The sequence below is a fragment of the Gymnogyps californianus genome, chromosome 6, assembly GCF_018139145.2.
Source record: "Gymnogyps californianus isolate 813 chromosome 6, ASM1813914v2, whole genome shotgun sequence".
Lineage (NCBI taxonomy): Eukaryota > Metazoa > Chordata > Aves > Accipitriformes > Cathartidae > Gymnogyps > Gymnogyps californianus.
This window is the reverse complement of record NC_059476.1, coordinates 19327276-19399364: the sequence shown is the minus strand read 5'-3', so window position 1 is coordinate 19399364 and position 72089 is coordinate 19327276. Positions and strand designations below refer to the sequence as shown.

Below are 72089 nucleotides of genomic sequence, written 5' to 3'. Positions count from 1 at the left end.
GTTAGACTGACATCAGTATGGCACATTTCTGCGATACCTGATCGGCCATCTGCCTCTAGCTCCTTCAGAGCAAGCAATAAGCCAGAAACACATGAGAACTGGCAGTGATTAAAAAGGCAGAACAACTGGAGAATAAGGTTTAATTGCTAGTGCCTCAGTTGTGCCAGGATAATACTATGAGCATTGACTCATCAGAATAAACTGATTTCTAACTACAGTGCTGTGCTTTGTGAGAATCGAGAGAACATTTGACAGGGCAGACAAATGTGAAATTGCTCATAGCGTTTAGGCACCTTCCCTGCCCTTCTACAGTGCTTTACTTTGCAGTCTTTAAGTATAATGGGATAGCCTATTTCAGGCTACTACAGAAAGCCTTTAGGATAACTATTTCACAGTCACCTGTGATTGTGAAGCTCGGACCTGATGACTCGGGTGTGATGACTTCCAGTGTGATATTGCTCATAAAGTGTTCTGCTGAATCACCTTCAACTCCTTCACCACTGTCTTTCCTAAAGATGAAGTGTAATTACTGCTGACTCACACTAGCTCATAGAGCCTGTGAAATTCAGGCAGGACATAAGGTGAGAATAGCTCTGCTGCAAGTTTGGGAATTCAGGATGCATGAGAGGAAAAAAATGCATGGAGCCCAAGAAGGGAGGCAAGCACAACGGCAGAATTATTGCATCGCCTGACCAACAAAATCGAGGGGCTATCTGAGAGAAATCTTAACTATTTGCAGCCTGTTGGGAGTAGGGTGGGAAATCCAGCTGGAAATCAAAAATAGCTCCTTCTACTCCAGAAGCAGTCTTTACACTAAGAATATATTTGTTAATTGTGTTTGAAATATTTAGCAGGCCTGCAAAAACATGAAAATGGGTGAAATGGTATAGATCAGCCAAACCTTCACATCTCCATCTTCTACTCCGCTCCTTGCTAAACAAAATTCAGATTTGATTTGTAGCTCTGGCCTTTGCTGAATGAAAGGAGTGAAACCCCTGTGAAAATAGCGAGGGATAAGAATATATGTATTTCTCAGTTATGTTTCCAAATCAGTGAAATTAGCCGGAGGCTCTCAGCACTCATCTCCCCATCGCTGGTCCATCTGTTAAATGCAAGAGTAAAATAGATGTTTAAGAGGAAGCAGATGCTGGCAGTACAACTGTCTCAGTGTTTCCTTAGAGCAGAGGAATATTTCCTTTAGCAGCACTGAGCTGCAGCCCAGCCCTCACTGCCCCAGCTGTCCCCTTAACCCTGTGTCTGGAGCTGGCTGGGCTCTGCTTGGCAGCCAGCGTGGGAAGCGAGGAGCTACGGCAAGCATTAAGGACCGGATGGTGGAAAATATCCAGGGACTCCAGTCCACGTTCTGTCCTTTTTCACTTCTGTGCTGCTTGCCAGTTTGAGAGGCAGTCACACACGTCCTAAATTTATTGAAGGACGGAGACACTTAATTTGCACCATTATGTGAAGGGAAATCCATGCTGTCCGGGAAACCATGTGGGCTCACGGTGTTGAAAAGGAATGCCCTTTGGAGAACAAAAGATGCTTGAACATAATGGGCCAAAGTCACTCTGGCAGGACTGGCATTAGTTCAAGAGGAATTGCCCTGCAGATACTTCTCCCTCACCAGCGATGTCAGACCGAGTCTGTCGTGTAGTCACAAAACCAGCAAACTCATAGTAACATCAAGGATTAGCTGCAGGAAGATGGAATTTAAAATCAATTGGAAAAAATACATTACAAACCACTGTGCAGCTTTGTCTCTATAAAGGCACACAAATAAACCCTTACATAAAATACTGCAGGGGCTCCCATGCTGTTCTGCACAAACTTGTGACTCAGAGCAGGAAAGGCAAGAAGTTGCTCTGACAAAAATTGAAACCATGGATGAAAAAAAAGCCCACCACAGTCTCAAGATTATTTTAAGCCTGTGGCAAATGTCCCTGTGGCACCTAAACCACAGGTTATGTGCCTATGAATTACACTGCTCCATTTACCAAAGGAACACTATAAAAATAAAGGTAAATTATTAGAAATTTATTCTGGTTTCTAGTCTTCTGCGAGCAGTGGTAACTCTGCTGTCTGAGAAGACCCTTCAAAAGTGTTATGAGAGACCGTTTTTGTAAGTACTGCTTTAATAGCTATGCCTTGAGCGTTTAAAAAATACTCAGTAAACAAGAAAAATTGGAAAACTGGTAGAATGGTGTCTGGAAAATGTCCGTAGGCCACTTCAGAAAGCAAATGCTAGAGCTGTTAATAATGTTCCATTAAGGGTGGAGAAAACGCACTTCCCATTCTCTTTACTGTTTTTAATATGAGATTTTTAGTTTTGTATATCAGGACTATCCAGTGAAAGTAATTTTTTTTACTATCTTTTGTCAAACCACTCTGATTGCTAACAACTGCAGATACCAATTAAGCTATAACCCACTCCCTTTCCTGACCAAAGGGCTATAGACAAAAACATTCTCCTCTTGTCTCCTGAAATAACACTTCAACAGGTTTCCGTGCCAGATCACATACAACAATGAGCATTTGACAGAGCTTTCATCCACAGCTTCCCTCTCCTCCAGTTGCTCCTATAGCTCCAGGGGGACTTTTGCCTCCCTCTCTCTGGGCTGTCCCGCGATGGGCTCTCCTCTCCCCGCTCCACTCGCACTGGAGCTGCATCCCTTGGGCCCTCCTGGCTTTACGTGCAGGCCAAGGACTATTTTCTCTGTTGCTAATCTAAAAACAGAAGGTGGCAAATATGCTTTACATTTTTAATTCCGCACATCAGCGATGCCAGGCATTAAATCCCAGAGCTGAGAACACTTTGAAAAGGCTCCCAAGAGGGATAAGCAAATGCCAGAGGGGCTAATATAATCCATACGGAAAAGGAAGGTGGGGCAGTATTTTGCATTTGGAATTCACTCTACTCTTGCTGCCCTAACATGATAATTAACTATAAATATATGTCTCTGCCTAATTGTTCCTTGTAAAGGCATTGCTGCCATATGTTCACCGGTAGCTGAGGAAGGCATTAGTACATACCTGTGAACTGTAGATCCTGAAGGGTAAAATTTTGCCTTCTCTAAGGAGATTTTAGCCTAGGGAAGGTGACTGACTATTTAAAATGACTGCACAGGCCTCTCTTTCCCCATCACTTCCATGTCGACAGAAAGTAATTGTTTCCTGTACTGCCACAAGAGACAAGAAAGACTACACCTGCCAGGGCGAACAGCTTCACAGCCACCGTGGCCCTGAACTCAGCTCAGGTGTATACCCTGGGCAACCTCCCAGAGCCGGCAGGAGTAAGGCGTGAGCTCTAATAACTAGCTAGCAAGATGTGATCTCAGAAACAGACTTCATCTCTCTTTTTTTCCCTCTCTGAATAATGACTGAAGCACGAGGAGGAGAAATCCAGCGCAACCTCCACTGTCAGTTAGCTTCTTGAGGCTATGACTACGTGACACCTTAACCCGCACTTGCCCAGAATGTACACTTTAGAATTTGTATGACTTTTTATGCTTAAGAAGTAGCATATTTTTCACTGGATAGAATAAAATGCCATGTTATTTATGTAACTGATCTTGAGAATAAGAACATAATATTTGACATTTGCAGTCCACTGAAAATATCAAAATACTGTTTTTCTAATTACTAGCTAGAATGAATATCAAAGTCGAGTTCCTCAGTATTCAGCTGCTCATGGATTTTGAAATAGAGGAGCAGAGTCTTCACTCATACTCATCACAGAGTGTATTGCCCCATCGCTCTCTCTTCCAGCTGAGCAGAAACACCTTGTACCCACACCTGTTACTCTAACAAGGTCCACACTGCATTCAGCACAGGCCCAGGTATTTCTTCAGTGGTGCCTTGACCTTATGCTTTCTCATGAGCCAACATAAAAAGCTGGGCAACTGGTCCACGTACAACTAGGATGCTGCAATAGGGGCCTGTGAAATGCCCCTTTTGTTTTTCTCCAGCATGGTAAAGGTTTGATTTGGAGGGGAATGAATGTCATTCAGTTATTTAGCAAATAACCACCATGTGTGCCATTCAGTCAGCATCTGCTACTCCCATTTTCTCAGCTGCTGCTAATGCAGCACTCAGCACTAACCCACCACTCCCAGGCTGACATCAGGCCTGCAGAAGATTTACTTCAGCAATAACACCTATCCCTAAAGCTCCATCTCTTACTGGTGGGGGTGGTTCTTAGCTCTTGTCCTGAGGATCTATGTGTCGTCCTAACTCTTCCTATCTCAATTGTTGGGGTCTTCTTTCCACCAGCAGACTGTTCCTGTGTACTGGGATTACATACTGCTTGGGTGTCCTTCCTGAACAAAGACAGTGACAGACCTCTGAAACGGCTATTGTCCAGCAATTCAGACACCCACGGTCTATCAGAAGATTATGCCAGGTAAGAAAAGGAGGATCTTATAGCCTGATAGAAAAAAGAAGCTCTAGGGCTGGGGAGAACGGCTTGGAAGTTAACATTTCCTGACTTCCCAATGGGAGCAAAGGGTGAATGCTTTTGCTGGTGCAGCTGCTGAGGTGACAGTTATGGATACAGAGACCACGTGCTGGTCTTGACTGTGCACCTTTGAGGGCAAAAGGGAGGGTGGGACTCTTCCAAGGGAAAAATAAAGTGGAGCAGAAAATGTTAGGAGCTCTTCTATCACTCACCTTTGCTAGATGGAGAGTTTGAAGGGTATCAATATTTGACATACGATTGTCACCTGAACACAAAATCATCTTTAACTGTACCCATCCAACTCTGCAGCTCCTGTGTGTTTCTGCACTGTATCAGTGTGTGGCCTGAGATTTTTATGGATATAGGAGGGGAGAATAGTAATGGTTGTGGCTGTACTCTGAGTTTATGGATGGATCTGTTTTCCTGGGGTCAGTGGATTTGCTGTAGTGCTCAGAGCCAAGTCAAAGAGGTCTGTGCTGTACCATGATATTCTTGACCTGACTGACCTGACCTGATGGACCTGCAGTATGTAATTAGCTTTAAATTGGGAAATAGAACTAGGGTTTTAGCTTGTTTGTTTCGTGTGTTGTGGTTTTGTGTTTGAGAGGTTTTTTTGTAAATCTCTACAAGTTCTATTGTAACTGTTGGGTTAAAGTAAGGCAGCTGGATGATTTCAGAACCTATCTGTCTCCTGGTTAGATGCTGAATTAGCTCCGGGCATGGGAAACTGGAGGGAGATTGTGAGTGGGAAGGCAGGAGACAAAAGCAAAGCCTTGCAAAGAAAAGCCTTTAAAAAACCCCAAAACACAAAAGCGCACACACACAAAACCACCACACCCTGAGCTTTCCCTGATTTCAGTTAATGATACTTGCTGCATACTATGAATTCATCTGTTAAAACAATATTTTCTCAAAGGAATATCAGTAAGACACATGCTTTCAAAAAAAAATTCAGATATTTGCTTTTGACGTTACAATTTCACAGATTTGACTTCACGGTTAACTACAGTTGCGTGTGTGATTGGGGGAAGAGGGGACTATTTAGGGCAGGAGTTGTGCTGTGTGAAGCTTTTTGTTTTGTTTTACCATCTCTGCAAGAGAGGGGAATTGCCATGTCAGTCCCATTGCCACTTAGTCAAGTGTGTAGCGGCAGCCACTTTCGTGTTGTTCCTAAAGCAAGGTGCAAGATGCTGCAAGTCCAAAAGCATATAAAATACTATGATGACCTGAAATATAACAAGATAGAAGAGGTATTTCCCCAATAACACCTTTGAAGCAAATAATTTTTATTCTATTCTTCCCCATTTACGTCTTTTACAGTATAGTAAACTGTAGACCAATTTATTCTCTTGCAGACTTCCAGTTTCTGGTATACTATGTTTGATTGCTTGTTTGATACTTGCTCCCTTCCCCTGAATCGGTTCTGGTTGCTAACTTATTGTAACCATAACCTTACTGACAGTCACTCTTGTCAGAAAGCCCAGTCTTTAGCTGTTGAGCAGCCTTATTTTTTCCCCTGTACACAAAGAAAGCTGAGGATGTAATGCATGTACGTGACTGCTATACGTTCAGTGCACTGCAATGCCTAGAGCATCTTACAAAATTATCAGCAACTGAGGAGACCCACAGTGCTGCGTTCATGCTTTGCCTCACCAGAATTAACCCTGGTATTTTCTACCTTACTGTTTGAAAGATGCACTTACCAAGATCAACACTGGGCCACCTGCAGTGAACACTGCAAAAACAAACGTCAGTCTGCCTTTTCTGCACGAATCCTATCAAGCTTGCATGAATTTTGTCACTGAAGCAGAAAACACTGTTCTTCACAGAGAAGGAATGAAAGCTGACCAACTTAATGACTAGTCCAGAATGGAGATAAACAAAGGCTGGAGTGTTAGAAGCAGTTTGCAATATAGGGAGGAGGAGCAGAAAAAAGATGAGTGTTTTTAATGGAGGAAATGCCATCCTTAGCATAAATCATCAGTGAAGTGCGTCACTGATTCAATCTGCCCGGCTGTCATAAGCTTCACAGACAGTCTATCGAGCACTACAGAAACGATACATACATTCCTGAGGCCTTATTGTATGAGACAGATGAAGTCAGTTGAGCAATGAAAGATGAGTACTGAGCTGTGTTAAGTTTTCACTGGTGAAGTTGAGGACCACACCACAAGGCTTTTACCAGAGCTAGCTGAGAGTGATATTTCTGCCTTAAGGAAAACCCAAAGGTCTAACAGGTTCCTCTTCAAACAAGGATGAAAAGCTGAAATACCAGTTTTTCATGAAATGAAGTATTACGTAGCCTAGAGAAGGGATAGGGGGAGAGGAGGGAAAGCTGTTCTTTGCTCTCAAGCACTTACAGACTATCGCAAAAAGAAAGCAATAGTTTCCTCTTCTTGTCTATGCAGAATAAAACAAGTAATTAGGAGCTTAATTTTAATTAGGCTAAGACCTCAGGAGCCTCTTTTAAGGTAAGAAGAGGAAAGAATAATTGGAAAGCTTGTGGAGCCTCCATCACTGGAGGGCTGTAAGAACAGGTTAAGCAAATGCCAGTCAGGAATGGCTGAAGTACAGGTGATTCTCGAAATAGGAGAGGCCTCGAGAGAGAGGATTTAGCACAGCCCTACTTTCTTTTATTTCGGCCTCACTGAAACATTTTATTCTTGATTACATTTCATTTTAAAGCTCAGAAGTGACTGAGAAGGATGGGAGTTGTTGCTTTATGTATATGTAAATACAGTAACATCTACCATATTACCATTAATTTACCAGATTTACCATATAAATTGTGGTAATTTGTTTAGATATATATAATTACAGAAAAAGACATTCACTAATTGCCTGTGAAAATTCTAATTATGTTCTCAGGAAATGTTCAGATGCTGATCTTCCAGGGTGAGAGATCTTTGTTAATATGAAACACCAGCAAATTTCAATTTAATTTTGCATGGTAAGACTAGGCCTAGCTTCACAAAAGTGAGTACAGTCATTAGGAACCCAACTTGAAACACTTATGTTTGAAGAATAAAGTCTGTAAATACTGTGCCACTCATAAGCTATAACTGAAGGTTAGACACCTTAGACCTACAGAGCTATAGGAGTGAATCCAGTCATCTACTCTGTCACCTTAGTGGTGGAAATACAAATCTACAATGCAGCTGGAAAAGTGACTTCCTAAGGCAATGAAATGATGCCATAGGTTTGCAAGCTCTGTTTCACGGACTGCATCTGCTTTATGCCTTCAGTTTTTGAATAGGATGTGTCTGAAAGAGCAGCATCTAAGATGCATGTTTGAATCCCCTGGGCTAAGACAGTTTTTCAAGGGTGACGTTGTTTTTCTCAGTGTCTGATAAATACATTTGTAAGACTAATTTTTTTTCAGTTAATATACCTTAGTGTTGCTAATACGTTCCTCTAGGAGCCTCTTGCCTTTTGGATGCATGTGAGCTTTAGTGTTAAACAGACTCTTTTTTAAAAGAGGAAGGAGTGAAACTGCATTGCTTTGGTAGGGAGTGGAGAAAGGAGAAATCCTTTGCTCTCTCGACTGAGGGAGGGCTTTGGAGCTGCTGAGCAACGCTGCAGCACCGCATTGCCTCTCTGCTGGGCAAATAAGATCTTGCAAGGCATCTTTGCAAAGAAGCTGGCTTAAAGCCAAAGCTTGGTCAAAGGAACCTGTCTTCTGGTATTTTTAAGTGATTTATGTCTCGGTCAAGAGGAGGACAAGTAAGCATTTTCATTTGTGATGACTGGTCACAAAACTTGGCTGGAGGATAAGAAAAGCTACTTTTCCTCATGCTAGAAGCCTTCTGCTGTACCCAGTAGCCTTGCATCTGGTTTGCTGAAGCAAAGTCCCCCATTGAGGCAGAGGAGCCTTCAAGCCACTTAGGTTACAAATCTCTCTTCAGTTCACTTTTTTTTTTCTAGACCAGGGAGCTGGTGGTGCAGTATATACCATAAGAGCTTCTGCGCAGTAAGACACAGCGTAGTACTTAGTAGAGTGAGATTGGTAGATGGCGTTGGGGAAAGCTCTGTCCAGTGCAGGCTTTGCAATGTGGAAGCCCTAAATTCATTCCCCAGGTCAGAAACATGCTGTTAGCGCCATGTTGTCTTTTGCCTTTTGGGAATTGCTTTTTCATAATTAAAACTAAATTTCTTGCTGGGAAACACTTGACTTTGTGTGCAACGGATTGAACTAAACTGCATCTTGTCAAGTTAATGTATTAAGAAATCCCATATCAAATATCTGGTGTGCAACTGGTGCTGGCTAGCCTGTTCCTACTCTGTGCTGGTCTAAATTGACACCTAGGAGAAGCAGGGGTGTACCAAAAGCCTCTGCCCCCCAGGGACTAGGGCCCTTGGGAAACCATTTACTCCATTCTAAGTAACTGCAAGGGTAGGTCCATGCTGCAGTGTAAAAGGTGAATGACTGGCTCAAAGACAGACACTTTATTTTGCAGGGAATTGTTTGGTACTGATGGCAGTTCAGCTGGGTTCCTGGGTATAAAAGGAGAAAACCCAACCTCCCAATACCCTGAACAGCAGTATAGCTGCAGGAGGCAGCATAATGAGCTAAGTACCAGGTGAAAGCGAGCCAGAAGTCATTCAGTGCTGCTGTCTAGATATACCCATGCAAGCATCACATATGCTACAGCTCAGCAGGTAAGTCTGGCCATTGGATTAAGACAGACTCCTGCCAGACAGACTCACCCACGGCACAGCAAGATCCCTGACAGGATCTGTCAAACCAAAATATTCCAGTTAAATTTGGTGAGATACAGGGTTGGTTTTTTTTAAATGGCACAACTCATAAGGCGAATACTTTTGAGGATCTCTCATTTAGTGAAGGGCTTGGATTTCATCTTCAGGGTAATGCCAGCTGCTGACCTGAGACACCATACCATAGCCAGCTTTAGCAACACCCCATGGCACAGAACAAACCCCGATTGTACTTTATATCGCAACTGAACTTGTTTAAAGAAGTTGAGAAAATACAAATTGAGCTGACATAGTAAAAACCAGGTGTATCAAAATACAATTTATTCTTAAAATGGCTAGTTTACATGTAACAGCAAGGGTTACGTAGGGAAAAAGTGCAATTAGTGGAAGAGGCTTATTTCACCTTAGTATTTATCATCTCGCTGCATTGCAAGTAGCTTCAGACTCAGGATATTATACTTCTTAGCAATGGGCAAAAATGTGATGTATATATTGATGTTAACACCAATTCTGTACAGTTAAAAGGTGTGCCAGTATTCACACCTGCTGAGTATGTATTGGACAACTTCTCACACAAATCTTGCAGAAAACACCGATCACCTTTACAGTCTGACAGCTCAGAAAGCTAAATTATAAGCATACAGATACAAAATACACATTAGTTTACTGAAGTCTAAAAAAAACTTCAAAAAAATGAGGTACAATAAAACAGAGCAGTTTTCTATTTATGTGCAAGCCTATATTCAGTCTAGAAAAAACTAGCAGCAACCCTGCTCTTTTGAAGAAATTAGCATTCACAAAGTGCAGCTAATTCAGTCTTCAATATGAAGGACCTTGCCTATGTTACACACTTGTGAAATGTCATCGCTAACTTTGCAATAGGGAGCAGGATACTCGACCACCAGATGCTGTAAGATTAGATCAGGTGATAAGTCAAATCATCTAATGCTGCTACAGACTAGGAAGTTTACAAATCACTTTGTTTTGTCACCTAACCCTATTTTTGGTGTGTAGGGTGGTTTTAAAATTTTTTTAAAAGGCATGTTCTTCTTTTAACATTAGAAGGTAACCATCTGCCTGCTAAGTGAGCAGGATGATGAAGTCAAGGTTAGGTTTGTTCTCAAATGCAAGACACTTATTATTCACAAAGCCAACGAGGACAGAATGTCTTCCCAAAGCGGCAGTCACTTCCACCACTCACTCTGCATGTGAAACCACTTGTTTTCGGTATTCTCCTTTTTATCGCATAGAACTTTCTCTGGAATTTAGACAACCAGCTTTGGAAAGAAGAAATAAGAACATTGTACATCTCCAAGTTATACAGCACATCCTACCTCTTCCCCTTTTCCCACTTTTTCATTATCCTCTCCAAGCTTCTTAACCTGTATTGAAGCTGCAAATCCTAGCCATGCATTCCTACCTGTCTCTGCTACAAGCACATAGAGGGTCATAGCAAGCCTCCATCCTGACAGCATCACCTCATCTCTGCTGCACTCCTAATAGGTGCAAAATGAATCATGATGTTCTGTTCATGTAATGTCCCTGTGCACGCACACATACTCTCACACATGCAGTTACTACAGCTTGCTAAGATACCATCGCCTTCCATGCTTCCTCACAAGATTCCCTCTCCTAGTGACTCAAGAGAGTTGACAGCAGAAAGCAAGTAGCATATACTTCAGATACGGGCATGCTATTTCTATAGTAGTTGGCATACACATGAGTTTTATCTTGGCTTTCTTTCCTTCCAAGGACAAGGTTTGGCTACAAACTTCAGTAGCATAATACAGTTTAACAAGTCCCACAGACTAGTGAATTTGGATTTGTTCAGACATCCAACAAAACCTGCCAGGTGGCTTCGTCGCATAGTATGTGAACCAGAAAACTAACACTGTTCTGTTGCCAAATGGAAGAATGCTTCCTCGCTAGTATTGATCACCAATATAGTGATGAATTTTCAATCCCACCCAAGCTCTGCCACTGAGGAAAGAGACCACTGGACAGCCTTGGACTGCCTAGTTGATCAGGCTCTCTCTCTTGTCCTCTCCTTGGAGTCTGAAGATCTACACAGTCTTTCTCGGCAGATGGTATCTGAACACCATCAGACTTCCACTCTGTGTGGAGAATCTTGTAATTCTGACCCTCGTTATTGTCCCAGAAGGTATGTTCTCCACTTTGGTAAGAAATACAAAACTCTATCTTCTCTTCAGAGGAAATAGCAGGAGGCAAGTCAATGGTAAATGAGAAGATATCATTTTCAGAATCGCTGTAAACATTGTTCATGTATACACACTCAACGTCCGTGTAGGTCTTCCACGTATCAAAGGTAATTCGAACCTGAACCTTTTTTTCGAAGCTCACATTTTTTACTTTTACAGTGCCCAACAGCACCTTCTCTTGCAGGGTGCAGTTCTCCAGGCAGACCGAGTTCTTCTGCAGGCGGTTCCTGAAGTCCAGGTAGTCAGCTGAGGGCCGAGGAAAACCCAAAATCAAGTTTTTCTCCTCATGTAGCTTTAAGCCAGACGTTATGTTTTCAATGCCTAAGAGGTCAAACTGAAGATCCCACCCAGGGTGCTCCTGGAACTCGGAGAAGGTGTGTATTGCTGTCAGGGACAGCCCCTTTGAGTCTGCAAACACAACTCGCTTCTTGGCTCGCGCTGTTGAGTGGTTCCAGTCGCTCTTCTGAGCTTCGGAGTCACGTTTCACGTGAAGACATGGTCTGAGAGGTTTGAATCTGTTCACAAAGTTGTTTCTTTGGCAGTCCTCAAGGGGGCTAAGAAAACTCTTCAGAGGTGGAGAATGGGCTAAGCAAAGTCTCATGGCCACGTCCACGGGCATGATGGAGCTTGGCAAGGGTCTCGGGTCCAAGATCTGTATCATTCTGAAAGAAGCAGAAAGACAGGACGTTATTATTTGTTACATCAGGTAAGCAGCTTATTAAGAATGCATATTTGCTTCATCCGCTGTCTTAATTATTCATGGCCTCCTCTTTGCACAGCTTTAAATAATGCAGCCTAAATTAAAATGGACAGTTCAAGCTAAGGAACTGGATGAGACTATTCAATCATTTCTTGCTAATTCTGAACTTGTTCAATTCAAATGTAGGCTCGTTTGCTTTTTCTGAACCTCTGAAAAACAGATCTCAGTGACAGCTAATTAAACACATTTCCTTGAAAATACAGAAAAAAAGAACATTCTAGTAACCAGTAAAACAGAACCAGTTACAATGGAAGTGCTTATCCACTTTAGCTTCCTTTTTTGAGACTGAGCCAGGTCTTAAAATTCCAGCAAGCTGGATCAGCTGCTTCATGTCTGAGCAGAGACAGCACTATATCAAGCAAGTCACCTATCCCATCACAGCATCAAATGGGAGGCTATGTACCTGGACGCAGAACCATCGCACTGTGGCTCTGAACAACCATAAACACATTTGTTAGGCACTCTGGTTTTGGTGAATTCAGATGAATAAAAATGCTAAAGCACCTTTGGAAATATTTTCTATGAGCTATTAACCCAGGTCTAGGTAACAGCAGTCAATGTTAATAGTGCAAAAGAGCTCTAAGTAAATAGGAGGAAAAAAAGGGGAGGGGAATGACAATAACACACACTTCATTTTTTCACCTCATCGTGCTTCAAGAACTGGCTTAAAAACACCTTTTTATAATCCCCAAAGTCCATGCTGAAAGCCTACTGCAAATATTCAATAAGAATGCTACAGTTTTATTTGTAAAGATTTATTCATAACCCTCCCTCCCAGATGATGAAAATCACAATTACTATGCAAGAACACAGCCCATTCAAAGCCAGGTAAGCTTGAGTATTTGTAAAAAGGGGCTTCAACTGCAGCACATCCCTTCTGAGAAGGATGCAGTCCTTGCTGGAAATGTGGATTTTTGTTGAGTCATGGGAAGCCAGAACATTTGCTTTGTCACTTAAACAAATGGCTTTCTCCTGCCCAGAGTTCTCACTGGTATTCCAGAGCCCTGCCAAAAAAAAGCAGAATCTGCGCTGGCCTCTTAATTCTTCTCCTTGCTTTTTTTATTGTGGCAGTATTTGCCATAATAAGTAGGACGAGGAGAGTACCAGCATCAAATTAATCAAGTTTTGCTTTGCTTTAATAGGAAAAGAACTAAGGCTTCAAAAATACTCTGCAACTTTTGTGACCAGCTCCTGGGGCAACTGCTCCTAAGCTTTTGCGGTATCAAAAAAAGAGGGAGGGGGAGGAAAAAAAACCCCGAAACAACAACCAACCAAAAAAACCCAACAGCGCAACCTGAAAAAGGCAGGCTGCTAGAAGAGGCAAAAGCGAACTGCTAGCAAAAGATGAGGCGGGTTCAGCAGTATTAACAGGCACTGCACAAGCGTAAGGACCTATAAAACCGGAGGAGGGGAGGAGAGCAGCGCAAATTTTGAGGCTTTATTCCCCCAAAGGCTGACGCCCGAGGGCTGCTGTGCCCGCGGGCCTGGAGGCGCCCACCTGGGAAGAACAGAGCAAAAGCACGCACGGGGGCAATGCGCAGTCTGGGAGGGCGGGCGGCGCTTACCTGCTGCAGTGCATGGGGCCGCGCAGCCGCCGGCTGCTCTCGGGGCTGCTTCGGGGCTGCTCCGCGCCGCCGCCGCCGCCTTTATCGGGCCCTTCCCGCGGCGGGCGGCCAAGGGGCGGCCCCGGCCCCGGCCCCGCGGGGGTGCGGCCCGGCGCGGCGGGGCTCTGCGTGCCGGCGGCGGGGGTGGGCGGCTGCCGCCGCCGCCCCTTCACGTGTCCCCGCCGTGCGGCGGCGGCTGGCCCGGCTGCGGAGCGCCGTCTGCCGCCCCCCGCGCAGGGACGGTCGCGGTTTCCTTCCCCCCCCACCCGCTTTTTTTCCCCTCCTTCCCCCCCCCCCCCCCCCAAAGGCTCAGTGCCCTACTGTATTGCCTACTCATGGCCAAGGGCACCTACTCTCCCTATTTTCAGGGTTCTCATGTCTTACTGCAAGTGTTCCGAAGGCGTAGCCGAGCAGCCCCCTCCCCGGCAGGAATCAGTCTGCCTGACCTGGGCCGCAGGGGAGCAAGGAGCTACGGCGCCGCAGGAACCTGCTCCGAAACGGTGCCTTGCCCTCTTGCCCTCTTGCCCTCCTTCAGAAAGGCGGGAGAGGAGGCCTCAACAGAGCAGCTGCAAGGCAGGCAGGAGTTTCAAAGTGGGCTTGCTCAAACACCTGCCTTTTCAAGCAGCCGGAAAGCAAAGAGGAATCTCCTACATGGGATTTCCATGTGAAGTGGGTATTGTTTCGCATGTCAAAGTAGGGCTGCTTCAAGTCACTGCTAAAGGATGTTACCGAGTGGAACAAAAGTAATACCCAGTTGAAATTACAGACTGTCAGCTTCATTGAAAAGGAGCTGGAGACCTACATTGTAAGATAATGTTGCCAGGGCCAGAAACCTGTCATCCTGGAATATAACTGTCCTTCTCCTCTGTGAAAAAGTACTTTTGGACATTTAATTTGAATGGTGCTGATGGCTTTTCACCTCCCACACATGGTGATCTGGGCACCGTCTGAGGATGTGACAGGCCCTGCTATAGTTCCCACATTGCATCTATTGCCTGTTTCTAGGGACAGAAGGGACAAAAATTGGTAGAACGCATCCCCCACAGCGTTAGCCATAGCTATGCTGTGTTACTGCTTGCGTCCCCCCTCCCAGAAGGCCCCATGCGCAGGATCCACAAGGCTGACAAGCCCTTGCAGATGCTGGAGGGGTGGACAGCCCACGGGTGGCAGCGTGCTGTCTGCTGCAGGCTGTGAATCACCCAGAGAAGGTCCACCCCCGAGTTACCGCTCTTCAGAGACTATGCCCTGGTTGCTAACTGGCTCTGTGGGTCTTCTGTGGATCGACAGTTTCACTGTCACCTTCTTGCTGGCCCATCTGCTCTTTCCCAAGGGCAACAGATGACTTGCAGTTGACTTATGTGATTTGCAGTCTGTGAACTGTAATTTTCTGAGTTCATAGTTTTTACCAGTAGATGAGACCATGCAGAAATGAACAGCAGGAAGTCCTGTGCTCTACATGAAGCAAAGGGGCCTTACAGTCATGAACAGATGATACAGGAGTTTTCTGGCTCATTCAAATTACTTTTCTGCTTTTGGTTTGTGAGAAAAAAAAAATGAAAAGCTCCACTGCTATGTGTGAGAGTTTATTAGGAGATAGTGTGTGACCATGTGAGCATGGTGGGTGGTGACAAGGACACCTCCATTTTGGATTCAAGCTACCTAGAAGCAGAGAGAGAAAGCAGTCATGAAGGGGCTGGAGAGGGAAGACTTCTGCTGACTGACGCGTGGCACACGGATCAGTACGCTGTCTCTGTACGTATAATGAGAGTATTCATAGGACAGTAAGACTTCAGTTTCTTAGCTCAGACTCTTGGTGACTGAAGTTCCTTCCTTTTGTGCCAGTACGTGACACTAAGTGTCACACAGATGAAGCCTGAAGCACTAACTGGCAATGCAGACGAGGTTTTTGAAAGTACTTCTCTGTTCCCTGGCACCGGTTATTCAGGATGACGTTCCCCAGTCCTCTGCTTCTCAAGTCGCATCCCTGCCGCTCACATCCTCTTCCTCTCCTTTCCGTTCTCTGTCTTTCTTATCTCTTGGTGACTGCCAGCTCCCTCTCAAAGGTGGATGATACTTTCTCATCGTTTGCCTAGGGAAAGTGCTAGAAAACAGTACCTGTGCTCTGGAAGCCTTGCTACTTGCAAGGGGTTTATTTCTCTTTAGGAAGAGCTACAAATACTTTCAGCCCCAGCCGCCTGCCTGCCAGCAGTAAGCAGGGCCCAACACCCCCCGCGGGCATAAGGGAGGACTGGGCACATGGCTGGCACTTACCAAATCTCCTTTATTTCCCTGTCGTAAAAAATGAGTGAATAACTCTGGAGAAGTTTTACGAGCCTGTGCTACTTGAATCTTGTCCATGCAGCTTCTCCCACAGCACCGCTTAGCTGGACTGCTGCATTATCGGGGAGTAATGCATTAAGTAAGACCTGGGAAATTATTTTATTCCATGCTTGAAGCCTGCACAAAAGGAGTCACCTCAAGGCTTTGCTACGCATACTTCTGCTACTATGCAGTAGCTCATAGCGCAGTTTGCTGCTATAAAACATTTTGTTTCCGTTGTGTTAAAATACCTGTTTTGCCCAACTTAGAAACCATCATGAAAGATTATTTAAGATGATATGCTTAGCTAAAAAACAGTAGTGAGATACAGAGCCTTTCATGGGCAGATCATTGCCCAAGTCAGTAAATATGGACTGGATACAGCAACTTCGTGCCTACTTGGTCACCCGGAGCACGTTCATGGCTGTGGACTGGTGTACCAGTTTCCGGTTGCCAATACAAGCAGAGAGCGTTGTGCAGAGCCAGGGTAACTCTTTCCTCATCTGAGGAGATGTCTCTGCATCGAGGCAAACGGATGGGGTTGTCTGAGGTAGCACACCAGTTTGCACTGTCAATGATGCTTCCCTAGCTGCGCTTTTTATAGAGGACTCAGGTTTCCAGTTATTTTGGTTCGGCAGCTCTCCTGTCATCGGCAGCTTAAAATGTAGATCTGTCTGTCCTACCTTTCAAATAGGGCTGCTAAAATGGGAGCACTGGAGGAAAAAAATCATTGTCTTACTGTGCATTTGACAGCACGTTGTGGTATATCAGCTTTCCTGACATTTGTAGGTGCACATAGAAGCAATGGCAGAAATATATTCCTGGAAGAGGCAGGGTTGATTATAAAACCAAGCCCCATCATAGGGGGTTGTCCCTCCAACTGCTTCTGTAACAAGGAAATGCAAATTGACCACCTAGACTACTTCTTTGTCTTTTTCTGAAAACATTGCACTTTAAGAAGCTAATTCCAACAAGTTACCTATAGTAAATCCAGTTTTAGTATAGTAACCATAGTTTCAGTAAACTTTAAATGTAAGTTTTTAAAAATAGTTTGCAACCTAGATGATCCGGAAGCAATGTAAGGCACAGGCTCACTTTGCAAGGACTTCACTGAGGTTGCTGGGTGACAAGCAGGCAATTGCGTTCACGCTGTTCTGTTCAAAGACAAATATATGGTATTAGCTCCACAGTGAATGCTTTTACATGCGGACGGCCCTCCGGGTCTCGCTGTTCTTCACCTGTCTGAACTAACCAACGCTTTCCAATCAGCAGCTCTGAGAGCAGATAATGAGTGATTGTGCGTTTCTGTCAGCTATCGGGCAGCAATGGGCTGCTTTGGTCATTTGTTTGTTGGCTCTGGTCATTTTATGGCAGAGTAGAATGAAAGAGCTGCTTTTTTCAGTCTGTGTTCTGAAATTGAGTAATTAAACAAGGTTTTTGTGGTTTACTCTGACTTTATTACTTGCAGGTTGCTGTGCTTCTCCGCTGTCCTCCACCACAGCTCCAGGAGGGAATAAAGGAGATATGTTGCAGTTGAGGATATAGAAGGAGTTGAACGGCCTTCGGCATTTAATTGAGGCCTTTTGAAGCAAAGACAAGCAAGCATTTCCTCAGAGCAAAGTTAAGTCACGACCACATTTATAGAAAAAAAAGTCCAGAGAGCAAAAAAATATAGATCTCCATTTAACTTGCATAGTAATGCATCCCTTGGAAAAATTGTTGCTGTTTGCAGGGTGGGAGAGCGATGCTAGCTCGATGCAGTCATAGTATGCAATTTAACAGGGAAGTTTTTGATTTGATTTTGGGCTTAAGACTAAAATCAATTGCTAGGCCAAAGGCAAAACATAGGGGTTACTAGAAAACAGAAAACATCCACCTTCTTTTGGCTGGCACATATTTGGTTCCTGCAGTATCACTCAACACCTGTGAATGAAGCAGAGCTTTAATGAAAGAATATCTGTGATACTAGACAGACGTGGCCCATTTGGTCAGGTGACAGTGCTGTCACACAAGGTTTACCACAGTTTGGGTTTTTTTTTTCCCTTGAATTGAGCTCTTCTGTTCAATATTCACTCTCTGCTACTAAGACTAATCTTTGTAAACGTGTATTATCTATGAAGTTGGGCAGCAGGTTTCTATGACTGTGATGCAAATAGTTATTATTCAGGTACATAGCAAGGCTAGTGAAGTCCAAACTGAGTTGAGCCTGTGAGCCTTTGAAAATTTAACATCAGTGATTTATCTGATGAAATACAGTGAGCAGAAGTCTTATTTAGTCTTAATAGAAGGTTATTTTCTTTACTTGCTTCTCAGAGTGCTTTAGTGGACTTTGAAAATTCCTAATGGTTACAAATACATACTGAGGAAACTTGTCCTGGGAAACTCCATTGCTGTTTTAGGGATTTCTTCAGCACTGGCACAGTCCATATGAGGAATAAATAAGTTTTTGATCTTTTTAGAATTTTTATTACCCCATTCCTGATGATTCAACCAGATCTAACATGCTCCAGCCTTTGAGATCCCCTCACCAAAAGGACATCAGTAACTTGTGACAACTTGTTAACAGACAAATCACAGAAAGTCTGGAAAAAAGTATTCCAGTGCTCACAAAACTCCTCTTTATCATGATGATACTGCTATGCTTTGGGAGACTCCAAGAGCATTTTTTGTTGGTATCATTCAGGATTAAATTGCTGCTAAACCATGTTTGTTTGGAATATGCTGCTTTTGGAATAAACCTTAAATTTTGAAAGAAAGAAGGTAAAAAATAAAATGAAACATTTCAAAAAGACAAAATGACATACAGTTGGAGATGGGAATAGTAATTTTTCAGAAATGTTTAACTTTGCTAGATATTGCATCATTAGACAATGTTAGAAAACTCAGACTTTGATAGGACAGTAAATCCATTTTCTACGCAGTTGCAGCTTGCTTGTAGAAATCAGGCCTTTTCGCAGATCTGCCTGGCAGAATACACCCATGCCACAGAAGGGGGCAAGTGGCGTGCAGCCAAACTCACTGAGAAATTATGCAAAGATGGATGGGGTTTATGCTCTCTTACAGCAACTATGAGGATAATCGGTCTCACCGGGATACGATGTAGGCCTAACACTTTAAGCACTGGCAGGGGGTGTAGGTCTGGTTCTTTTTAGGTCAATAGCAAAAGTTCTTGCCAGTACTGGGTCTCAGAACTTTGTAAGGTTAAATTCAAAGGCATTTAAATTTAAGGCATTTAAATTCCTAGAAACTGAAAGCTTTGGACTGAATTAGAAGCTAGAAATTGATTTAAAATGTCTACTCTTATTAAGACTGATTAATGACAGATTAGTCAATGGTAGATGAGTCATCGCTTTGGAAATGCATAGTGCAAGAGAAATGCATTGCTTTCTGAAACAACTGACATAGAAAAAGCAAGAAAATGTATCTGAGGCTGCTCGACTGTTTTGTGTAATGTGATTATATTAAATTCAGGATATTTCAAGCAAGATTCCCTTAAACAGCTTTTATGCAAAATGCAGCCTTTTAAAAGTATAATTGCTTTGGTTGTATGTAGTAAGCAACAGATGAAATAAAGACAATGACATGTTACTTATAAATTGCTGCTACTTAGAGTAAAAAGGGAAAGAAAAACTGAAAGAAGGAAGAACATGAATGTAGGTATTCATTCTCGGAATAATCTGAACTTCCAATGAAGGATTCACAAGAGTGCAGAAAACAAAACACATACATATATTTTATACATGAGTATAAATCTGGCTTATGCATGCAGACCAGTTTTTGAGAAGGCAAAGGCCCTCCTAGATGTTTGAAAGAAATGCAGTATTTCAGTATTTTTTTAAACTACATTTCTTTTCTCTTTTTTTTTTTTGTGGGTTTATTTTTAACCACACCCCCAAGAAGGTTGAACCTTGAGATTCTGTGGCCAAACGTTTCATAAATATAAATCATGTTGCTGTGTGTAGATAATCAGTGTTTATTCTTTTTCCTAGGCCCAGGTGGAATCCTAGGCCAGGATTTTAAACAAGATCCATGGTGTTCTCTCATACATAGAACACAAGCAGAACTTCTTTGTTTGCTGTGGCAAAGCCTCTGTACAGGTTGGTACCTAGAAATTTGTGCAATTTCTTCAGGGCTGTTTGGTTTGCTTGGGAATCAGCAGTTCTCATCAGTATTTTGGCATACAGTAAGTTACATTTTATTTGTGGGTTGGAGGGTTCTCTTTTTATCACTCTTTGTTCCAAATCTAGCAGTTTTTGAAATCATTCTCTCTCTCGTATATGATTTCAGTCATCTATGGAAGGGATATTGCACTTCTGTAAACAGACTATTGCAATCTTTCTCTCAGGCCTTCAGGACTTTTGATTTAACATCTGTCTCCATTTCCAAATGACACCTGTTCACACTTATCTGTAAAAGTGAAAAGAGTTTTCCCCAAAATGCTGATACACAAACCACTTGCTTTGCTTGCTGTCATAGACAGGCCAACTTCAAACCTCTTTGGAGGCTTTTGCTCCGACACTACATCTTAAGATCTTCCACATCTTTATTTCCACACATGTTGCTGCTTCCATCTTCCTATCTCTTCTTCTAATTCATATTGGTTGTGTGACTTCTCATGCTGTCAATTTACATTTCACGTTCTCATCCCTTCTGGCTCCAAGTCTACTAAACTGGTTCACCACACTTCCACTTTATCTCCCTTAATCTTTTACCCAAGGCTTATTGCTCTGTTAGCTTAGCAAAAGCCACTAAGATTTTCATTACTACTTGACCTCATCTCACTTAAGCATTCAGGCTGGCAACCTTTCAGTTTTTCTTTCTGAAGCCCATTAAAAAGGCATCTAACGCAAAAAATCACCGCTGCTCTTTCACCATGCTGTTCCTACACCACACCAACAAAAATTTGCTTCAAACCACTTAAGGTTGCTCAAATGCTAATATAACCCAAACACATCCTTCCTGGCTAGTTCTTTTTAGCCACTTTGTGTTAACCAGGCAACTGGATGGACTTTGTTCATTGAGCAAAACACAGCTCATGCACTAACTTCATCTAACTTGCGCTCTACTGCAAAAGCATAGATCTCGCCTCAGTGACACTGACATACGTTTACTAGTCATAATGTACTATTTAAGGGTATAAGGAGTTATTTGAGGACTTTTCTCTGAAGGAGAAAGCACTGAGTGTGCTGGAGAGGAAAAGGAATTCTGTTTTTATTCCCAGAGTAGTAGAAAGGAGAAAGCTTCTCTTAACCAGGGGTAGTTAGAAATTTTTCTTTGTTACAAAATTGGAATGTTTAGAGGAATAAATGTTCATCAGTGTGCTTCTTGGAAACATAACTGTTTTTTAAAAAAACCCAACCTTTCTCTTTGCCTTTAGCAAGGAGTTCTACCAGGGACCCCTTCCCAGAGAATGAGATGGGACACAAAATAACACATGGTATGGGTGGCATAGCATTCATGTCCTTGGTTAGGGAAAACCCATCCTGAAGTTCCTGATCCTTTTTCACGTGCCTATATATTTCTCTGCAGTATATTTATGTATGCAAAGCTGCATAGCTCTAACAGGAGAGGCAGAGAGATACGGATTCGAGTAAAGGTGGTTTGCAGCCTATTGACAGGGCAGGAGCAGGCTATCTCCTGAGCCGGCGAGTGCCTGGCCATATCAACTGGCTGTTACAGGAGAGGAAGTTGTGATACTGTCCTTTGGGAGCAAGGGAGGGAATGGAGGGAAGTAAAATGTTTACAAAATAAAGCTTAATAAATCTGTTTCCATCCAACCCAGAATGCTAACTTTTTAAAACTCTCGGTCCCCCAAGGGAAAGGAAAGTTGCTCCATTTGTAGCTTTTTTCTCAGGGTACTCATAAAGACAGTGAGCATGAGAGAAAATAAATTCTAGCTCTGTATAAAAATGGTAGCATAGAAATGATGCATCCATTTTATTACTGCCATCATGCATTACGCATTTGGCTTCTCCAGATAATAGCCATATTCATAATTCATACAGTCTGTATTGGAATATCCCATGAAGAAGGTATTTAAGGAGAAACTTCTCTGCTAGTCATAGCACGACAATGTTGAAAGCGGGATGGGGTGTTGGTCAATGGAATGTCTCTGTTTTAGAAATGACACCTTATTATCAGGGCTGCTAGCTCCAAAATCAGGTTATGAATGGCCTGCAGGTATAATACCAGAAAATAAAATAGTATACCTGGCCCTTTTATGTAACACAACGTAAGTACAGGTAGAGGAAGAGAAGTGATGATTCATTATCTGTTCATCTGAAAAACAAGATTGCTGATTCATATGCTACATCCTAAAGCTTCACAAGTCTAAACGTATTCTTGACTACTGTCAAATCTCTATAGCTGTGAACAGGAGTGTGCCCATGCTTTCTGTCATTGATCGTGTTCTAAATCAAAAGGTCTAGATCAGCCTTAGACTCATTGGTATGTAACGTCTCTTCTAGTATGCCCTACTTCTAGCATCCCTTGTTATAAGCTTTACAGGTAATATAACATTAGTTTTGTCCTCTGTGTTTTTAAATGGCATGTAGAACTTTAAAAACACATAATATAGTCTATAGCACACTATAGCTTTTGTAAGTTGCATTCCAGGCTCATGCTTGTGCCCTGTTTTGTTATGACAGCCATATACAAAAATGAAGGCAAATCAATCCCTCTTGCAGGTAAAGGTCATTCTGTCCAAGACAGGGAGCTTCCTGGATGAAGACATCTTTTTTTTTTTTACATCAGTTTGTTGAAATTAGCAAAACCTTCTTTCTAGCATTTTTATCAAAATAGGGCATTAATCTCTATTTTGTTTGAACTGTATAAACCTATTAGAGTTGGATGCAATGTTGATTAAAAACAACTGTGCCTAATGAAACTGCAGATTTTCTGAAAAACATGAGACCTACTCCAGTGTAAGCACATCAAACTAGTGTGAAGTGATGAATAACTTGTTACCATATAAATATAGAAGGTCCCTGCCATGATTCTCTGGCTGACATTTCTAATGATAGGTTCTCAGCTAAGTCAACAGAGATATTCCTCTTGCTTTCGTGGGTCTTTGAGGTCCTCTGTTCTTAGGATCATTTTCATTCTTTATCCATATGAATTTGAAAGAGTAATTATACTCCTGAAGATCTTTCCCTGAACAATGTTACCTCGCTCAGTGTGTAACCCTTACAATGCAAGTAATAACAAGGGTGGAAACTCCCACTTGAAACTCCTACTACCAGTCTTTTCTTGATGGGGCAAGGAGATGCTTAGAAAGCCATTCAGTGGGATGTGCTCCGAGTTTTGAGAGAATTCTACTTTCACTGTGCATCATCCCCACAGCCACAATAATTTGCACAAATTTAACGGAGCACGAGGTTCCTTTGAATACGTGGGTTTCTGTACTTCAGTGCCAGTGTAATTCAGTCAGCTTGAATGGTGATAATCAACACCAATCTGTTGCAATGCTGAAAAGAAACACCGTAAAAAACCTACGATAGTTTCAAGAAGTGTTGCCTAATATTTATTTCATCTGTCTTTATTTTTATGCAAATTTTTTTATGCAGCAAATATTTTAAGTTTCATAGCTGAATGATGATGTTTTCATGCCTCATCAAAAGAGTCATGTGGTCAAAGATCTGAAACAAGGAACTAAAGCAAGACTTTCTAGCAGGAGGGAAAGGAGACTTACAGATATACCATACTATATACACTCCAACAACCTATAGCCAAACTACTGTAGAATTCTGTGAGCCACTGTTATGTCATACAATATTTTAACTGTTCAGTCAGCATACTTTTAACAGGGTAAGACTACCAAAACGTATTATGACTCCATTGCTGATACATAGCATCATATCTAAAACCAGTTTTCCTCCTTTTTAAGTCTTATGAGTAGATGAGTTCAATTACCCACTGAGACTTCATTCTTGCAGATAATTGACTACTCATCCACCTTAAATTTGTCTTTGGTAGCCTGGCTCAGAAGGCAGGTGATAGGATGGCTGATGCAAAAGTGTATGCATGGATTTAGAGTTGGTAAGAGAGATATGAGCATACATTCTGAGAAAATGCTTAGTTTGCCCCCCCTTTTTTTTTTTAATCTGAAAAATGAGGCACTGATTTCCTGCCAGGGAACACTTCTGAATAGGAATGTCTGGAATTATCTATTAAATTGGGTCTAACTTGGAGTAGGAGGCAGAGAGCAGGAAGAAATGGTGATGGAAAAATGGATGCCAGGCTAGGAAATAAGTTGAGTTAGAGGCTCCATATCTCAGAGGCTTTGTTCTGTCTCTGAGCAGTGTCCCAGAATGGGTACTGACATGGCACTTGGCTGTGGTCTCCCACACTTTCCTCAAAGGAGAACCAGAAGAGAGCACTGCCAGTTCACATTGGTCATTTTCTCCCATCACATATGTCATATTTTAAATGTGACATGTGCCAAGAAAGAACTAAGCAAAAATCTTTTTATTTAGATACATTGTCTAAATATGAAGGTAAATTTTAAGCCTTCATAAAGTCTGTATTTTCACTGCAGTTAAGTGTTTTGTAGGCACATTTGATTTTATCCAAACATCACTACTCTGGCAGAAATTCCCTCTTGGGTTTTATTTTGAAAAAAAACTTTCCATGTCCTTGAGCAGTGCTAAGCACAAGGGCCCTAATCCAGAGGTGATGTTGGCCACTGCCCTTTCTTTGCTCTGTTCCCTTCGCCTTGTGCCTCCAGTGATGCAACACAAATGTTAGGAGAAGGTGAGAGCTAAAATGGTGCGTGACATTTTAAGAGGCACATTTTCCTGCCATCCCATTCCTCCTCCTACTGCTCTTTTTTTGTCCCTGCAGTTAGAGGAGCTGTGCCAGTCCCAAGCACGTCTAGCTGCTGTATGTGCCAGCCTTGGGGCTGGGCTCATGCATCCGCACAACAAACACTCCCCAGCGGAAAAGTCATCACGGAATTGAGGCAAGGCAGGTTGCTGGAGCGAGTAAAACACGGGACTCAACCTGCCGTTCTTGCCCTGACAACATGAGGGGAAGGGATCAGATCCGTCCTTGCCTCCTCTCACCTGTAGCTAACAGAAGACAGCCAAGAATTGATTCAGTGAATCTTTCCAATTCATTTTGGGTCATGTCAGAGAGGTTTGCTGAAGCCACAGCAGGACTTCAGACGAACTTCTTTGCCCTGAAAAACAACTAAGAGCAGTCATGTTCTCAGTTACAGCTGAGAGGCGGCTTAAAAAGTTAGCAGCCTGTCAGCTCCAAAGTGGTGCCTCACTGTAAGTGTGCTATTAGACTTACCATATGCTAACATGTCAGATGCAAAACAAGGTTTGCATGTCAGTGGGTCTGCTGCGAACAAGCTCCAATTCAGCAGCTCAAATGCACAACCATGAACATATCTTTCAAAGGAAAGGGTCTAGATCGAATTCAGAAGCAATTTAAAAATAGGAGGGTGTTAGTTTCATATAGGTAAATGTGGGAGAGTGATATAAGGTGGTAAAAGGCACATAGCAAAGGAAAAGAACATACAAATAAGTCCCTGCAGGTCACCGTGGCCTTGTTTTGAATTCCTGCTGAATTTAGCCTGGAATGTCAATGCCCATGTCAAGTCGCTGTTTGAACACAGCACAACACAACCTGCTGCAAACATAAAAACCAGTTCCCCTACCTCTGTCATATTTTTCCTTGTTAATCACTTGATGATTTAAAGTCTTCCAATAGCTGATGGAAAAATTGCTAGTTAGTAAGCTGTTTAGAGATCCCTGAATTGAAAGGCAGAATGTGAAATGAACACCAGTCAAGATACCAAGAAATTATGGAAGGTGTTTCTCTTCTCTGTGATCAGTCCCTGGAAAAGGTGTTATTGTTTGTCATTTTACAAACATACTTTTTCCTGTAAGAGAAGCAATGTAAATTTTCCTATTAAGCAGCCACAAAGTGCAGATAATTGTCACACACTGGTGAAAATATTCTCCTCCCCCCCTCCCCCCAAATTCTGAGACTTTTTTTAATATATTCACTGTTTTTTCTTGTTTGGGATTCTTGGTTAACTTTTATGCTAATGTTTCCATCCATTCATTTTAAGTGCCCCAGTGTTCTGCAAAAGATCAAGGTACAAAATAGCCTGTGTGCAGAATTACAAGGTAATTTCTTAGCCATATTTCTAAAGCAGCTGTTATCAAAATGAAAGCACCATTTTGTCCTGAAAAATCAAGGTCTTTCACTGATTTTAAATTTCTGATTTGAAACTTTTTGACACATAATGCACATCATGTTTGTGTTGGTTTCTCTTCACTCAACTTCTTTTTGCCTGAACAGTGGGCAGAAGGCAGGATTTCCAAATGGCACTGACTGTGTTCCAAGATATATCAGAGTGCTTGGCATCAGAAGTAAAAAAAGCAGCAGAATTTGCCAGTACTCACAATAACCACATATCTAGCTGCTTTACACAAGTCCTCCCAATATAGATACAGAGGTGCTATATCAAGCTTTTACACAATGTAAGTTTGGAAGCTCTGTCCGGGGAGTATGAAGTCACCTAAGCCTTCACATTTGTGCTGGGATCAGCTGCAGCAGAAGCAGGGGTTTAAGAGAGGACACTGGCAGTTTGCCTAAGAAAAAATAACTGCCAATAAATCCTCTGTCTAAAGTACTTGGACAAAGTGTAACTTAGAAATTAAAAAAATCAGTAACCGGGCACTTTCCAAATACAAACATTGACAATCTTGGATTCCTTATTTCTTTGTAACGAAGAAATATATTTCTGAAGTAGTTCAGTATCTAAAGGTCACATCTGGTTCCTTAGGCTTCTTTTTCATAAAGGATGAGTTTCAGTGTTGTCCCAAGCTGACTTCTGTCCATACATGCAGATCTCTAGCTTGAGTAACACTATGAGCTTGGCCTGTGTGGGAGCATAGCTCGGAGTTCATGTGTTTTTGATGCTCAGATCAATAATAATAGCAAGTTTATGACTACTCCATTCTGCCAATATAACTATTTGGGTGGTTCTAATATCACTTTGCAGCACGTCTCCTTTTACTAACTCCTCTTTCATTCTTGAGTTAACTTCTTTACCATATCTACAGTGAACTCTTCTACCTTCTCTACAGAGATGGTGAATTACGTCCATAAAAAAGACAAAACAGCTGTATATATGCTGCTTTGAAAGACTCCACACAGCAGTGCCGTACTCCCTGTCCATCTTCCATCCATCCTGCTGCCTCACAAGCTGCTTGCAGCCTTGGTGGCCTCAGGTGCTGGACTCGGCACTGTGAGGGACCAGCTCACACCATCTCTTAGCCTGTGCTTCCAAGGTTGTTGCTTTAGAGAGTGGTCTCAGGGCAGCCATTAATGCATAATTTAGGTTTAGCCAGTATGGTTTCCCATAGCTTTTTTCAGCAATGTACGTAGCATGAATACTTGTTTAATTTCTTACTATACTCAAGCGTAATGTCTCCAATTTCATATAAGAACTGATTCTTCTCTTCAGGGGCTTATTAAATATTCCTTTTAAGAATGTTATGAGCTCAGCATCAAAGTACATTATAAATCTGTCCATAGATACATAAAACAGTACTGAGGAATGTTAGCTAAGGGAATCTATAGTAAGATTTATTTATTTCTCTATCCCTTCTGCCAGTGCAGAACTTCAGGCCTCTCCCAGCAGAACTGCCAGGCCCAGAAGCAAAGCCTTCATTTTCCCTTCCTATCCTAAAGGGACTGGCAGTTGGCCGGCTTATTTAGCAAAGCATTTAAGTATGTTACTGAACTTCCCGTATGCAGGTCTCTCTATGTAAGTCAACATGACTACTCAAAATGTTGTAATACTTTGCTAGCCAGAGCTAGGCCACCTTGGGAAAAAAATAACTGATTCAGCTCTTAGCCAAGGTGGGCTACACCTACAGGACTCTGTGAGATCTCGGCTAAAAGCAAAGCAATTCTCTCCCAGAAGCTGGTGTTGCTGTGCTGTTAGATGCAAGGGACAGTTGCAACTTCATACTCTCCATAAGGTGAATCCAACTTTCCAGAGCTACCCTCTCTGTGTTACCTGAGCAGATGCCAAATGAGAATAGCTCAGAAAAAGTATGATTTTGTTTGGTTCCAAGTTCATTTTGCTAGAAGCTATTTCGGCTAAGACCTCCTGATGTTTCCTTACTGTGATTGTTCTGTCTCGGATAAAATGCTAGTAGCATGAGGGCAGGCATGTATCAGTTGTTCTAATAAGAAAAGTCTGCGCTTTGGTCACTCTTTGCTACAGCAAACAGACTGCTTTCAGATCACTCGATCTAGCTATAAAATGGGAAACTGGTATTCCTAATAAAATTATTAGATACTGTTATAGTCTAAAGTGCCTGAATAGAGAAGAAAGTCCCTGAGCCGTTTGTGTACACTTCTGCGTATGCTATCATAAGTTCTACAGGGCTCTGCATCGCTCTGAATACATGGCTGGCACTAGGGACTTTGCTGGTTGCATCAAACTAACTCAAATGATAAAAACAATTTGTTTGCCTACAATTAAAGATCCCTAGTAACTAGCAAGCATTTCATATATTTTTTTTCAAGGAATATCATTTATCTTGGAACAAATACAAATGAGGCCAATTTCTGTCCAGTGCTTATCTGTTGCATAGGATTTTTGTTTACAAGCTAAGAGGGCCACAAAAAAGGCTGGGTGCTATGTCCTCCTTTACACTGCAGGGGCTATTCTGGTCCACACTGAAGAGTTTCCGTACATGGACAGTATCAAGAAAGACAGCATCAAGAAAGACAGCAGTAGCTCTGCTGCATGAGCTGTCCAGACAACAAAGAAAGGATCATCAATGAAATGATTTGTGAAGAAAAACAGTTACTAACCTACTGGGAGAAAGCTATTTCACTTTTACATGCCTATGGGGCATTTATTTTGTGTGCACGTATATTGTGTGCAGTGATAGCATTTCAGATGTCTTTAAGGTTTTAAGATCTTAATCATGCCCACTACCTCCACACCAATGTAATCTTCCATTCCACCGTTCTGTTTCCAGTTTTGAAATTGTTCAGGTTATGAGGTAGATCTGGAAAGTAAAATAGGCTCCCGCTGGGCACGTACTGGTGAAGTGAGGTAGGAGACTCCTTCAGCTAAGTACTTTGAGATCCCATCTTGAAGACCAAAGGGCCTGGCCAGATGAGGCAAAGAAGTGAAAAGGAAAGGGAGAAGGATGACCACTCACTCTCCTGGAGGGACTCCAGAGTGATAGAACCTGAGATATATTTAGTTTTAACCCCAAGTAACCTTGTTGAAATGACATCCTGTGTAACTTCATCTTAACAGCAATAGTTAGCATTAATGTAACTCTGTAAAGTAAAAAAGGCCTATTTTTTAATTATATAGAAATGCATTCAGTCACCTCTAAAATACAAAAAGGATAACTTTTAAATCTATTTCCCAGATAGCTAAAAACAGCCATGACATAGGATTACCCTATACACTCAAAAATGTTGCCATCTAAAGAGGAATTTATCAGATGCTAGGCACTGGCTGTACTGGCCAAGTACGCAGTGGGTACATGCTATGCAAAATAATCACAGTCCCAGGTGAAATACAAGCACTACTATTTACTAGTTTTAGGCAGCTGGATTATATCACTATGTAATCATGATCTTGAGAGTGACCATAAGGCAACATTTCAACAGTCAAGGTATGTTCGATACAAGAAGAAAAACAGTAATTTTCTGGAATGAATGGAAAAATTATTTTCCATGGATCAATAAAGACATAAGTTACTGTTACAAGGCTTTCTATAACCTATGCAGAAGAAGCATCTCAGTTGCTTATAAAGAATTACAGAAAGAAGTGGATCACAGAAATAATCCTAGAATAAACTGAATAAAGCGCTTAAAATTTTCCCTCTCTTGCTAGAAAATACAAAATCCAGAAAAAGGTTTTGTATGTACATAAATGAATGGTACATTGCCATTCGTTTACATCACTCAACTGTGATAGAAAGCAACAATACTTAATTTGCTAATATTTTCCCATCCTTTAAATGTATAATATTGGCAATAAACAAAACCTACCAATATACTAACTCTTCTTTCAATTAAGAAATCAATTTAAAAATTGCTTTACACATGTTTTTTGTGTGTGTAGCACTAACGCCCAAGACATTTTATTTTTAAAATGTTTTAATAGCTATTTTTACTAAGCAGTTGAAAGGGAAGTAATTCACTTGTCTATTTGATAAGTCTGTGAACCTGCACGTAAAAGGTAATCCAAGTGAAAATATAAAAATCACAACAGTTAAACAGTTTGAACTTTGGTAATGTATCAGCATTTGTAGCTGGTAGGGTCTCTTTGAACATAACAATAATCTGTGAATGAATGAATGAATGGAAAATAAGGATGATTCTTTTCTTGTAGCCTATGTAGACATAACACAAAAAAACCCTGCTATAGATAAGGAGTTAGTCTGCTATCGTGTTTCAGTGCCCATCCTTGTGCTAAATACTCACTGAATCTTTGTAGTAATATACTCTAGTGTAAAATCCAACTCTTTGTATAGCATCAGTGAAACTGTTGGAAGATTTTTTTCTTGCACACACTTAGCCAGGTAATTTGTACAAAAATAGAGACCTATGTGGCAGAGTCTCAAAATGAAGCCAAATTAATGACTTTAATTCAGTTTTGCAATTTAGTTTGCTCTTAAGACAGTTCAAACATACAATTATTTTAGAACTTTTTGACCACCCAGGGTTTTCTAAGTTTTGTTAGGCCCAATTCTACATTACATTTAAGGTTTAACCAGCTGTTGTGTTGCTTTGCTTTGATCTGAGAGGTCTGATAAATAGATTCTGTCTTGAATTTACTCATGGAACAAATAAATGAAATAGATGTCCTTTAAGTGAGGATTAGTCCCTTAAATGCAGTGTGGCTGCCTACTCTGCATTCAGGTAGGAGTGCAAATATGTTTACCTGGTAAACGTCTGAGTCTTTTGAGATTTATCTGTTACAGGCAAAAATATCTTTGGATGGGGATTTTAAACCTTGCTTGCAGGAACATAAGAATTGTTTTAATGGATCACAAAGCTTTTTTTCTCCAAGAATATCCCTCACAAAATGTACCCTACCCTTCTTGAGACATTATTACTGCTTACAGCGAATTATAAGATGTTGGAAAAATCATCCCAAAGGAGAAGTTTCTAGTTGTTATGTGTGGTTAGCTCTGTGATAACTTATGCTTAGCAGGACATATACATAACTGTGTTCACTTCTCATAATCCTCCTTTTTTTAAAACAATGACTATTTATTTTTATTGGGTTTTACCAACAATTTGTGACCATTAGAGTGTGATTCCAATAACCTTTTGAACCTGTTTCCTACTTTCTGTCACTCAGTTAAAAACCTGCATATTCTTCATGGTAAGTCTTAGGATTTTCATGTTTTCTTATCTGATTTTAATACCACTGTAATGACATTCCTTCTTTTCATCACAATTCCTCTTCTGAATCAGTGCCATGGACTACTTTTCAGTAGGAGTCTTCCTTTAGAAATATTGAAATTCATTGGATTTGATCATTATTACTTCATGGTGAAACTATAATTACTTCTTGAACCAAGTAACTGTGTTGCTTAGGCTTAAGTCAAGAATAGCCTCTTTTTTTTTTTCCCCCAGACTTTGGAACTAGCTGTTCCAAGAAGCTGTCATTTGCATTGTTGAGAAATTACCTCTCAAAGATCTGTCCTGAAATAACATCTTGCCAATCTACGTGCAAGTAGTTGGAGTAGTACACTACCACTTTTTAAAAAACCATTACATTTAGTTGCTTCTTTGCTTTCCTTTACACTGCATACTCTGTATGGTATTTACATTACATACTATAGGCAACCAATTAGGTATCCAAATTAAAAGTATAGGCTTCTTATACCATCAATGGAAAGACGTAAAGTGCTTCAGAGGGCAATTAAGAGTACATCAGTGAGAAACCTGCCTGCTTTGTTAATTACTCAGAGGACCCGGATGCTTCTGTTAAATGCCCAGGATAGATTGTGAAGATGCTTGAACCTCCCCAAAGTGGTTTTTTTTCAATTGGGACAGGAAACTAATATTGAAATTTGTTAAAATAGTGTCACTTGAACTGCAATTTAAATGCATGGAGAGTCTCTCACTAATTCTTGCTCCTCTGAAATTCTCTCCCTCTAAGATGATTTTTCCAAGAGAATTACTATTTCCCATCTCAGTCAGTTCTAGACAGATTATAACCTAGGTAGCCCACTATTTTTTTTCTTTCGGTCAGCTTCAGAAAAGCTGAATATGTCATGGTTGCACAGACATTCTAGTTTGCCTTTATTTGCTTTTAGCTTTTTCATATTATTGTACCTATTTGAGATACAAATGAATCTGTTTTGCTGGCATCCCTAGTCAATGCCATTCTTTGGCCCTACTGCTCCTCTGCTGCTTGTGGCTTTCTTCCTAACAACAAATAACAATTTCCCAGGCCTCTGCCATGTTCCCATGCTGGCAGCCCACGTAATTCTGCTTTGCATGTGTGGAGTCTGTGCTTTTAAAAAAGCTCTCTGTCCTCCCAGACATGTTCCAGGCACTACAGAAAAACAAACAAAAGCTCCCTTTAAGCCCGCTAGACATGTTTCTGTCTAGCAGTCTTTGACAGCAAAACTGGAATCATTTTAAAGAAATCACAAGGGTCCTGGACTAAAGGCTTTTTTTCTGTGTAATCTAGTTTCCATGAACTCTCATACACTTATTTGTGCTTCTGGCGTCAGGATCACAAGCTTCTCCCTACCACTAAAAAGAATCTTCTCTAAGTGTATCATGTGAACTGCCATTTCCACAGCTGGTCACCAAGCTGCTGATCAGCTCTCTTGGTTGCTGCATACACAGATACAGTGTTTTGATAACCAAATCACCTAGCATTACAGCTTGTCAACAACTCACAGTGTATCCCCATCTCCTAGAGGGACCACTTGGCTCTGTGTTTGTTCCTCTCTGCAATGCTCAGTCTCTCAGTGTTTCACTATCTCCAAGTCTCCTTTCATTTCATTTTTTTTAAATCCCTTTATTATTCCAGAACAACATTTTATATTTATTCCACTTTACCCCCATCTGCTGGTAAAACAAAGCTGGCACGTATAATACACCACTAACTACAGATGAGTGATGGTCAGAGAAAAGGAACTAGCTCCTGCTTGTTTAAGATGAGTAGCCAAAGTACTTGATAGATGGGATACGAAGAGGAAGGGGAAGGGATAAAGTAAGTTCCTTTAAAGATCCAGTTGTACACATATTCACTGTTGTACAACCTGTACTGCTTTGATTTTGCAGTGAGCTCCTATTTCTTAAATTGATCAGCCTCTCTTTTCATTTAGAAGAAGTAGCTTGCACTGAGAAAGTTTCTATTTACAGTTTTAAAAATTTAGTAATTAAACAATAGACCACTTCTGTTTCTCTCCAAAATTAACTCTTTTCTTTATAGGCATGTTTTATTATTTCCTGATGTACAGCATTAATTATTGTTGGTTGGGTTTTTTTCCCCAAGTCTCATCTCAAAATACTTCAAATGGAATAAATTTTAAATCATTCTCCTTTTGGAATAAGCTAAATTTCTGAACACTTGAAATGTCCTATTAATTCTAGCATTTTACTTTGCTTCCAAGAGCAAGGCAAACCACTGCAGGGACCAATTAGAAAGAGCTGAGAAATCCTCATGAAATGAAGGGCTGAGAGCTGAAAATCCAAAATCTGATGGACTGCCTTGTAGATTGGCATGGACAATGTCTCTGCCCATAAGCACACTGTAATCTCCTAAGAAGAAAGGAAAAGGGTTTATTTTTAAGGCTGCCTTAGTCTGTCCGTACCCAACAGTCCCTCTTCTTTTTTTTTCTTTTCCTTTTTCTTTTCCTTTTTTCCTTTTTTTTCTTTTTCTTTCTTTTTTCTTCTTTTCTTTTCTGCCCTCTAGCGACCAACCAAGCATGTTTCTAAATAAACTCTTTAAGCACACTTCAAAAATACTTTCATGTATCTATTAGGCCAGGTCATGCCACTAACATAAATGTGCTGCAAAGGTAGAGGCTATTGGTATATCACAAATTACACTAAAAAAAACATAGCAGTCAAATGTTTCTGAGCTGTTAATGGCTGAGCCTCTCAGGTGGTGCTAGTAACAGGTGGGTTATAACCCCCCTGCTTCCTCTAGAAAAATCCCTACCACATATATTGGGTGGGATTTGGCATATATTTCAGCTATGGTTTTCTAACCATATTATTCTACAGAAGACTGAAGGAAAGCACTGGATTTTACGGATTATTTTCTCATAAAAGAAATAAGCGTATAAATAAAATAAAAAGTAGATTTATTTTACGTGATGTGAATCTCCAAAGTCAGTGTGAAGGCTATTAATACACCAGTCCTAAAATATGCTGAGAGCCTTTGAATCACCGAATTCAAGGCTAATTGAATCCTGCTCTTACAGTATAATGTTTTTAAAAATTGTTTTCCATTCACAGAGACCTGCCATAGTTTTACACTCAAACTATCAGAAAGCCATACTGGAAGTCAGGCTATAGGTAATTTAGAATAATAGTATCTTTTTGGTATAATGATGTGGAAAGAATGGAGAGTTTGTTTATTTTAGATTACGCTTTTTATAATCTTGCTCTAACTCAGGGGTTTTTTGTTCCATTAGCATTTGGTAATTGCTTTTGCCAAGGAAAGAAACATAGCTAGAGTTTATAGTGAACTAGTGAAAAATTGTTCTAAACTTCTTTAGAAGACTTGGGGAGCAGGATGTGTTTGTATTTACACAGGTACTTACACTTCCACAGACTTTTAGATACACAGTCCCTTCTTCAGTTTTGAACTGGAAGAGGCCAAGTTAATGCATTTGCTACTGCTGCTGTAGGCCTGAAGAAGGGTTTATGAACTCAAAAGCTTGTATATTTTTTCCAGCTATGCTAATGGGGCTAATAAAAGATAGCAGCACTGCAGGTCTTGTTTTCAATCTGTGGAGCCTGCACGTAGAACGGGCAGTTTTCATCATGCGTGCTTTGGAGAAGTTGGGAAGGTCTGAGATGGCTGCAGGCCTATGAGCCACATTTGATGACAGTTTACGCCGGAACACTATGGCCACGTGCAAAGCAGTGGATAAATTACGTATGTGTGACAAAGCTGATAGAGAGACTCTGGTCATAGCCTGACTTTTCCCTGCCTGCTGAGCACAGCCTGTAGTTTAAGTGGGGATGGGGAGAAAAGCCAGTGGGATTACAGAAAATACACATGACCAAAGCATCATGTTTGTCAAAGCACATGGTTTCTGTCCCTGTGCTGGCTGCATTCTTCTGTCACACTTCTACTGTGACTACATGTAAATTAGTAAACTAAACAGCGCCAGCACGTAGACACAGGCATTGGACCTTGACCTGTTACTGTAGCATGGTTTTGGCCCAGTACAGCTAGTAGTCTCCTCCAAAAAATTCCTGGGCACAGTTTATGCATTAGCACGGAGCAGAGACAGGCAACTTGGATGTAACTGCCTTGTTTCAGAGACAAGAACGTTTAACAGAATGGAAGTGACTAAGTGTACAAATTAGCAGCCAGATCTCTTTCCTGGTTCTTAGGCTATTTAATTTACTAGTATAACAATAATCTGCAAGTTCAATTGAGTTTGGAGGCACTTATCTTTCCTGCCTTTCGAACAGGAAGCTACTGACCCTATTCAACTACCTTTTCCAAAGTAAGTGTTTTATTATGGCATGAGTGGAAAAATACATTTCAAAATTACCGAACGAATGCTCTTCTAGTTAATCCCATCTAGGCTCAAGCTTCCCCATGAAGCTTGTTAGGTTTACAAGAGGGAAAGAGATGCTCTGTTGTCTTCCAAAGCCTTGAATTGGCAAAGTCAACTAACAGTAGTTTCTGTTTTCCGAGATTAAGAAACTATGTAATTTATATTAAGTTCCATTTTAGTTATTATGCAAGCACTTAAATTCCTTTTGAGCAACATATTTTGCTATGTAAATAACTATGTAAGGATCATGACGTTATTAGCACCAAAATGCAGTCTTACACATTTTACAGGAAAAAAAAAAGTCCCTCAATAGTTGTCACCTCCTAATCTGCATTTAATTACTGTAAGCAGCAAAGAACATTTCTATTCTTCTGGGACAAATTGCTAGTGCTGTATTTGAGTTTTTGTGCTACAAATCTTCCCTTAATAAAGAGCAGGCACCAGGTTAAAGACAGGCTACGTGAGCAGTATCTTTTATCTTGCTCCCTCCCCAACTTTGAAAAAAAGCGTACTGAAAGCCTGTTTCGCATTAACAGGAATCCAGTTTCAGATCTTTTCCGCAGCAGTACGGGACTTCGGGGCGGGGGGGAGGAGAAGAGAGACAGCACTTTGGGACAGCAAGTGTTTCGTGAAGTGGAAACGGCCAGCAGAGCGGGAACCCCCTCGGTTCAAGCACACCTTCCGCGGCCCATTCCCGGTTCTAGGCCCCAGCGATGAGCGTCCGCCCCGGCAGGGCCTCCCAGACCGCAACGGAAACACCGGCGGCCGAAGTAAGGGCCGAGCAGTGTCGTGCGGCCCGCGGCCCCCTCAGCCCCCAGACCACGCTCCGAGCCGCCCGGAGGCCGCAGCGCGGTCACAGCGGCTCCGCAGCCGAGGCCGCGCCAAGCACCCGGCGCACACGGCACCGCCCACCACGCCCAGAGGCAGCGGCCGGTCGCCCCACTGCGCATGCTCGCCGCGGCCTCCCACGCGTGCGCGCTTCGCCTGTCGGGTGGCGCCTGCGCAGCGAGGCCGGCAGTGGTGGTGGTGGTGGTGCTGCCGCCGCTGCGTCCGCTCCGCCCGGATCCCTCCGCCGCGATGCGCTGGGCCCAGCGCCCCGCCCAGCGGCGCGTGTCGAGGGCTGCCGCCGCGTAGGGCTGCGGCCTGTGAGCGGGGCGGCGGGGGCTGCTCGGCCGCCTCCGGCGGGCCCGGCATGGCGGGGCGGCGGTGCGCGGGCGGGGCGGCCGCCTTGGCTGAGGCGCCGGGCTGCGGCGCAGCGGCGGAGCCGGCTCGGGAGCTCTTCGAGGCCTGCAGGAACGGGGACGTGGAGCGGGTCAAGCGGCTGGTGCGGCCCGAGAACGTGAATAGCCGGGACACGGCGGGCAGGAAGTCCAGCCCGCTGCACTTCGCCGCAGGTACCGGCCTGAGGCCGCCGTTACCGCCTTTGTGGGGAAGGGGGAGCCCGGGGGGCAGTGCCGCCGGGCGCCAGGCCCGCTGCCGGGCCGCGCACCTCCGCCTCCTTCGGCGCGGGGCCTGGGCAGGGCCGGGCCGCGGAGGAGCCCTGGGTGGGGTGGGCGGCGGCGGGCCCCGCCGCAGGGGGTGGGCCCGGGCGCAGCGGGGGTGTCGGAGCGCTTCGCCGGCCCCCGTGTGCATCCGACGCCTGTCCCCTGGCTGTGGCCGTCTCTAGGTGCGACGCCCGCTCTCGCGTGGCTGATTAGGTGTCCCACGCGGTGGTGGTTGCTGAGTGGTACAGGTGGCGTCTGGTTTCTCTCTTTTTCTTTTTTTTTAATAAGTCTCAGATGGCGTTGAGGACATCTGGACTGGGGTTTAGATTGTTAGTGTTGTGGCATGTGAGCTCTGACAGGTGACATATGTCCCAGGTACTGGTTCCATTGATTTCACCAAGCCTGCTCGTTTTTAGAATTTCACCCATGAAGGGTGCCTGTCAGATAACACCGTTTCTAAGCTTTTTTTGCATTCTTATCTTTAACAAATAGACTTTGTTAATTCAGGACTTAGATACACAAACAACTGACATCACAGAACAACTGCTTTCACTGGCAACAGACCAGAAGATTGTATCCCACCTTTTCAGACAAAGACCTGACTGTGACTGTTGTTTTCATGTTGTTTGTTTTGATTTGATTACAGAGTTAGATGTAGGACCCCAAGGCTGGCAGGCTGCAGAAGACAGCAGCTTCTTTTCAGCTAAACAATATGGATAGTAATAAAGATATTTGTTTCTTCACTGAATTGTTTTGGAAAAGGTTTCTACTTAAGGTGTCCTTTCCTCGTATTCAGTGGACTTAACAGGTCTAAGTTCTTGAAAGCATCTTCAGGATAGCTGCATTTCACAGATTTAAGAAACTTGATCAACAAGAGAGCCCAGGAGACAAAATATCCTGTCAGAGGAAAACAGTTTTGCAGCTATCTTTTTATATGCAGCAGTCCTGCCTGTTCACTAATAAACTCTGAACTTCTAAACAAATTAGTATGTTTTACAGCATTTTGGAGAAGTGAGGGGTTTTCTGTTTTGTTTTGCCTTTTTTTTTTTGTGCCTAAGGAATTCCTCATGCAATATAGTGATCTAGTTTATTTCTCTGGACAGGAGTGATTTGTCTTGACTTTAAAAAACAGAACTCCTGATCTATAGGAAGCTTTTTCTTTAAAAAAATGCATAGCAATAAGTTCATGTAGTGAACAGGTTGGTGTGTAAATGGGAGAGGCCATTGCCATGCTTATGTCTACTTCAGACTTGATACAGGGAAATTAATTGCTCCTCTCACAAGACTGTAGGAAATGCCAAAAGTTTCTGGTTACCATGTGACACAAAATACTTGTATAATTTCTTGATTTAACACTCTTCCGCTGCTCCAGGTAGAACTCTGCTGTTGTCAGCCTACCTGCAATAGACGCAGTGTGAAAGATGGACATAAGTAACTCCTGGATTTTGGGATTATTGGTTTTGTTTTGTTTTGCTTTTCCCCCATTATTCACAGTTGGAGTAACACTAGCTTCTTTTGTCTTCTGTCTCTAAAGGAATTACATTCCAGGAAGTAAATGCAAAAGCCTGTTGTATTCTTGCTTTGTTTAGCCTACGTGGCTAGGTATTCTTAGAAAATACATTACAAAACTGACTAGTTTCATTCAGTTTCAAGACTTGTTTTATGGAAGAGGTGGAGCTGAAATATGAAGATAGGTTTTGTATTGCCCTTTTTTCTTTTAGTGGCATTCTGGGGTCTGAACTTGGGTTCCATTTTTTAAGTCTTTTCCCAGATCTTACCTAGCAATTTAAAGAAATAAAACAAATTCCTCTTTTTCCATGTGTAATTTTGTAAAGGTAGATTTTAAAATATATTAAAATATATTTTAAAAAATACTGCAAGCTCTCCCTGAGCATGTGTCAATATTAGAAGTAATACATATTGGGATCTTGGTGAAGGTTGCTCTTTGGATTTTATAGTACACAATTGTATGTGTGATAGATAAGTTGTATTGAAGCTTAAGTCAAGAGCCCACCACCCTTCGCAACATAATAGGCTCAGTCCTCTCTCACCATAAGCTGCATATACTTCCTCAAGTCAATCCTTTTTATCACAATGTATGTCAAACTTGAAAGTATCACAAGGTTTTAGGGACTTCGCAGGAACCAAAATGCCCTTCCCGCAAACTCAGATTCATTGAAAAAATGAACACCTGGGGCAGGGGAGAAGAATCGGAATTCAGTTGTTTGTTAGCTTTTCATCCTGTCAAAATTAGGTGAATGTCAATTATGACACAACAGTGACTGTAAATAAATATTTTTTAAAAAATTACATACAGTTACAAGTTTCTATTGTGATTAATATTCAGGATTTGTCAGCTAAAAGTTTGTAACTTTTCAGGGAATGAGTGCAGTGAGCTACTCAGCTGTCGTAGATGGTAGAAGAGTGTCAGCTGGAGGCCCTGAGTAGCCCTTCTACTTCACAATAAGAAGTAAAGTGTTCATGATGATGAGGCAGTTATCTTGCACAGTTGCGAGCTGTGATACCATTTAGTTGGTCTTTTGACAGAAGCTCAAGAGCCAAAAAAACCCCCCACCCCTTAAAAATGACAATGTAATTTTTTTTAAAAGTGTTGAAATTGTTTTTGCAGCAGTGGACTAATGGCAAAGGGGAACTGTTACAGTAGGTAGTGGCTCCCTTCCCTGTGTCAGCAAAGGCTGTCCCCTCTTTCCACTCTCAGTGAAAACGAGAGAGGAGGGAGAGACCATCGTACAGAGTTTGGCCACCTCCTCTGTACACATACATCCTTTAGAAAATAATGAGAAAATACTTCTCTCTCCATATATGGTGCCCTCTTGTACAGATGCTTCCACAAGGAAGTAAGGAATCCCTGCTGTGCACTCAGTGCTGAAGAGAAGTTACAAAAATTGGTGTGATGCAAATGAGCCCGTCTCAACATTAAAATAACTACATTTAATAAAATACTATTAAAATATAGTTTAGGGGTGTTACTATACTTAGGGTATTTTCCAAATAGATGCAGGCTTTGCGCAGAGAGAAACTAAGGGTTGCTTATGAACTGTATCTGATTGAAGCTATGTACTAAATAGAGGGCATCCAGGTGAATTCTCTGTGCCTATAATGAGGTTTACTACAGCTGATTTTCAATTATGGTATTGATTCCTGCTACGGTTGGCGTTTTACATTCAAAAACATGGCTATACATCAAAGCTTTGAGGGACAGGAATGCCTTCTGTACAAGAATGAGTGGTTTAGTTACCAGATGTGTAACTTCTGGACAGAGAATTTGATCAGAGGCTTTTCTAACATAACTAAAGCAGTTCTGGAAAACATTTTTTGGTACTGAAAGAAGATGATACCAAGCAGTCTGTCATCAAATAACAGCTTTGATGATCTGTTTGCAGGACTCTGGTGCTTGTGAAAAGTTTCATCTGAGTAGATCCTCGAAGAATTTAGCAAATTTTGAGTATACATGCAAACTAGAAACAGAACTTTTTGAAATTTTGAAGATGTAAGAAAAAATCAGGACACATTTAAGAAAAATAACTATTTATAATATCTAGTTATGAAAGCTAAATTTATTCAAGAATGAGAAATATGCTGCATATAATTTACTATATAGACAATATGGCTGCATGGGTATACGTTGTATAGGTGCTGATTTTTTTTTTTTGGCGGCAGAAATGTGCATGCATGTGCAGTGAATATGGCTTACTGTGCCTGCGCAGATAAATTGTTTTTGCATGGACCATACGTCTGATCCAGTTCTCATCTCAAGTGTGCTGAGCTCCTGTTCTCTGTTAGGACAGGCAAGGTGCCTTCTGTTAGTTATAAGATGAGTAACTGTAATGTGGAGACTCAAAAGTGAATTTGCTGTACAGTATGTGGTTCTATCGAAGTCAAGGAGCTGGCAAGCTAAGATTTTTGTTATTAGTAATGTATTTTGAAGAATTGAAGCACATCACCAGTATAGTCTTATGACTGTTACTTGAAAATACCTTGGAGTTCATGCTGGGATTAAAAAGTTTCACATAAGATTATTTTTATAATAATCAGAAATCTGTGGGGAATATGGTTCCTTACCAGGCTTTTGAGGGAAGAGGAGGAAAGATAGAATTTAACAAAGGCTTTTCTGAGTAGCTTTCCTGGCCCCTTTATCTTTGGCATATACAGCTTGTATAGGAGATCTCCTCTCAGCAAGTAGGATCCAGAAATTGCTTAATAATGGCAATGTTTGTTTTTTGAGCTCCTAATAGCGAAGGTGAAAGTGCTTCTTGCTCCAGGGTTTCAGTAGCTGTCAGTCTGGGAGAAGGATTTACTCAACGGTCAGGTTTAGTGAAGAACATGCTATGAAAAAGTTCAGTTGCAACTAAACTACAACTAAAAAGTTCAGTTGTAACTAAAATGCTGACACCTCTCATATGCTTCTGTGACTTTGTTGCTGAAGTGCTGTGTAGTTAACCTAGAAACCATGTTTATTCCTGATATGGTTACATGTACTGATACCTACCTACTGACATGGTATGATTTGTAACAAAGTTTAAATTTGCTACTGTCTGAGTATCAGTGGTGTTGGCAACTGTGTGATGATTCAGTCTGAGGGAAAAGCTCAAGACTTCATCCACACCCAGGTCTTGATCTCTTCAGGAAAACTGTTTGCAACTCAGATATTTAAAGCAAGGAAGGCCAACTCCTGCACACACGGGTTATTTTCCCAGGCACAAGTCTGATACATACCAAAATGTGGCTCTTACCTGCCCTAATAATCCCCGAGACCCAAAGAGACCTTCATGAAACCTTTGAGGGATTTCTGTAGGCAGTGGCCTTTGGAACATAACCAGATGGACATAATGGCTGGAAGCAGAAATCCTAAGTCATTCTGGCCTCTTGTGAAGGTATTAAAGAAAACATAGGTACAGTTTGATGTCCTGGTTTATTTGCTGTTATATAAATGTGCAAGATACAGCTGAAATTAAACAACAGTAGCTATAGAATTGGCTTATAAGAGCAATTATTTATGATATGTTTCCACCCCCAAATGTAGAAGTGGGCATATTTTTTTGCTGTCTACTAACTTGAATGACAGGTTTGTAAAAACAGTGCCTCAGAAGGTATAAGAACATTTTTGTGCTTCAGTCATCATCAAATATTTATAATCATTTGAGACATCACTGAAAATAGATGTTATGAATGTCTTTAAATTATGGTTGTGCATACTCTCATAATAAATTTCTTCAATAGAGAATGGTCTCAGATAAACTTGTGTGCCTAAGGGTTTTCTTAAGTGATCATTTAAAAGATGGAAACTGTGTGCACATTATGTTGATTATTCCTTAGAAAGCAAATAGCCATGCTTCTAGTTTTAACCTGAGAGCAGTGCTGCTTACTTGCCTTTTTAAAAAACAAGCAACATGTTTCTGTAAAATACTTTTCATGTTATATGAATCTTTTTTTAAAAGCTTAGAATATGAATTGTACATGCATCAGCTTGTAGCCCAGTCTCATCCTTACTGCTCCCAGGGCTCATCTATCGGTCCATCCACAAACTGGCTGTGGGTTGGCAGAGTATCATACAAAATATTGTTCAGTTTAATAGCCATATAAAATGACTAAAAAAGAGGTTTTGTCATCAGTGTTGTGTTCTTTTTGTTATGTTTTCAAGAAGCTGTTGACTCATGGGAGCCCTGTCAAGATATTCGTTGTTTCAGTAATCTTGAATATTATTTTTCTACTGATTTTAATCTAATTTTTAGGGTTTTCAAAAATAGCCTTAGTGTGTAAATGTTCCTTTAGTAAAGACTGCCAGTTGTGGTTGTTATATAGAGTGGTTACTGTTATTTAGGTTTGTTGGTTTAATCTGGGTATGTGGGACAGGGAATTCTTTTACCCGACCCTGACACCTTTCCTCCTTTTATCTCTTCCAGGTTTTGGTCGGAAGGATGTAGTTGAATATTTACTTCAAAGTGGTGCCAATGTCCACGCACGAGATGATGGAGGCCTTATTCCTCTTCACAACGCTTGCTCTTTTGGTCATGCTGAAGTTGTCAATCTTCTCTTACGGCATGGTGCAGATCCTAATGCTCGGGATAATTGGAATTACACTCCCCTTCATGAAGCTGCCATTAAGGGCAAGACAGATGTCTGCATTGGTAATTTTCTCCCACTCTTTCTGTGACTGACTCATTTCTTTTCACTGTGAAAAATCAAGAACCTTTTAAAGACTGTTTTTACTATATGAAGCTATGGCAGGTATAAGGATTAAAACTAAAAATCTGTCATAAACTTAAATGTATATGCCATTTTTATAAGAAACAAGTTTTTAGATCTATTTTTTGTAATTGCCTAAGTATAAAGGTTCACATTGACATCATCGGGAAAGAGCTTTAGAGTGACGTGATGGAGCTAGATTCTCTTCTGCTTCAGCCTAGAGTCTTATGCTGCCTTCTGCTGCTACTCACAGTGCAGTGGAAAGAACAGAACTGGTTTTAATAATGGATTCATTCAGTCGCTGTGTGTAGCAGCCATGTTAAATTAGTTAAGGGTGGGAGCTAAACTTCAATTATATTGACCACTTGTTTTGCCTACACAGTTCTTAAGAGTTAGGAAGAGGTAGAAAGTTAGATATGTGGTCAAGAAACTAATTTTTTGATTGTGTGGTTTGCTCTTATTTACTTTCTTAAGGAGCACATCTGGAGAGTTGTATATATAACATTGCCTGTTTGGCCCCAGTTTGAGTGCAAGATGCACGGCCTGCTACTGCTGTGTACAGTTTAGGGCATAGTCATTTGTGGATTTGAGGCAGCATGCTCTGGAGCTGATGGGAGGTAGCTACTGTATTTTCGTGATGTGTCAGTCATAGTCTTTCAACTGAGACTGCCTCCTGCCAGTCTGTGGTTGTTCCATTTCTACTCTGCTTTTCTCTCATAAAATGTGTCTAGGCATGTTTCAGTAGTTAAACTGTTCACAGATGACATTAAGGAATTCTGACATTAAAAATTTGAGAGGGGAAGTTAGGATCAGTAGCTGGATGTTTCTTTTGTTGCTTGCGGCTTACAGTAATGATACGTCTCATAAGCCTTGTCTTATAGAATTGTTTTCTCATGGAAAACTTTGGCATTCTGTAGTACTGCTGCAGCATGGTGCTGAACCAACCATCCGGAACACAGATGGACGAACAGCTTTGGATTTAGCAGACCCGTCTGCAAAAGCAGTGCTGACTGGTAAGTGATACTCTTTAGATTACATTCATTCGACTGTTATTAGTCATAATGTAATACAGTATTTTGGGTTTTGTCTTTCTGATATTAATTTAACTTCTCTCTGTTTTAGAATTCTAAATAGAAATTCCCGTATGGCCTTCATGTTCTCAGTCATGGGATGTGTTTTGGATAAATAGTTTATTGTGCTAGTTGAGTAATGGACTGTCAAATTTTTAGCACTTAAGTTCTCTAAAATTTTGGAAGAGGAGGATAAGTAGTGAACTTCACGTGTGTAGATATTTAACGCCTAAAGAAACTCCCTTTTGTCTTCCAGGTGAATACAAGAAAGATGAACTCTTAGAAAGTGCCAGGTATGCATGTTTGGAAGATATCTGGAATTTAGTTATATTTTCAGAATTGTATGTAATGAATATATATATTGGCTCTTGAGCTGGCATTCCATCTAGATGCTAAGCTTTGGCTGTTATCTGTGAATAAAGCTACAAAAATAGTTATAAATACATTTTTGCTTTCCCTTTAATGCTGACAATACAGAAGTGAATGTATTACTTCGGGACAGATCTGCTGAATACTATAGCAAGGAAAAATATAAAAACATAATAAGCTACTAAAAACTGGAATAAAAATATTTCTACCAATTTCATATCTTGTTTTTCAGGAGTGGAAATGAAGAAAAGATGATGTCTCTTCTTACACCATTAAATGTTAACTGTCACGCAAGTGATGGCAGAAAGGTATTTTTGTTTAAAACCTGATTTAAAATTAGTTCACTCTTACATGTTTCACAGTTATTGTTTGACCAGATTTTAAGAATGTTAAACATAGATTCTATCTAATTTCTTTAATATATGTGGGAAAATAAAATTGTACTTCTCTAGCAGCTAGCTGATTTTTTTGTTTGTTTGTTTTTTAACCTTAAAAGGACTATGTAGGTATTTCCATCTAGGAGCAATAAACAAACACCTTTTCAATTGGAACTTCTGCTTGACCCTCATATCTGCAGTGATAAAGAAGGGAGACCTTTTCATAGATTCGTGTTGCTATCGCAAAGAGATACACACAGGCCCCTTATTTGCCATACACCCTAGGCAAGTTATCGCTGCTGTTTCAGGAACAAGCTATTCATCGCTATAAGCGTTGGTAAAGAACTATGTGAAAAATGTTCACAATCTCCATTCTAAAAAATCCTGATAGTCTCCTGGGTTCAGCCCCTAGCCTACCAAAGGTTCAGATTATTGAGTATCAATTTTTGTCATCCTCATTGTTCTCATTAAGTATGTGTGCTCATTCACTTAAGTTGTATTCGAATGAATTTACCTGTGTAAGGCTTTGTGGTAAGATATTGGGATCGCCAAAACACCTATGCATCTCTATTTTCTCATCTTCTAGTTACAAGACTCATCCTCTAGGAACTGTACAAACCCAGTTCAGTTGATGGGTTTGTAAAGGAAGAGGATAAGATTTCTCTTCACTAATCTGTAGCTCTGCCCTTAGTGCTGCTGGTGGGTATGCTTGAGTGGGTTTGCTAGAAAAGATCATAGAGAAGTTACCTGACTGCTCTGTGGAGGGTGAGAATTTAGAAGAGAAGATTAAGTTTCCCCCACACCCCACTAACTTACTGCACTCACAGATGTGGATAACAATCTCTGTTGATAATTTCTAAACTTAATCTATTGATTGGCAGGGGGACCTCTTTATAATTTAGCAGTTGTTGTTTCTAATGGCCATCTTATTTCCCTTTTCACAAGGGACATAGTTTGTCCCAGCAAAGTATTTATAGTTATGGTAGGCTAAAACACAAAAATGGACTGCGGGATTCAAAAATCCTTTAAGAAGGCCTTCGTTGCCAGAATGTATTGGTGATGGAGTAAATTCAGGATATGTGTTTAAGATGACTGCAAGAGTAGTTAGTAAACAATAAACATAGTTATCAAATGTCTGATTCAAGCACTTTGGTTTTTTTAACGTTGCAAGTATTTTAAGGACTTCAGTAATTAGTACTGTTAACAAGTTTTAAAAAAAAAAATTATAAAATCAACCCTTGATTTTGTGTTACTGATTACTTCTACATTCTGTCATTTCAGTCTACTCCTTTACATTTAGCAGCTGGGTATAACCGTGTAAAAATAGTACAGCTCTTACTGCAACATGGGGCTGACGTACATGCTAAGGATAAAGGGTAGGTTCATTTTTCCTTTGTTCAGAATAAACAGAATTTGTTAAAAATTGAGATGAAGTAAAGAATAGTAATACTATTTCAACCATGAAGAATTTCTAACTTGAGACCATTATGCCATCTTTAACCTTTCTGTTATGACAGAAATGCAAAGTGTACAGACTTAAGACTTGTGAATCAGTAGAATCCAAATTGAGCTGACCATAGAACATGCTGCCTTTTAGGTATCACTAGCCAAATTATTATCTTGTTTAATGAAATACATTCATACAGCACTGTGAAGTCAGCAAATATTTCAATGACCAAGTCAATCTTAATTTTATTTCTACTTTTAAATTTCTGTGCTGCTTTTTGCAAAGAATGTGATAAAAATTGAAGATCTGTTTCCGAGAGGTTTTATTTGGACTACATTTTCAAGCATTTGGTTGTTATGTCAGGAAATGTGGTGAAATATAGACATGCTAAGTTTATTTAGTTACATAAAATGTAATGAAAAACCTATTTTTAAAATGTGTGTTTGTGTACATTAAAGATTATGGAAAGCAAACTCTTATTCCTCTTTTTTCCTAGGTTCCCTTCACAGCTACATAAACAGCTGCCTGATCAGACAGCTTTAATTGTACTCTTGGGGTTGGAATTCACTTTTGTCATTTCTCCCTTACTAGCCCACAGTGAAAGAATTCACTTTGGGCAATTTCTCACTTTGCTCCTAAGACCACTGGGTCTGAGAGAGTATGAAGCTGGCTTTAAAACCTCTGTAGGTCTGCTGTCACTGTAGAATATTGTACAGTTACCTAAATGTTAGCCAGTAAGACTTGTTTAGTTTCCAAGGAAGAAGATAATCTTACAGCAGTGTTCTTGTGAAAAAGGAAATAATTACTGTCACTCCTGAATATCCCCTGCAGATAGTTCTTCCTGCTTAGAGTTCCGAGTCTGAGTGGAACCATTTCATTTGCAGTAAGACGGTGCAATTAATTTCTCATCTTCTGATTATTTTAAACGTTTATTGTTCTGAAAAATGCTGATGGGATTTTCTGGGTTCTTCTCCAGCTGCTTCTTTCCCCTCAACTTCATTTGAACACCTCTGATTATTTTTGTAAAACGTTCAAGGTGCAACATAGTACCATTTGCAATGTTACAGATGCATTTGGAATTGAAATATGCATACTAAGATAATCATCCTCCTGCTTTCTCTCCTATATAGAGATTTGGTGCCACTTCACAATGCCTGTTCCTATGGTCATTATGAAGTAACAGAGCTTCTAGTAAAGGTTGGTCTTTGAAGAGATTAAATTGCACATTATTAAATAAGAACGGTTTATAATAAACTAATGCAAGTTGCATTTTTTTTTTAATTTTGTACTTAGATTTACAAAACTTAAAGAATGATAGATTGCTTTTGCTCTACATGTTAGTGATTATTAAGCTGGAGCTACGGAATGTTCTGCTTGCAAGGAAGCTTTTTTTCTTATAAATGTGCTTTCTGTTTTTAACTCTCTCTGCTCTGAAGTTGAATGTTTTTGTACCACCAAGTAAGTACTTCCTACCTCAACCTTCCCACCCTCACCCAAAAAACCCCACAAAAAAAGCCCACAAAAAACCCCCAAAAACTGAGCAATATTGTGAGCAATAGAAAAATATTTCAGGGGAGAGAGTATTAAGAGATTTTTGAAAAGAATAATGGTAAAGATCGTAAATGTTTTAAAATGAAAGAATAATCAGTCTCTTGAGGGAATGAACTTTACAACATCAATTCTGGCCCTGAATTGTAGCGTTCACCCCAAACAAAGAAAAATGTGTCAGTTTTCCTAACGTAAGTGAACTCTCGGAACTGAAGTGGCTTATCTGGATTATGTTAATCTTGAAGATAAAGTATGATGCGCATTAAACTAATGGCTCGAAGATGTGGCCTGCAAAAATCTGTGAGTGTTGTCCACCAAGGGACTTTTGAACTGTGCCCATTCTCAGCTGCTACAGCAAATCATGATCATTAGAACAGTTGGGGGTGTTCTGTTAGATAACTCTAGATGTTTGGATGCTCATGGAATAGCTGTTGTTGTTCTATCCTGTATGTCTCAGTCCCCACTAACTCCATGTGTCTTTCTATTTGTTTAGCAAAAATTAAGTAAAAAAATATTGAAACAAGCATATATTGTAGTAAGTATAAATAGTCAAGTTTTTTTTTTTTTTTTACTTCAGAGGCCAATTGTAAAGTGAATCTTTACAGTTGTGGTACTAGACAAAAAAAACCCACCTCTTGCCTAGACACTACTGCGTGTGTTAACTGTTAAGCTAGAGTTGTATCCCCTGTTCGATTTCTGCTCTAGTGAATCTTAAATTATTTTTTGCAAAGCACTGCAGCTTTAGCAGGAGCAGTGGGAAAGAGCATGTCCTATCAGACTTGCTTACAGACAGAACTCAAAGTGCATACAGAATGTTACTGGAGAAGAATTACACAGATATTAATCATCCAAGAGTATTACTTGCAGAACCTTGTACTTAAATGTTTTGAATTGAAAAACAATTCAGTTGGGGGTATTCACAGAACATGTATTTATCTTAGTGCAGCTGTTCACTCTAGGCTTTTTCTAGAGCAACAAGAAACAGGAGCTTGTTCAAAGGTGATTTGGAATATATGAATTAGGCCCTTTCTCCGATTTGACTTGTGGCAGAGCTACTCTCCTTTTAGAGATGCTGGAGAAAGCCTGAAGAGACTAGCCTGCCTTCGGCTTCTTTGAATGTGCCTATAAGACACTAGAGGATTAAAAACTGCAATGTGCTGAAATGTTGTGTTATACTGAAATGAATGTCTGGAGAATGTCTTGGATACAGTTTGCATACAAGCACTGATTTTTATTTTAACAGGCTACTGCGTTGAAACTAATGACAGAAGTCTTTTTCTAATGATCTGGTTTTGATATTGCATCTTTTTTTACCTCTTTCAAGCATGGAGCGTGTGTGAATGCAGTGGATCTGTGGCAATTCACCCCTCTGCATGAAGCAGCTTCTAAGAACAGGGTGGAAGTATGTTCTCTTTTGTTAAGTTATGGTGCTGACCCAACACTGTTGAACTGTCACAACAAAAGCACCATTGATTTGGCTCCAACACCCCAATTAAAAGAACGATTAGCATGTGAGTATAAAGTGAGATCAGTTCTACAGTTATAGATTGTAATGTGTACTTAGGTTCCCTAGACAGTGACTTGCCAGAAATCAGACTTGGAAAATGCTCACACTTTCCAAGCAATTGTGCAATGTTGGACGGTACATTTCACTGTTTATACTCCGAGATTGCTAGATTTCTGAATGTAGGCATTTAAAATAATTTTATTGTCAGTTTTATATTCATGTGGTTGTGATGGGTTTTGCAGATTTTCTTCCCTGAATACATGCTTTCCCTCACGACCTTGCCAGTACGCTTTCATTTTCCATACTTGCTCCTGTCCTTGCAAGACTGTTGAAATATTCATTTTTATTCCACTGTGTTTTGTTTGAAGAAAAGAAAAAACATAACTGTTTAGAATGCTGAATATGTTTGAGTATGCCACAATCGCTGAAAGTTCAAAGAAATTGATGAAAGGCATTGATTTTTGTCCAGCAAACTTAAGGAGTTGAAAAGAATGCCCTCAAATTCTGTCCTTCAGTGGTCAAACAATAACTTTCTGGGATACGGACAAAAAATATCAGTAAATACTACATTAGACTTCATGTTAGCATCTAGAAATGGTTTTCCAAAGACAGGTCAGAAGTAGAGATTTATATATGCTTGAATTGGTACATATGCAAAGAGTGGAACCTAGGACAGTGGTGAGTGAAATAAATCTTGTTCAGCGAGTTTGGATGTCTCTGGCTTTGGTTTAGAAACAAAGCGCATTCCTGTAGTGTTTTGACTTAGCTAACAAGTTCTGTCAAGTGATGTAAAAGCTTAAGTCTGAGTTGGAAATGTCTGTGCCATGGTCTGCTGAATAAAATGAATATTTTTATCTAACTGAAAGAAACAAGCCTCTTGATCCTTCTCGAGTTAAGGAGTGTAACCTTCTGGTATGTATTTCTTTTTAAAGATGAATTCAAAGGTCACTCACTGCTACAGGCTGCAAGAGAATCAGATGTAGCTCGTATAAAGAAACATCTTTCTTTGGAGACAGTGAACTTCAAACATCCTCAAACACATGAGACAGCATTGGTAATATCTCAGGATTTATTAATTATTTTGCATATATTGTGGCTGACCTAAACGTACTAGGTAATAGTTTAGAACTAAAAATTTCAGTGTCAAACAGTGTAATTCAGACCAACCTGGAATATCCAGTGTCTAGTTAAACAAATAACATTGATTAATATTTTGTTCCTAAGGTTAATGTTAAGACTAATCTAAATTGCCCGTTTAATTTAGGTTGTCTGAATGACTGGTTCTGGTTTTTTGTAGAATAGTCTAGTTTTAAGCAACAGCAAGCTACATATATTAGCTTTGTTTGTAAAGCTTGAAGGTTTCCAGCAATTATTGGAGAGGGAGCTCTGGAAAATACCAGAGTAAATCCAAAAGCTCCTGTCGAATCTCCCGAATTAATAAGCTTCTACATGTTTTTGGTTGTTTTTTTTCTGTTGACACTGCACACAACCAGCTGATCAGCAAGCAGTAAAACCTGTATATTGCTAGCTAGTTGTTAATGCTACCATTTTTAATGTTCTCAGCACTGTGCTGCTGCATCTCCATATCCTAAGAGAAAACAAGTATGTGAATTGCTGCTGAGGAAAGGAGCCAACATCAATGAAAAAACAAAAGAGTGAGTGGTTACAAATGAATACTCTTAAGTGTTTGTTTAGAAGATTTGCAAAATACATTTTGAATTATTCTTTCTTTTTTTTTTTTAAAGCTTCTTGACTCCTCTGCATGTGGCATCAGAAAAGGCTCATAATGATGTTGTTGAAGTAGTTGTGAAACATGAAGCTAAGGTATGAGTTACTATTCATACTTTTTTTTTGTTGAGGTTTGCCTACTATATAGGTTTTCATACCATGAGAATGGACAGCTGAGTAGACAGACTTTTCTAAAAGAATTCATTTTGGAAGGCTGTAGATTTATACACTTAAGACATAGGCCATCAATCCATCGGTACAACCCTATACATTGAGGCATCACATTATTGTTGTTTTGGTCCTGTTTTATAGGAAGTGCAGATGTAGTTCTTCTCACTGTTAACTGAAAGTTTGTAGAGTATCTTACTTGGTGCTTCATTGTCCAGCAGTAGTAATGAAATGCTTAAGGAAATAAAAAAGTAGGGGATATATACGAACAACAAGAAGCTAGACTGAACTGTATAACAGGTAGACTTTACATGATGTTGTATGCAGTAAAAATTATAGTGAAGGCAAAATGTTAAATCATAACACAGTGTTTAGTTCAAATTTCCACAAAAAGAAAAAGTGGAAAGGAGGTACTCACTAATGCTTGAATCCTCCAAAACTAGGAGTTGAATCTCTCTCTCATGGAAATTTGATTACAGCCTGACTGCTGTGAAGTTTCCAAAGCAATGATCAAAAGTAGAGGAACAGTAAGGAATACAAGTAACCTTTGGGTGCAGAGTTTTAAATTGTTAAATACACCTTGACTGAAACACATAGAAAGTCCTCAATCTGAAAAACCACAATAAGCCAATGCAGGTAAAAGCTGTTCTGCATGTTGGCACTGAGGATTTGTGCTGCCATGAGCAAAATAACGGTCTACTTCTGTGTGCGGTAAAATTGCTGTAACTGTTTGTTTACGCTGGATTATTCACATGCCTCTAAAAGGGGGCTATTCTTCCTCAGTAAATGTAGTTATAACTTTATGAACTGCTTTTGTTTAAATTTTATCTTTTGAAATGTCATGACCTTTGGAAATATGCTGAATATGTTATTTTAATTAAAGTGAGAAGAATACTTGTGAAACTCTCCCAGTCAGCAATGAAAACAACTTTAATACTAAGTTTTGATGGTGGTATTTCTTGTCTGTGTTATTTTTAGGTTAATGCGTTAGATAATCTTGGCCAGACCTCTCTTCATAGAGCAGCACATTGTGGCCATCTTCAGACGTGCAGGTTGCTATTGAGTTCTGGATGTGATCCTTCCATTGTGTCTCTGCAGGGCTTTACAGCCTTACAAATGGGGACTGAAAGTGTGCAACAGCTACTACAAGGTACAACTGATCTATTCAGGATCCACTTCTGAAGTAATGTGGTGCTTCATTTTACTTGCCATTTCAAGTGCTGTCAAGAAATAATAGTGAACAGAAGTCAAAAGAAAGTACTTTCTACAAAAGACAGTACTGGGTTGTGCAGTTCTTATTCCATAACCGCGTGCACAGGGAGAGTGCCTGCTCTAGATGTATTTAACAATATCATTTACTCTCTAGTATTCAGCTACACAGATTGTCAGAGATGCTCAGAATGTTTCATGGTATAGCCACCTGGAATAATTTTGGAAAAATCCTAGCATAGGGAGGGGGGAATCTTGGAAGTAGAAAATGAGCTTCAAAAGCAAAAAATGGCTGCTTTGCATTTGTGAGCAGAGGCAACAGGGTACGTGGATTTTCAAGAGTAAGGTCTGGACATTATACACATAGGTAAGCTTCTTGATATAGTCTAATTCTGAAACTGAAATAAGAATGTTTAGTTGGTTCCGCAGTACTTCAAAATGGATAGGAAGCATATTGCTAAAGGCAACTTTGCAAACACTGTTAGAACTAATAGCTACAGTTGTAGATACTAAGAAAAGACAAAACTTGTCTATAATTGGTTAGCTTTTTTTTTTAAGGGAAATCTTTGAAATACTCAAATGATTTCCTGTCTTAACAAATTCCTTCAACTACATACACTTACCTGTCATGCAACCGCATTTATTTTGCAGAAGGTATCCCATTAGGTAATTCTGATGCAGATCGACAGTTGCTGGAGGCTGCAAAGGCTGGAGATGTGGATACTGTAAAAGTAAGCTTAAACCTGTCCTAAAAATAAAAGGGAATTATATCCCAAACTATAATTTCTCAAAATAAACAAACAGCCTTTCACTGACTGCTTTAGAGTTGTGATCCCTGTCCTAAAACCTTTGTATTGCACAAATATTACAGATGACAAAATGTAATGTTCACCACCTCTAGAAGTTTGTGTTATATAAAAAGCGTAAATAAGAAGTCACAGGTGTGGATTTGGGAGGAGGGATTATTTAAATTTTTTTTTTTCTTGGGACACAATCTGTGAAAAGTAAAGGGTTTATGTAAAAATAAATGAAGAAATAAACTTTCTTTTTAATGAAAACAATTTTTCAAAATTAGATGTGTATAACAATATTTTATGACTACATTAAAAGTGTGCCAACACTATATATGGTGATGTATGTTTTGTTTTGGGGATTTCACAGAAACTATGTACAGTTCAAAGTGTGAACTGCAGAGATATTGAAGGACGTCAGTCTACACCACTTCATTTTGCAGCTGGATATAATAGAGTATCCGTTGTCGAATATCTTCTTCAGCATGGAGCTGATGTGCATGCAAAAGATAAGGGGTAAATACTCAAATTTATATTTTCTTGGCAATTGTAATTGCTGATATCGGTTAGCTCTTGAATATTGCTAGCTGATAAGCATCCCATCTTTCTTCAGACATTCAATTTTTTTATTTTCACAGAAAGTTCTGTTAGAATGAAGATGTTCAGAATATCTGCAAAAGCATTTTGCAGTACTTGAGACTAGAGCATCAAGAATTTCTCTGGCCCTGTGTTTTTACTTCTCTTCAGTGCCACTGCTGATTGCATTTTTACCACTTCGGCAGTAGAGATTCCTACTATATTAGACTATTGTGGAAAATTAGAAAAAAAAAGTGTTTTTGTTATGGTTTGATTGTTGAAGGTGCATTGTGTTTTAAGTTTATATCACACTGTGAAAAAAGACCAATTTTTAAAGATTTTTTTTTTTCTCTTTTTTAAATTGTTTCCAGAGGACTTGTCCCTTTACATAATGCTTGCTCATATGGTCACTATGAAGTTGCAGAACTGCTGGTTAAACATGGTGCAGTTGTCAATGTAGCTGACTTGTGGAAATTCACTCCCTTGCATGAAGCTGCAGCAAAAGGAAAATACGAGATTTGCAAGCTCCTGTTACAGGTATTACATATGCTGGAGAGAGGTTACTTTCTTTTCTTTCTTGTTCAGTCTGAAATGTGATTGGACTTCTTTGAGAAATTGATTTGCGTTTTGTGGTTTCTAAATGATTGTAGTTAAAGGTATTGTTTCAGTAAAAGGGATACTATGAGCAACTATGTTTTCCTTTCTTACACAGTAAATGGAAGGTGCTCTCTGAAGGATTCAAATGTGTGTCAGAATATTTGCTCAATAAGGCATAAGATGCCTAAGATGCAATGTGTTTATTCTACTTACGTACTTACCACCTGTTTTTGATATGCACAGCATGGAGCAGACCCTACAAAGAAAAACAGAGATGGAAATACTCCTCTAGACCTTGTTAAAGATGGTGATACTGATATTCAAGACCTACTTAGAGGAGATGCAGCTCTGCTAGATGCTGCAAAGAAAGGTTGTTTGGCCCGAGTGAAAAAGCTGTGTTCACCTGACAATGTTAACTGTCGGGACACGCAAGGACGGCATTCAACACCACTACATTTAGCAGGTCAGTGTTTTAATTAACTGGTTTGATCAGAGTTACTAGTTACTGTGGTTGAATTTTCTATGTCTAAGCAAGTTTAAAGTGTAGTCTCAAGCTAGAGGATTCCGTATTTTCTCTTTAAAAAAAAAACAAACTAGTATTTTATGCATATTAATCTTATGTTCCTCTTCTAAACTGTTTAATGACTTTGGCTAGATTGAATAGGAAATTAAAGAGGATCTTTTGTTGTTTATTGACAGAAGTTTTAAAACCAAATACTCTTAAATAGGGTGAAGCTGTCCTCACTAGTAGGTAATACACTGTCTTCAGTGGGATTGACATCTTAACTTTCAAGTAATTTAAGTGAATTACTACTTCTCTACAGCCTGTTGATGATTTTTTTTTAATATAATCTATTTATTCTCTCCTTTTGCAACTTTCTAGCTGGTTACAACAATTTGGAGGTTGCAGAGTACCTGTTACAGCATGGAGCAGATGTGAATGCACAGGATAAAGGAGGTTTGATTCCTCTGCATAATGCGGCATCTTATGGGGTAAATACCTCAAACTTTCTGAGGCTTTATTTATTTTTAAAATAAATAAATAGAAGTGATACATTTCGTTGATAGCATTGTGAGCCAATAGTCTCTAGAAAGCTTTTGCTGTTGAGTTGTAATGTAATCTTATTTGTAAAACACAAAAAAATAATTCAGTCATAGTCAGCTCATTGTATAGGTGAAGACTCATTTGAATTTGCAAAATCATGGTTGGAGTTTACAGAATCAAGTTTTCTGAACATGAATGCTTAGAAAGCCAGGAGCCTGTAAGGTGTTCCATAAAATGCATTTCCTTACCTGTGCCAGTCAAATTTTATCAGCAAGATTCTCATTTTCACTTATTTGGCTGGTGTTGAGACACCAGTTGTTTTTGTGGACTTCCTGGATCTTTGTGCTTGGATCAAGTCTTTAATCAAAACAGTTGGAGTACTTTCCAAACTGGAAGTTCAAATTCAGGCTTTTTCCCTTCAGATTCCCCTGGATTTGGGATTCTGTTGTAGTCTGTCCTCTTTTCACAAGAGAAGAAATATTAACTGGTATGTTACAGATGAGGAAGAAAACACCTTGTTTTAATACTTTTTTTTATTGTAATTAAAAAGTAAATGTATTCTAAGAAAATTCAGAATGAGGGTAACAGAGAAGTATCAGTAATAGTTCTGAGTTAGTTTAATACACTGTGATACCTTGGAATTTAACAGGTGTGTTTATTTTCCAGCACGTTGATGTAGCAGCTTTACTTATAAAGTATAATGCATGTGTGAATGCTACGGACAAATGGGCTTTCACACCTCTGCATGAAGCAGCCCAGAAAGGAAGGACACAGCTTTGTGCCTTGTTACTGGCACATGGGGCTGATCCTACTCTGAAAAACCAAGAAGGACAAACGCCATTGGACCTGGTCACTGTAAGTGATGGGGCTCTTCTTGGGAAATCTGTACTTGCCTGCCATTTGTGGCAGCTCATATAAAAACTATCCTTTAAGAAAAAAATGGTAATACAGCAACTTCTGCAAAATTTAAAATATTGTGGTTTCTCTGGTGTTTATGTGTGCCTAGTAAGGAAAGTCAGTAGAGCCTTTATAAACCTTCTTTAAATATTTTCTTGCTCAAGACTTCTTATTTTAAGATGGAGTGGGGAAAAAAAAAACCCAAACAAAAAAACAACAAAAGGAATTAATGCTTATAATTTGATGCTTTGAATTCGGTACTTACAGTTTGACTAATACAAAGATTGTGGCAATAAAATGTAAGCAAACTTTGTAGCAACATAAATTTAGGAAACTATCTGCCTATTAAGTTTTTGGGTAGTTTTTTCCTAAGTGTTATAATACAATTCAAAGCTACACTCAGAGTAACTGTTTTGTTTCATAAATTCTGGTTGCAAGTAGAAGCTTTTGTTCGTTTTTCCTAGAAAATGAGTTCTGTTTAACTGTCCCTGAATTTTTTTAGAAATATTGAAGTCTTATTATTTTATTATAGTTTTTATTTATAAACATTTTACAGTTTCATGTATGCTGTTGGCACAAAAGGCTATTTGTAAACTGCATTATAAAATACATATTTTTTCCAAGATGCGTTTATTTATTTTGCAGTATACTTAAGTCTGGAATAATTATAATGCATTCTAGGAAAAAACGTTGTGTAAAAGTGTTTCTCTGTTTTAATAAGTTGTTTTCTGCTATTTAGGCAGATGATGTCAGCGCATTATTGACAGCAGCAATGCCTCCTTCTGCCTTACCAACTTGCTACAAACCTCAGGTTATAAGTGTGTCTCAGACTACAGGTTCTACAGCTGATTCCCTGTCTTCTGTTCCATCCAGTCCATCCAGTCTGTCTGCTGCAAGTAGCCTTGACAACTTGTCTGGTAGTTTTTCTGAACTTCCTTCTGTTGTTGGTACAAACAGCGCAGAGGGAGCTACTGTTCTGGAGAAAAAAGAAGGTGAGGCTTTCTCAGTTAGGTATGAATAACATTTTCTGCCATATGGTAAAAAGAATACACAAGTGTGAAGTTTCCCACACATGCGCACAGTTACTATGACATATGCAGTATCCCTATTCCTTATGATGTCATTAACGAGGAACAGAAGCCTAGAAGTCTTGTAGTGTAAGATTTTAGTACTTTCCCCTTACAGAATCTAAAATGTTCCTTTTTTGCTGTACAGAACCAAAATGGTGAATTGTGTTTTAAAAGAAAAGTCAAATGAAATTTGGCTCCATACCAAGCAGTATTTTACTACAAACTGTATCTAGTTTCTAAGAGGCTATTCTTAGATCAGATATCTTGAAAAGGTTACTTCTGTAACGTTTTAGTTCTCAAAATATTTTCTGTTTGAACATGCATTTCTGGTAGCTAGCTAGTTGGTTATCTCGTGGAAGCACAAAGACTGCTCTTGAGAGGGGTCGAAATCTTAGAGTACTAGGGTAGATTAAATAACAGTTGCCACTGGTTAGTGATAGAGATATTTATTCCCTATCTTCAGAAGACCAGGAATTTCTGTCTCTCTCGTTATTGCCACAGACAGTGTGAGATGTGTATACTTTATTTTACAATACATGTATGAATGTTCATTGTGAGTTTTTCTTCTTACCCAGTTTCAGGTGTAGATTTCAGCATAAATCAGTTTGTGCGGAACCTTGGCCTTGAACATCTAATTGACATATTTGAGAGAGAGCAGGTAAGTAGCTATATTTATTTCCAGATACTCAGCCAGAAAGCAAGGGAATAAATATTGACTATTTAAAATAATGTAGTGAGACAGATTTAAAATGAGTGAATGTCAAAAGGAGTGGAATGAAGGAAAGGGGTGTAATGAAGGAAAGGAGTGTAACTGGATTTTTTTAATTTATATATAATATAAATATATTAAAATATATGCATATATAAAAACCTGGGGGCAATAATGTCTGTGTCAGTTTGAGAGTGTAGGCATGTTTCCTTTCAGTGGTATAAATGGTGGAGTAAATAAGTAGTGTTGATTAGTAATTTCTGGTTTTGTTTCTATTGGCTTGAATACCTCTAGAAAATTGTATTTCTCAATCAGAAGCATGATCCTTGCAAGCAATACGAGTTACACATTGTAGTTTGTAGCATATTTATTTAAAGACAAAAGTTTGGAGAAAACAGTTGAGTAAAAGTAAAGTACAAGAATAATACACTAAAGTCTCCAATATTCATGTTCTTTTCACACTTGCTTTTTATCTCAGCTATTGTGAGGTATATTTTCACTGTCATTGGCAGCTGTTCTAGTCTGTTTATGATGATGTACAAAAAAATGGTGTTGCTTTCATTATAGATAACACTGGATGTATTGGTTGAAATGGGACACAAAGAATTGAAGGAAATCGGAATTAATGCTTATGGCCATAGGCATAAAATCATTAAAGGAGTTGAAAGACTCATTTCTGGACAGCAAGGTATATACTTGTTTCAAACTATTATGTAACGCTGCCTGTATAGAATCCATTTTTATAAATGCTTTAGATTATTCTAAATTGTATCATTAAAAAGAATTGATGATAATAACTTATCTTAGAAAATGACACTTCAGGTGATGACAATGTCTTCTGACTTGAAACGAGCACTTTTATTTGTGCTGTGCGTCTTGCCTTTTAGTTACCTATTTTTTTTCCTTCATGATCACTGTTTTGTGTTTACTTAGGTAAAGTGTAGATCTAGTGCAAAATGATTGTAAGCTTTTTGAGGTAGGGAGTATTTATCTTCATCGGAGCACTCTGGAGAGCAGAGCACATTCTCTCTTGATGGGTTAGGGCCTGTTATGTACTGTTCCGTTGGGTTTTGCAACAGAATACTGCGTTTGCTCTCTCAGAAAGCCAGCTGAAATTCTTACATATACTTTTCTTTAAAAATACAGTTGGTGTGCTTCCAGTGAACCAAAATTAACATAACTGCTTGGTTTAACAGCTTAAGCTTGTATTGAAGTTTATGCTAAAGCCTGTTTGTGCAGCACTGTTGATACGAGCACAATCCTGGGAATAGTACGCTTCATTTAACTATGGCTGCATAAGAGACCAAAAAAAAAAACCCCACAAAACACTTTTTTTCCTCCTTGTCTCACTGAAACATCACTTACTATTGTTTTGCTATGTTTCATAGAAATTGAATGTTAGAATTGGTAGGATTTTTTTCCCTCTTGAGACACCATCTGTGAATTCTCGTTCTAAAATCTGCACTCCATAGTAATGAGAGAGTCACTATCCCAAGCTCTAAATTATTTTTTGCTCCTTAAAACAGTATTGACCAACGCTTAAGATAATCCTTTTCCTAGTAATGAAGTATTTAAGCAAATCTTCATAATTTTCTCTTGTCAGATGGTTTTTGACAGATTCATTGAGTATTTTGGATAGAAGTTGTTGTTAAGATGTTATTTTGGCCTCATGTCCTGTTTGAGTTCTAATGTTACACAACCAGTAATCATACACTGGTTTTGCCTTCCAAGTAGGACTGATGTTTTTTTGAACGTATGTATATTTGTACATATTTTGACATGTCTGTATATAGACAGAATGTCAAACATCTAAATCCTTCACCACTCCCACCCCCATTCTTTCTAGACTCTTGCTGTCTTGCCATAAAAGGTCTGGCATTTTCATTTGTAACATTAACCACAGGCATAAGTACTTAAACTGAATATTTCAACTTAATTTTTTTTCTAGGGTGTGTTTTTGGGGTGGGGAGGATTGTTGTCATTGGGTTGTTTTGTCAATTTTCTATATCTTGCTATTGTGCTCTTGCACTCAAGTATGTTTGCACTGGTATTTTGGTATCTCTTCCTGAACACAGTATAGCCATTATTTTGAGGTTAGGAGGGCTTTTGTGGAAGAGCTTTATTTTGGTGCTTTCTTGCAAGAGTTTCTTGCTCCTGAACACTATTCCAGTTGCACACTGCTAACATGAGGCTCCTGACTCTGGATGAATCTGTAATTTCCCTTTTCCCCACATTATTCCTTTCTAGAGAGATTATGACAGACCCAGCATCTAACTCTGGTCACCTGCTAGTTGTCTGGGAAGGGCGTGGGCAAAAAGACACCTGATACACACTGTCTTTATATTCTTATGTCCAGTAATTACATTCCCATTACTTGCCAGTTGTGATTGAAGTCTGTATGAAATTGACAATGGATTCTGCGTAAAATTCCAAATTTTTTTTGCCATATTTGGAATGATAGAGAAGTTTCCTTTAAGCATTCAATATCAGGCTCAGGCCTTTTAGGTTCACAGACTATCTTAGTTCTTTTGTCAGCTCTTTCTGCATGATCCATGGGAAAAATATTCCTACTGAATTAGCACTTCAAGTAAATTCTCTTGTTCGTGATGCCATTGCCATCAGTAGTCATGGACTCTGTACAGGGACAGGTTGCTCACTGTTTCACTGCCTAGAGTTGAAATGAACTCGTAAGTAAGCAATGGCTTACATATAGTTTCTCTGTCGTGTACATTAACATACTGAGCTAAGCACAGACAAATGGGTTAGTGTGTCTGAAATGTTTATTCTTGTTGAGAGAGCAATTGATCAGTATCCACAGATCAATGAAAATCATTGCCGTTGATCTGCATCCAAACCCAGCTGCTGTGCTGCTCATGGCATTTATAGTGTATGCATGGTAATGTATGGGTAGAGGTTATAAACTGAGATGGTGAAAAAGGTTGTTTGAAACTAATGAAATTATTTGAGGGATTGCACTTTGACATCCACAAAAATGTATGTGGCTGATGGAAGGCAATTAAAGTCATTGATAATCTCTGCCTTCCTTAGCAGCTAACCTCTTCATCTTGTAAACTGAGTTTTGAGAAAATGGTCCCTTTTAAAAAGAAAAATCTCTTACTGGTTATCATTCCAAATCAGCAGTCTTGAAGCAGTTTCTGAAACTGTTGTGTTTTGTTATATTCGCAGGACTTAACCCATACCTGACTCTAAATACTTCTGGTAGTGGAACTATTCTCATTGATCTTTCCACTGAAGATAAGGAATTTCAATCAGTAGAAGAAGAGGTATACCTTTCTTTGTAGTCTCTCAGTGTTTTTGTTATTTCTGCTAAAGAAGTAGATAAAGAAGTGTTGCTAGACAATTTAACAGTGCAATAAACATCTCTAAGCCTAAGAAAAACTTGCATAAGGATACTTCAAATTTCCTACTTTGACTGTACCACTTATAATCTGTGCTCATGACATCCATAATTTTTTTCTTACTTATGTTATTACTGCTTGTAGTATTTTTAAAACCTCTACTATATAGAAAACCTCTTTGATATAACGTATAAATTCTATGCTACTGATTGCCTGTCTGTTATACACAGTTTTAAGTCACTTCCTTCCAAAGTGTTGTAATCACACAGGACAAAATTCTGAAGAAACAATATTCTAAATAGATTAGTGACACGTCTTTTTCAATTTGAAAACTAGACCATGGACTATTCCAGATACAGTTTTTAAAAAAAAAAAAAAAAAATAAATCATTAAACCTGTTCATGTGCATCCACAAAATCTGGCATTACTTAACATACAGTCATTGCCTAAAAATTTCTTGTATGATTTTTTTATTTTTTTAAGACAGAATTAGTTCTTTTGATTGTTTGACTGTGTGAAGGATATGTGTTTTGAATGTGTTCTGAAACAAAGCAGTCCTCCTTAAAATTATCAATCTTCAGATGCAGAGTACTGTCCGAGAGCATAGAGATGGAGGACATGCTGGCGGAGTCTTCAATAGATACAACATCTTAAAGGTAGCTGTTGCATTTTTATGGTTCATGGTTACACCTTTAGAGTTTTCGCTGGAAATAAAGTGTCCATGAAATGTTCTACATTTGTTTGTTGAGTTCCATAATGTGAGAAGATGTGCTGTTCTGAGACATGCACAGGAAAAAGATCGTCTTCCAGGGAAATTCAAAGAATAAGATTATATGGAAAAACTGCTTATGAGTTAATAGTCATTAAGAAATTTTGTGAGAAATTGACATAGAAGGACCTCACAGAAGACTGCAGAATGTTTGAAGAAAAAGACAGAAGGTTTTATAGGAAACAAAAGAAGGTTTCTGTTGAGGGAATGGCAGGGGAAAAAACGGCAAGAAGTAAAAGCAAAACTCTTGAGGTATGGAAGTAAGGGTACCTATTTTGGCTTGATTTAACACCAAAGGAGCTTAAAACACCAGGCAGTAGACAACCTTGCTTAAAATAATTTAGTGGAATTTTGGTTTGCATTCATAATTTTTTCCCCCCTGAAGAAGTGGTCATTTTCATTAGAATGATAGAGATTTTGATTTGCAAGTAAGTATTGCTAAGTTTTATTCTGAACTGATGTTAGTTTCCCCAGTAGAATTGATATGCTATATCTACACACATAAGGCTTTGCCAATGTCCAGCATACCTCTGCAGAGAGTACATAATTTACTTTCTTTTAAAAGTGTTCTAGAAGTCTTCTTGGATGACACTTCCTAATTTACTAGGTGATCTTTTACTAGTGGTTTGGCATCAAGCTATGTTTGGAGTGATACTCAAGTAGAATTGTGACTAAGCCTGCTAAATTTAAATTAAGAAGTATTGCTCAACAGATGTTTAAAATTAATTGATTCTTAATTAAGCATATAATTATGATTTACTTAAGTTATGCTGCAACAATCAACTTCAGGATAAGTTAGAGAATTTGTGTTTCATTGAGTTCTAAGGAAAGTATTCTTGTTTAAGTGGCAGTGTAAGTGTACTGTGGTATAGCTGCTCTAGGTTAAACATCTGTCAAGTAAAGCAAACAAGTTTTCAGTTTCAGGGTGGAACTTACATTTTGACTGTTTCAGATTCAGAAAGTGTGCAACAAAAAACTATGGGAAAGATATACTCACAGGAGGAAAGAGGTCTCTGAAGAGAATCATAACCATGCTAATGAAAGGATGCTGTTTCATGGTGAGATATTGAAATGCACCTTATGAACTCGTTTCACCATCAACACTCTTTATTGGAGGGTTTCTACTGGCTCAATCGAAGTAAATTTTCTACATGGAAATAGGTTCTAGGTTTTGCCTAAGTTTTATATGAACAAGTCTTTGTATATGTCACAATGGGGACATCATAACGCACTGCATCTTTCTTCAGAAATTTGCATCTCCTTGTCTCTCCCTAAAGGAGACTTCAAAGTTCTAAGTGAAAACATTTTAGCCATTATGAATGGAGATTAAGGGGAGTGCCTCCTCCTTGGTTAAGTTACTAATTCTGTTTTATCGGCTGTATGACCAAAATGATTAAGGGTCAAACTTTATTGTGCTATGGGTTGTTTTAGGGTTTGGCGTGGGATTTTTTTGTTTTCTTGTTTTTACAATTTGATAAGTTAGTTCTTGTTCATCATTCCAGAAAAGATAGCTTATAATTAGCAAATTAAAGCCAATTGAAAGCTCTCCTGTGCACAAATACGTGGTTTGTCCTGATGAGCAAATTAAGCAAGTTCACGGTACATCCTTACAATGAAAGCTACGTAGTTCCCAACATAATACATTACTGTTGGAAGCAGCAATAACACAATAATTAACTGCTTGCCCAAACTTGTAGATATCTAAATCTTGTCTCTTGACTGTGGTCTGTACGCCTGTAAGAGGAAACAGCCTCTTAATGGAATGACCTGTCTTTAAAGGAAAGTCTTTTAAATTAGTTAGATAACAACAAAATTATCCCTGGAACAAAGCAATTAATGCCTTATGAGTGTTCTTTTTTTTGTTTTAAGTCTTCAGTTTATATAACTTTTTTAAGCATTGACATATGTCTTTAACCACGTTTGCCACTTGCAGAAGATGATGAGCAATTGTCATAGGTTTTTCTTGTTCTCATCTGGAATGTTCTTCTGCTTCATATATGGTTTTATCTTTAGGCTGGAGCATAAGGCTTTGGATTATTATCACTGTAATTCCCAACGTAACTCTGAAATGCCATGTTCTCTTAGAACAGCTTCTCTCTAAAGGTGCTTTTGTATTTATACTGTTATAAAAATCCTTACTAAAAAAACCTGCACTTTTTGTGAAAATTAATGGGTATCAGGTGTCTTGAGATGCAGAATCCAACCCTTTTGAACAGATTATTCTTTAAGGCAAAGGTCGTAAATTTTATGACCATTGCAAGTAAATAAATATTTGTATACGTTTATTGCTTTTTAAATGCAATCTACTTAGTGTTAGGAAGAAGATGGGATTTGTGTAGCAATGCATTAAATGAATTTTGGTTAGAATGAAGCTCTGCCATAGGGAGTGCAGATTCATAGAGCCTTCTCTTGCAGCAAGAGTTGTCTCAGATGTTATCCTTTGTAAATCTTTGTTAAAAATGTACACTTATTAGCTCCTGGCATTTGTATAATACCTCTAGCAAATTGGCTGTGTAAATCTGAGGTCAGAATTTCTGGAGATTGATTTCCTTGTATGTGTAGAAAAACTCTACAAAAAAAAGTTGGGAATGGATGATTGAATTGTGACACATACAAAAGCCTGTATACTGTGTTTTCAATATTTTACTTCCTTTCTCTTAGGTTCCCCATTTGTGAATGCAATCATTCACAAAGGCTTTGATGAGAGACATGCCTATATAGGCGGCATGTTTGGAGCTGGGATTTATTTTGCTGAAAATTCTTCCAAAAGCAATCAATATGTGTATGGAATTGGAGGTGGCACTGGATGTCCAATTCACAAAGATAGATCTTGTTATGTTTGCCACAGGTAAGTCCTTCAAAAGAATCTGATTTTGCCTTTGTATGTTGTGTTATAAACCATCAAGTCAGCAGAGTCTCTCTCTGAAGAAAGATTTGCTTGGTAACCAAACCTTCTCAGCCCTCTCTATATGCTGGGCCTAACAGAGACTTTCAGAAAACTTTGATATTTAAGTCTTAAAGAACCTTTAACCATCTTCAGTGCATTTAACCAAACCTTTGCCCTTAACTTATTGTAAAAATCAGACTTAGGTAGCCAAAGATTGAAGAGGAGAGGATCTGCTAGGTGCTTGTGTGAAAGATGCAGCAATATGAGGGTTTAGGCCATGGCCTGTTACAGAGAAAGGAGAAATTCAGTGATATTCAGATGCTGTATTTCTTTGAGGAGGATGTACTTTGTAACAGTCAGCCCCCACATCACTGCTGCTTCACACACTAAAATACAGATGCGGATTTGTGGACTCTCTACCACTAATTGAGTTCTTAAATCCACTTTTCTGCAGAACACGTTATGTCTTATTGACACCATCAGTTCAGAATGAAGTTACTCTTACTTCATGGAGTTAATTGTGGTAGTGGCCGTCATTTCAACCAGCAGAATGTTTTATGTGTTTGTGTGCATACTGTTTTGCATTGGTATCGCAGGGATAAGGTCATTCTTCCAGTCTCCTTCCTTGAGTCTCTGCCCCTTTTCATATTGTTTACTCTTTTCCAGCACTCTCAAATAAAGAGAATAATCTTCTAGAGTTATAGAGGATGTCAGAGTCTTTTCATGCTTTCTAAAGTTTTGAATAAGAAGTTTTTTTAATTTGTCTTGTGTGAAGAGTTAGAAAAGCAAAAGTTTTGGCTGAGCAACATGGTACATAACATTGGTCTACAAAAATGCTGAGATTCTGTTGCCATTGCAGTAGTACACATGTAAAGAAATAAGTACCCTTGTTCTGTCTTTTTATAATGAAAACAACATAACATACTGACAAATGCTAGTATGAGGTATTTCATGTTGACCTAGAGTTTGCACTTGGCCTTGATGTTGATTTGGCTGTTAGATACAAATCTAGTGTTAGAACATGAGTGAATTATGTTGTTAGTATGAGTGAAGGGGGGGCAACCTCACAAAACTTTTTTAAGAAACCAAACATGAAAAAACCACCATGAAAAGGTAGTGACAATTTTTGAGTACATTGTTAAGCATGCTGTTTCCAGTAATCAAGGTAAACATTTTTCGATGTTACTACCAACACTTTCCTCAGGCTAAAGAGCATTTCCCAAAAGGAGCGTAACTGTTGTCCTTCAAAACAGAACTTCAGAATTTTGTGAACTACAAAGAGTGGCTGAAGTGGTGTTAAAGTTCCACTGTTCTCCTCAAGTAAAAGTTTCAAATTACGAAGATAGCCTTTCTGCAGCTTCACAAGCATTTTGTATAAGCATTTTGTATTCATGGTCCTTCTTCCCTTTTAACACAGGCAATTGCTGTTTTGTCGTGTAACACTGGGCAAGTCTTTCCTGCAGTTCAGTGCTATGAAAATGGCTCATTCTCCCCCAGGACATCACTCGGTCACTGGGCGACCCAGTGTAAATGGATTGGCATTGGCAGAATATGTCATTTACAGAGGGGAGCAGGTAAATAGCTTTTTGGTTTGGTTTTTCAGACTTTGGTTTTTTTTAAAGGCATGTAATGTGTTGGGGGTTTTTTCTTACTTTCAAGGTGCTAGGACTTGCTTTTGTCTTAAAACAAACTCCAGTTGTGGTTGCAGGTGAAAGGATCCGTGTTTCCTGAATGCTCCAGGCATTTTACCTTTGAAATTTTGCCTTTTTTTCTTTGGCATAAATACTTTTTTCCCCTCTCTAGCAAACATTCTGAATTTATCCAGAAAATGAAATGATAGTAAAGAACGTGTGTGTCACTCTTTCAGGCTTATCCAGAATACTTGATTACTTACCAGATTATGAAACCTGAAGCCACTGCTGAAGCTTAAGACAAATTACTTGTGGGAAACCATCAGACTTCGGATGCAAAGATACCAATGGCTGCCATCCTGTTAATTACGACGAGTTGTTGAAAAACTTTCATCCACAGGTGGTGTGGTAGCAAATGTGAACAAAATATACCATTTTTGACTTGATAAAGCTTTAATAATGTACAGTATGTTTTTCTAAAATTTCAGAAATGTCCTCTTTTTCAGCACTTTAACAGATACCATTCCAGGCATGAACTGGGGTTTGGCTGTACTAAATTATAAACAAAAATTAACTTGAAACAATGGTTTTATACAATACTGCATTGAAATTAGCAGAAATTGTAATGCTCTATACAGGAACTCATTTTACTAATATTGTGTTCTTTAAAACACTGCATTTACACTGAAAATGTTTTCATTTGTAAAACTGTAAATAAGAGCTTTTGTACTAGCCTGGTATTTATTTACATTGCTTTGTAATATAAGTGTTTTAGAACTGCAACCTTGTACAAAATGTTTTTTCCAGATGTTGGTTTGTTCATCTGTGTTTTCTCATGCACGATAGATTTGAAAAGTGAATTTTTTTTCAGGGTTTATCACTTATTTGTGAGGGAGAAAGCAAATTTTATCTGAAGAGGTTTAGAAATATCCAACTTTAGATTGAATACGCAAATTTTTGTTCTGTATTTTTATTTATGAAATATACATTCCTGAGAATGATGGGCTATGAAAATAGAATGTTCCAGCTGAATACTAAAGTGTTTTTCCACCTACTTCCTAGAGTTGCATATTTTATTTCTGTAAAATGTCTTCTGAATTTTTTTATTTAACTATAAGTGTAGTTAACCTGTATCCTCACTTCAAGGCTAGTAGACCTTGCAAGTTACAGTTTTAGTAAATTATTTTCTTTGAATGTAGTTGGAAAATTAACCTCAAGGAGGTCTTTCTTGAGTTCCTCTTGCTTACATTTAAGCCGGGAAGTTAAATAGTTTATTCCTAATATGAGGGCAACAACTTGGCCTTTTTTGTATGCTTAATTTGGTAAATTAATCTACCTGTTGGTGCCCTCAGGATATGAGTATTGCGAGGTGGAAATGTTAAAAACCATCCTGTCATCTCCTGTGTTTCTTCCATGTTAATGTTCAAGCTGTAGTTGAAGCAGGTGTGTAGAAGTGCGTTTATCTGCAGTGCTTTTGGCTGAGTGGAACTGGTCGGGGTGCAAGGTTCTGCTCCCTGTGCTCGGCCGGCTGGGCGAGGAGTGTGTAAGTGGGATGAGCAGCTCTTCCGTGGCAGCAGCTGCCTTCAGTAGCCCTGATGAGACCACTTGGGTAGAGGAAGAGTACAAAAGGTACAAGCCCTTGTTCGAGTCTCATTCAGGGTTACTGAATGCCCCAGTCAGTTCAGTCAGCCCTATCGTAGCTCTCTTGTGTATTCTGCTTCTCTTCTGTCTGCAGTTTTTACCTACATATTTCAAAAATATGTAAATACAAATTATAGTTCATTTGGGGTTAAAGTGATAGGAGTATATTTTAGTTGTTTTATATTTCTACATACAGGACACTGTCCCAGAAGACAATTTGTTTGCAGGGCATGTTATCATACCATGGTTTTAAATGTAGTAACTGGTCAAGATAATGAAATCGTCTTGCTGATGTGGTGGTTATGTGATTATGCTCTATGTAAAAATGTATTGAACCTTACCCAGTTATGTGGGGAATCCGAAGAATAAGATTGCATAACTCTTGCAGAAAGTCATATTGGCTATGAATAAAAAAGGCTTTGATTTTTAGGTACTTTCTCCCAGCATGTTGCCTGTTCCTTAGGTATAGTAATGCTGGAATTGGTGTTCATGCAAAATCTGTTAAGTATGTTTAAAACTTTTTTGTTATTGCTAAAATGCTTCATCCTCTATGAATGATCACTTAATGTCTTGTAAAATATTGTGGTATGATAGCATTTTAAGTGGTACCACAATGTTGGCTTTGTCTGTCTGGGGATTTTTTTGAGCTGTTTTTTTTGCATGACATACCTTGCACTCTGAAGATGGAAGCTGTAATGATTTGATAATACTGACTATTGAGGTGAACCTTTAATCTCTTGTGCAATTAGTTCTGCTTTACTCATCTTGAAGTGTCTTTACATGTACTGTATAACATTCCATATCCATTTAACACTAAATAAATTTAATTCACTGGTTTTCTGGTAGCATGGGAGTAATTACAGGTGTAGTATGTCAACCCATTGTTTTAAATGTAAGCATGCACGATAGTATAACAAACTACATCATTAGAGAGGAAATTAATTGCATTAAATAGAAAAGCTTTTAATGTGGATGAAAAACTGTAAATACTGTGGAAACTTGTAGTTTGGTATATAGCTAACAGCTTTAGCTACTAGTGAAAATGTTTTAATAATAAATCTGGAAGTAAGCTTCAATTTATGCATTTAAAACTCCATTATATGGCCCAAAACTGAAAAAGAAAACTGCCTTATGTTGGTTTTGTAAAGTGAAAAGTAACCTGAAAATTCTTACCTTTCAGATAACTGCATAGGTAGCGGTATGATACATACATGAGCAACAACAAAAGTACTGCTTAGATCACTTGTAGTATTGCAATAAGTAAATAATTTTATTTCAGTAGGACCACTTCTATGGTAGGAGGTTTCCAAACCAGACTCATATAGAGGGTTTAAATAGATATGAGCACTAGAGGGCAGGAAAGCAAATGTTTAGTAAGATCAAGGGTGATGAAAATCTTTAAAGTATCTTGGGAGTACAACTTCTAATAAAATTGCTTCTGAAAATTGCACCAATCTAGGTTGTAAAAAATTAAATTTTAACTTTCCATTCTGCATTAGTTTTTTAAAAACTAAGTAATTAGTATTAAAACAACTGCTGCAACTAAGCAAACTGGAAATGTTAGGGTTTTTTTCTTAAAAACTTTACTTATAACTTAGACCTTAGTTCTTAGAAATTCAAAAATAATTTAGCCAGACTCTCCTGTCATATACGACTGGAAAACTTAAGATTATCCGTACAATGCATGTTCAAGAGGTATGTTGGCACTAATTTTGAATGAAAAATAAGTGTGTATAAAAGAAGTTGCCCCTGTCTTTTCTACCCTGAACTTGCTCATTAAACACTGTGCTGTGTGTGTATATGAGTACACACCCACGCTTGCTCACTCTCACTCACTTTATTCACTAAGAAGCTGAGAAAAAGTTAACAAAGTGGCTTTTCCAGCAGACCACCATTGTCTAGCAGCCTAGGAGCCATTTCCCTTTCTTCTGCCCATCTCCTGAACTTAATGTAATAAAACAGTTTTTCTCTTTTGCTGGAAACAACAACAGAATCCCATGGGTGGCTTGCCTTTTGCGTTCCAGTAAAAAAGTGTAAAGGCTTGATTTGTGCTCATCTAATGCAACAACACAGCTTCAGTGCTCCCACTGAAGTTGCAGTAGGAGGTGGAGGTAGTGTCAGCAAGGGAAGGGCTATAGTCAAGGGCGTAGAGGGAGGCGTGCGCCTCTTTTGCCCCTCTCCAGCAAGCATAAGCAGTGGTAATTCTGAGAGTATCAAGGGGTTTCTTCCCTCTGCCTGTGGCTCACTAGATCAGAAAAAGCTGCAGGCAGCCAGAACGGAATGCAAGATCAAAAGAAAAAGCATGTAGATGACTGGTTTGAAGTTAACATGTTCTGCCCTAAAAAGGGGCAAGGTTGGTAACTGAGAGAAGACAGACAGGAGGGGAGAGATAATAAAAGAACTAGTAACAACTTGTAAAGAAAGAAAGGCAAGTTCTACAAGCACTGAAAACTTACGGTAGGAATAACTAATATAATTATTAGGAATGGCCAAGATAATGGTGGTGCATCAATTTCCCAACTTATGTTTGAGTTAAAACAGCAAACAAGCGTTGGTATGTAGACATTACAGGGATTTCAAAATAGCTCTTCTGGAGAAGAACACACGTGTTTAGGAGGAGGAAGTTACAGCCAATTCAAAACATTAGCATTGGACCTGGGAAATAATGTGTGCAAGAAAAAGAAATAGGATTTAAAAACTGAAGGCAAATGTTCTATACAATAGTTCTTAAAAACACTGGGTTTTAGAGACAAGCTGAAAAATCACAGTAGATCGTATACCAGTAAATTAAAGTATGTTACATTAAATTATCTACCTGGATTCTGTCTAGTGGTAGGATGCATATGGGGAGGCGGGGGCGTGGATTTTAATGCAGCCAGAAAATTCGAAGGAGGAAGTGGAGGTCAGATGCATCTCTCCATCTGTAATCTTGATAAAGCCACTGAATTTGTTCAGCCGCAACTCAAGTATGTTTCAGCTGAGGTCTTAATGGGTGGCAGCGAAGGCGATTGCGGTGGTTATGGTATAATTGCAGCATACACGATGCTATTGCACAACGCATGTGCAGTGACACAGCTAGGGGAACACTTACTTGCAGTTTTTAAGTTGGGACCATTAAGAGTTTTCAAAAGATCATAGTATTTGCAAACCTTAA

The 72089-nt window shown here is 39.4% G+C and overlaps 2 protein-coding genes across 2 annotated transcripts; one reads left to right on the top strand and one right to left on the bottom strand.

Moving 5' to 3' along the window:
• Nucleotides 1-9462: 9462 nt before the first annotated feature.
• PPP1R3C (protein phosphatase 1 regulatory subunit 3C) lies at nucleotides 9463-13741 on the bottom strand. The gene is made up of 2 exons (XM_050899007.1): nucleotides 13714-13741; nucleotides 9463-12050 (listed from the first exon to the last, which is right to left on the bottom strand). Exons 1-2 carry the CDS (start codon nucleotides 13725-13727, stop codon nucleotides 11105-11107), a joined length of 960 nt encoding a protein of 319 aa, XP_050754964.1. The 5' UTR covers nucleotides 13728-13741; the 3' UTR covers nucleotides 9463-11104.
• Nucleotides 13742-37041: 23300 nt separating this feature from the next.
• On the top strand, nucleotides 37042-71827 carry TNKS2 (tankyrase 2). Its single transcript, XM_050898688.1, has 27 exons — nucleotides 37042-37243; nucleotides 43258-43482; nucleotides 44458-44553; nucleotides 44867-44903; nucleotides 45212-45287; nucleotides 46638-46732; nucleotides 47934-48000; nucleotides 49676-49862; nucleotides 50791-50912; nucleotides 51422-51513; nucleotides 51604-51682; nucleotides 52733-52904; nucleotides 53615-53694; nucleotides 54125-54270; nucleotides 54702-54867; nucleotides 55171-55390; nucleotides 55811-55920; nucleotides 56639-56827; nucleotides 57609-57861; nucleotides 58515-58597; nucleotides 59216-59336; nucleotides 61835-61932; nucleotides 62589-62663; nucleotides 63729-63834; nucleotides 65438-65624; nucleotides 67081-67237; nucleotides 67531-71827. Exons 1-27 carry the CDS (start codon nucleotides 37042-37044, stop codon nucleotides 67591-67593), a joined length of 3504 nt encoding a protein of 1167 aa, XP_050754645.1. The 3' UTR covers nucleotides 67594-71827.
• Nucleotides 71828-72089: the final 262 nt, after the last annotated feature.

Bases quoted from the DNA above. Each gene is read 5' to 3' on its own strand.
- TNKS2 (XM_050898688.1), top strand. From the start codon at position 37,042: ATGGCGGGGCGGCGGTGCGCGGGCGGGGCGGCCGCCTTGGCTGAGGCG. The intron at 46,733-47,933 runs GTAGGTTCATTT...TCTCCTATATAG, and splicing joins GTACATGCTAAGGATAAAGG to AGATTTGGTGCCACTTCACA. The intron at 62,664-63,728 runs GTAGCTGTTGCA...TGACTGTTTCAG, and splicing joins ATAGATACAACATCTTAAAG to ATTCAGAAAGTGTGCAACAA.